This window comes from Osmerus eperlanus, chromosome 16, assembly GCF_963692335.1.
Source record: "Osmerus eperlanus chromosome 16, fOsmEpe2.1, whole genome shotgun sequence".
In the NCBI taxonomy this organism is placed as follows: Eukaryota; Metazoa; Chordata; class Actinopteri; order Osmeriformes; family Osmeridae; genus Osmerus; species Osmerus eperlanus.
In genome coordinates, this window is record NC_085033.1 from 5,281,739 (window position 1) to 5,342,686 (window position 60,948).

General features: G+C 40.6%; 4 protein-coding genes across 9 annotated transcripts; 3 read left to right on the forward strand and 1 right to left on the reverse strand.

The window, feature by feature from the left end:
* Window positions 1-6,687: 6,687 nt before the first annotated feature.
* slc4a2a (solute carrier family 4 member 2a) lies at window positions 6,688-24,811 on the forward strand. 2 transcript variants are annotated; one of them, XM_062481736.1, is made up of 23 exons: window positions 6,688-6,754; window positions 7,496-7,673; window positions 11,172-11,307; window positions 12,092-12,324; window positions 12,919-13,055; window positions 13,172-13,434; window positions 14,910-15,046; window positions 16,156-16,336; window positions 16,668-16,803; window positions 17,463-17,658; window positions 17,742-17,847; window positions 18,110-18,294; window positions 18,784-19,000; window positions 19,428-19,631; window positions 19,904-20,052; window positions 20,291-20,485; window positions 20,981-21,187; window positions 21,481-21,570; window positions 21,813-21,979; window positions 22,256-22,509; window positions 22,691-22,860; window positions 23,232-23,405; window positions 23,546-24,811. In XM_062481736.1, the coding sequence occupies exons 2-23, from the start codon at window positions 7,605-7,607 to the stop codon at window positions 23,624-23,626; spliced, it is 3,687 nt and encodes a 1,228-aa protein (XP_062337720.1). In that variant the 5' UTR covers window positions 6,688-6,754; window positions 7,496-7,604; the 3' UTR covers window positions 23,627-24,811. The 2 variants fall into 2 exon arrangements, with proteins under 2 accessions (XP_062337720.1, XP_062337721.1); XM_062481737.1 differs by lacking the exons at window positions 6,688-6,754; window positions 7,496-7,673; window positions 11,172-11,307; ... (2 more) ...; window positions 13,172-13,434; window positions 14,910-15,046 and adding an exon at window positions 15,648-15,932 and having other exon boundaries at window positions 23,546-24,807.
* Window positions 24,812-25,310: 499 nt separating this feature from the next.
* Window positions 25,311-36,384, forward strand: ubtfl (upstream binding transcription factor, like). Of its 5 annotated transcripts, none has more exons than XM_062481744.1 (20): window positions 25,311-25,897; window positions 28,041-28,143; window positions 29,386-29,561; window positions 29,681-29,764; window positions 29,942-30,097; window positions 30,363-30,427; window positions 30,521-30,641; window positions 31,151-31,261; window positions 31,631-31,758; window positions 31,963-32,104; window positions 32,225-32,266; window positions 32,367-32,501; window positions 32,753-32,902; window positions 33,107-33,235; window positions 33,630-33,715; window positions 33,971-34,160; window positions 34,438-34,485; window positions 35,103-35,171; window positions 35,520-35,618; window positions 35,729-36,384. In XM_062481744.1, exons 2-20 carry the CDS (start codon window positions 28,080-28,082, stop codon window positions 35,807-35,809), a joined length of 2,076 nt encoding a protein of 691 aa, XP_062337728.1. In that variant the 5' UTR covers window positions 25,311-25,897; window positions 28,041-28,079; the 3' UTR covers window positions 35,810-36,384. The 5 variants fall into 5 exon arrangements, with proteins under 5 accessions (XP_062337728.1, XP_062337723.1, XP_062337724.1 ...); XM_062481739.1 differs by having other exon boundaries at window positions 25,313-25,897; window positions 35,103-35,237; XM_062481740.1 differs by having other exon boundaries at window positions 25,313-25,891; window positions 28,037-28,143; window positions 35,103-35,237.
* A 511-nt stretch (window positions 36,385-36,895) lies between these two features.
* On the reverse strand, window positions 36,896-46,328 carry fastk (Fas-activated serine/threonine kinase). Its single transcript, XM_062481738.1, has 12 exons — window positions 45,896-46,328; window positions 43,079-44,075; window positions 42,333-42,651; window positions 41,845-42,032; window positions 41,553-41,701; window positions 41,044-41,260; window positions 40,335-40,494; window positions 39,890-39,981; window positions 38,980-39,694; window positions 38,642-38,756; window positions 37,870-38,469; window positions 36,896-37,837 (listed from the first exon to the last, which is right to left on the reverse strand). Exons 2-11 carry the CDS (start codon window positions 44,031-44,033, stop codon window positions 38,383-38,385), a joined length of 2,997 nt encoding a protein of 998 aa, XP_062337722.1. The 5' UTR covers window positions 44,034-44,075; window positions 45,896-46,328; the 3' UTR covers window positions 36,896-37,837; window positions 37,870-38,382.
* A 661-nt stretch (window positions 46,329-46,989) lies between these two features.
* Window positions 46,990-56,003, forward strand: afg3l2 (AFG3-like AAA ATPase 2). Its single transcript, XM_062481019.1, has 18 exons — window positions 46,990-47,223; window positions 48,430-48,529; window positions 49,265-49,345; window positions 49,458-49,535; window positions 49,617-49,672; window positions 49,782-49,934; window positions 50,405-50,479; window positions 50,628-50,752; window positions 50,903-51,176; window positions 51,478-51,615; window positions 52,264-52,417; window positions 52,703-52,810; window positions 53,343-53,468; window positions 53,567-53,677; window positions 53,785-53,900; window positions 54,500-54,700; window positions 54,876-55,070; window positions 55,166-56,003. Exons 1-18 carry the CDS (start codon window positions 47,134-47,136, stop codon window positions 55,406-55,408), a joined length of 2,424 nt encoding a protein of 807 aa, XP_062337003.1. The 5' UTR covers window positions 46,990-47,133; the 3' UTR covers window positions 55,409-56,003.
* The last annotated feature ends 4,945 nt before the right edge of the window (window positions 56,004-60,948 follow it).

Here is a 60,948-nt window from a genome sequence, read left to right on the forward strand (position 1 = left end):
CTAATTTGGAAAGCGTTTTATGTACAAAATGAGCAGTACAAGCACAAATACTAGATTGTTTGAAGAAGATATAACACCCTTCTCCAGATTCACTGGTTGCCAGGGATGGTGGGCTGATTGCTTTCTTTTCAGAAGAGAACACACTAGAAACAATGTCATGTAAATAGAAATGCAGTTATAATGAAGAATGATTGTGTTTGTTATTATGACGTTCGATTCATGTTTACATAGTTAGGACTTAAAAACAAAGTTAGCATAAACATAGCTTGTTTAGTGTACAGCTTGGAAACAAAGGCAGCAGCATACGTTGTTCAGTATTAAGGGGATCTTAGAGCATGTTTTAAGTAATAATGCATCTTACGCAGACCAGACACAAAAACAACTTTATCCCATTACGATACTCAGTGACGCAAGACTTGACAACCATAAACATAATTTCAGTTAACATTAAATAATGTCCTTTTATCTACATAAAAGGACATTATTACACTACATATAATTCTGTGATATTACTCCATTTGAGCTGTGCATTAAACTGGGCATTCAGCCACCTAACCAGCATATTTGAAGGGACTGAATGTCAACATTTGTTCACCTCAACAAAAGTAAACTATAAGTTTTTGTTTAAACCATGCTACACCTGTGGGAGCCTAAGCTCTGTTCCCATACACTGTCTTTAACTACCACAAAACATCAATTTTAAGTGAGACCATTGTCCACTGAGAAAGAAATACATAGCATGTTCTTCTTTCCCACAGATTTATCTATATGTGCTTAATCACTGTTTACCACAATTTGTTTCAGGTGTGTGTGTGTACATATGCAGTACTTTTGAACCTGTGTGTATTTGTGTGGCGTTTGACATTAGACAATTTTCCTTACCTTTTTGCTCTAATAGGAAAGATCATTAGAGAAAAACTCCTTTTGTCTGTCATTATTAGTCTGGTTTATTGTAGTAATACTAACAAATATGTTGGGGCATAATGCTTTTAGTGTGTCCAATTATCTTTCTTAGAGAGTAATAAGCACATTAAGCAATATTTTGTAGTACTCAAATATAGTTAATACTTTGAGGACATGTCCAAATGGAAGACATAACATCCTGTGCATTACTGAATGTTTTATTTTATGCTGACCATACATTGTACATTTTTCATCAGTCTGATACAGTTACAGACCGTACCAAAACCCCTTGAACGCATTTAGTCATTATAAGTTTTATTGATTATAATTGTATGGTGTGAACAAAGTATGTTTGCAACTGTAAACATAAATTGCGTCACAGTTTGGCTTTATAACACTGGCACTGTGCATACAATTTGCTCTAACTTTGTCCATACTGTACCTGTGACTTATAACTATGTCTATTCCCATGGATAATAGCTGTTATGCTGTTTTTGTTCTTAAAAGGCTGTCAATATTAATTACATAGAACTCACAGACTCGCTGAATTCGTCCCTATAAAAGAGCCCTCTGTAGAGAGGATCATACTAGAGGGCTGTAGGTATACTGCTGGGCAGCAGCAGACGCATGCATCTGGAGGAATCAGCAATCCCAACATTTCAAGAGAGAAGGTAGGTCGATGCATTTTGATGCCCTTTTCAAATGAATTCACTGTTTCCTTTGGAAATGTCCTTTCTGTTTGTTCTGTGTGCTTAATTTGTTCTTCCAGATACTTTTTGTGTTACCTGCGATTGTAATTTATTTATTTATTAAAGACTTACAAATAGCTAAATCCATCAGTTTTGGTAATCTAATAATTAAATGGATCAGATTGTTTCAGAGAGATGACAAAGTGTTATTGTTTTTAGAGCAGAACAAAAGACAAGTCCTGATGTGGATCCTCTGTATCACTTCACTTAGATATGTATTGATCAAAGTAATATTTATTTAGGTGATTACCATTATATGTTTTTTTGTCCTAAACATCAGATTTATTTCTATTCAGCCACAAGAGCATTGAGGCTGAGCACATATGTTGGTTGATTAGGCTTGGGTCATAGTTGCATTATAGCTCATCCCAAAGGGTTGAGGTCGGGTCTGTGTGAACCAGTCTAGTTTTTTACACCAATCTTGACAAATGATTTCTATGTGAACCTTGATTCTTGCATGGGTGCTGACAAATCATGTTGACAAAGAAAGGGCCTTCCCAAAACTATTGCAGCAGAGTTGACAGTTTTCCAGAATAAACCTTCTGCACAGTTGGTCTTGGTGAGTCTTCCTAGTCTCAGCCCAGATTGGTTATCGATATGCGTTGACTAATTCATGAGAATATCATGGTTTGGAATGGTTCCATACCCTTTTGACCCATGGGCCAACAACTGTTAGACTGTTGGTTGAGTTCTATTCAGGAATATATGTCCTATTCTGGGAATTATTACTTTAATTTAAACTTTAATGATGAACAATGACTATTTGTTGTACATATTCCAGTATTGAGGGACAAGTATTGTCCACTCAGCTGGTCCCTCATCACCACTGTCCTATCCTGGTCTTCAGACTTCAGAATGACCTGTAATGCTTTAGCCTCCAATGACTGTGCCTCTGCTGTATTGATATTGCTTGTTACCTCATTCCAACATCACCTGGAATAGGTAGCTTAATATCCCTTCTTCCTAGGACCTATGATATTTAGAAGTGGTGAGTATATTAACCATATGATAAAATATTGATGAGAACTGTCAGATCTGGGTCAGAAAAGCTGCAACAATACACTGTTGAAGAACATCAATCCATCATGAATTCAGCAGTAAAAAAAAAAATAGGCCCTTGTCCAATCATTAACCTTTTTAACTGTCTAAAAAAACATTGTGTTGGGCATTTTATTTGATAATGATGTTATGGATGTTTTTGACTAATTACATGCTTCCTGGCCCTTCCCAATTATAAACTAATCCCATTACAGTACTGGGAAACTGTTCCTTGGTCACGAGTGCCATCTTGTGGAGTACCATGCGCTCACCATCCTGTCTATCACCATGGAAACCCCTTAGCTTCTTGATCACTGGTTTTTATCACTATGGTGTCTGTTTCACTGACGCAAGTAGACACATTTCCTCAATGTCAAATGTATTGGTGTGTGTGCAATGACATAGCCTCTTATAGTCAAGACTCCATATGATTGTGGGAATGAGGCAAAAAGTGATATCAGAGCTCTTTGTTGATGAGAAATTAGTCAGTTGGTATGGTAGCTTGTTAGAATAGTTAACAAACGTTGAGAAATGTTCCTGTCACATGATAAGCAACATGTGCAATGCCAAGTGCGAGTGCGTGTTACTGGGAATATCCCATATCTACACAATATTCAATTCTATGTCTATTTTGTGCATGTTTACATGTGAATACAAGTGTGTGATTTATTGCTGCGTCATCTCCCCGGTCACATGCTTGCTAGAGTAGGAAACCAATCAGAGAAGGGGATGGAACTTGGGGGAGGGACTGAAATATGAGTCGAACTTTAGTAATATAAGTTGATACTGAAAAGAGAGAATGCAGAATGTGTATGTGTGTGGATATGGACAAGTGTGAGTTTTTTTTAGAACCAGGGAAAGAGTTCAACACAGTTGAACAGTCTATCCCATTCTCAGTGTATCTGTGTATCACTCCCTCTCTCCTCATACCTCTCATCTATTTCCTTCTCGCTGTTTCATTCACGCACTTCCTCTCCTCTTCTCCCTTTCTCCTTGCCTATTAATTCTCATCAAGTTCTTACTGTGCACTACGATGTCTGCTGTTGCTGCAAGCTCTTCACAGTAAGCATGCTGAGGTAAGCTCTGTCGCTTTCTTCCTTGCTCACACACACATGCACAGACACACATACACACATTGACTCCAGTCACCTTGAATTGTGTCGCTGACTCCAAGCTCAGAGGCAAGGACTTAAATTTCCCATTGTCACAGTTATAATGCTTTGTGTTTTGGGGTTGTCACTGCAGTCCATCACATATTTATAGCTACTAGCACTTCCCCCAAAAATTGGGATGCCATTATCTTTTGTTGAATTCTATTCAAACATTCACTTATGTATGTGGATATGTTTATGATCGATGAGACAAGTGTTGTACGACACATCATAACAGTTGTAAATCATTATTGAGTTGCTATTTTTTTTTTTACTGAGGTGACATTTGTTTATGGCAACTCTTGAAATGTTCAAGTTTGCAGACACAGTCATAGTTGTCTAACAGTGTAATTGGTTTGTTGAATTGAAGCATCTGAAACTTTTGATAGACAGAATGTAAATGAATGACCACAGTGATGGGTCCCCATGAATGCTGAAAGGGTAAGTTCTTCACTCTTTCAGTAATTTGTGGACATATTTACATAAGAGGGAAGATAACTTATGACTACCTGTCAATTTAGCATATTTCCATATCATATTTATACCTTTTAAACACATCCCATCAAAACCAGTAATTTTCCAACAGTATAGTGTATGCTGTGCAGCTGTAAACAGTATGTACAACATCCATTCCATGAATTTGAATGACATGCTATTTTAATGCAAGCTGCGTGTGGGCTAACCATGAGAGTTATAAACTCACAAGAGATGGATACCACCCATTACCATCGTGAGTGGCATAACTGTTCATTTCAGCGCCTCTCCTACTCTACTCTAACTGCTTTGTAGAAGTTACACGGCATGCTACGCTAACCTCTGAGAACACGTTTTTTGATTATTGTTTTCTTTGGCCCAGTGATCCATTCATCAATTTCCAGACTAGATGCATGACTGAAAATGTTTTTTCTGTGTGATTTATTAGTTTCACAACTGCTTATAGTAATCAGCAGAATTAACTATTCAAAATCTATTCGAACAGATAATTTGTCACAAAAATTTGAAACTGCAGTGTCAATTGTGTATGCCTTTGTCTAGTGTCTGGATAAAACTGTGTCATCAGTTGTGGACCCCTGTTCTAAAACAAATATTCTACTTTAAATGACCAGGTTCTGTCACAAGCATTCTTAAACCTTTAATCAATCAAATACTATTTTCTAGGTGTCTTCTGTGGAGTGTTTTCACAACTATATATTTAGGATGTTTATATTCATATTAGGATTTGCATTTGTGGGTCTGGTGCTGGGTTTCCGATTATCAAATGTGTTCTGTTGCTGAGTCACTGTCCTCCTTTACCTTGAGCCAGACTGATCTGAGATACTGAGAGAAGTGTACTGACCATTGGAATGCCTGTAAAACACTTCTGTTTCATGCATCTCCATCTAGCATAATTTATACAATTCAGACGGAAAACATAATATGACAAAAAAAGACAGTAGCTGTAATTTGGACCTTTAAATGTGTATACATATAATTAGATCCCTAAAATAGATTTTAAACATCTTAATTCTCCAGCAGCCTCTTGGGCATCTGACAGACAAAACTGTCTGCTACCATGGAATATTACTCAAGGGGTACGAGACATTCCCATGACCTTACAGTCAGAGAGACCAATCCTTTATTGTGTTTCACTGGTTTACCATGGACTACAAGGCAATGTTTTCTATAAATGTCATGTGTACATAAGCTCTCTGGTCACTATTACACTTAAATTGGGTAATCTTTTCTCAAAAACATTTTCTACATCATAATCCCCTTTGCATAACACTGACTACCAGACATATTAGTGACTGGCTGGCAGATTGTGAATGCCCACTCAGGGTTGATCTTAACATCCTGTAAAACAACAGTCAAAAGATTTTGGAATCTCCCTCATGATCCCACTTACTGACCCGTTTCTAGCTCCTGCTTTAACTTGAGTATTTTGTGTCTTTGTTTTGACTTTGATATGATCATAGATGTATTAAGTAATGTGGTGTGAGAGAAGGTCAGTCAAGAACACTCACAAATTAACTCAAAAACATATATTTTTGTAATACATAAAAAAGTACATGCACAAAAGGGGTGAGGCCCAAAAATCTAAAGCAGAACCGAATCCTTGACCTTTTACAGAATCACTGACCGTACAGTACTTAAGTGTTTGTCCTTTATATTAGAAATAGTGAAAGCCGTTTTGATAGTCTTCAAATCGATCTTTTCTTTTCCCTAATGAAATTAAGGCTGTGCCAAGCTAATAGTTGAATCATGGACAGATTGAAATTGAGCACTGAGCATGTACACACAGACACACATACACAAGTCAAGTCAGGTACCTGATGGATGAAGTGAATTCAGACAATTAAATAGAGAAAACAATTGTAATATTTTTAAGAAGCTTACAGTCATTTTTTGTAAAATAAAATGGTGTATCGATTATATGTTGAGATAAGGCTTGTTAAAAACGTGGGGCAATGGCTAGACTGATCAAAGACATTTCTACAGTCATAGAAATGCCAAGCGCAATATAGAAAAGGATTCATATGTTTTCATTTAGAAGAGAAGAAGATTAATTGAATCTTCAAACCAAAGAATCATGCAGTGAAACAGTTTTGCTGATTCATTCTGAATGAGCACATCAAATAAACACACATTTTTGAAATAACAATAGAAACATTAACTACAAGTCATTACATTTACTCACTGCTAAGCACCTGAATTGAAGATTCTCTGTCTGTTCATCTCAAATATCATAACATTCTTGGAAGACAGGAATTGTCACATGATACCTTTAACAATCCTCCTCATCACCATTTCTGTTTGTGTCTGTACTTTCTATGCAGCTTTGACATTGCACCAGCGACCTTGTTGGTGTAAACCACACTGACAGTTCTGCACTGATGGAGAGGAGGAAATATCCTTTATCACATGTGCACTAGGGTACATCTTTTATGGCTACATCCTACTGTCTACATTACTCTAAATGAACAATATGCCATGATGCTTAAGCTGAACATCATGTTCTCTTGTGTCCTCATCTAGGATTTTGAACACAGTGGCTTATTGCCAACCAATGATTGGTCCATCTCTCATCACAAACATATTGCTTTAATTTCTTCCAACAAACTTTTCTATTAGTCAGAAAACATAACCAACCACAATAGTGTTTCCAGTCAAGCAAGCTTCCAGAATGGCAAAGACATATATTATATATCCATTAGTTTAGATAGTAAATCAGGGATCCCTTTCATGTATTAAGCTTGCATATTCTTTCTTGTGTTTGCTAAAACATGCAAACCTAAAATATCATATCAATTGATCAAAATCAATTCCTAATGACAATTTATTCTATAAATAAATGCTACTAGCACTTGCCCAAAGTGCGAGTGCGTGTTACTGGGAATCTCCCACTACACCATATTCAATTCTATGTCTATTCTGTTTACATGTCAATACAAGTGTGTGATTTATTGTATAAATAAATTGTCTAATATCTAGGTTTGTTCATAGGTGTTGTTTTCCGGTCTTGTCAGGGTCAATCCATAAAGAAAAAAAACGAATGGAACTGCTTGTAGTTCTCTCCACTGAACTCGAACAATCTTTTTTTCGTGAAGACACACTTTACCTATTCTCTATACACCTATTTTTGCTAATGCTACATTTGCTCATTTCCCTCTTCAGGTTATGCTACCCTGATGTCCATTGTTGAGCCAGAAAGAGAGTGAAAAGGGCTAGGTCAGCCCCTGCTGACTGAGGCACACAAGCAATACAACTGTACCGTGACCTCCTGATGTCCGACGGAGCCATGAGTGAACCCAAGGATGTTAGTAGCAACCCTGTTGCTGCTACTTCAATCTCAGTGAGTTTTATCATTTCATTATATAATATTAAGGAGAGGCAGGAAATCAGAATCAGAATGAGTTTTTATTATTATTAAGGTGCATAAAATAAACATATATGGATCTTAATTTTAAAAAGTAGAATGTATAAATACAATTAAAAAGTCGAATACTAAAGAGCTAAACAATATGGAATATATAAAATAGATATAAATATCAAATTTTACAAATAAAATATAAAATAGGGCAGCATTTTGCAAAACGACATGTGCAAAGGTGGTGGATGGACTTATAAATAATAGATAAAAGTGTTATGTCAGTGTGAGTTATTGTCCTTGTTGAAGAGGCCAGCATAATGTATGTTACATTAATCATTTTCATGTTTAATAATTAGTCACTGACTGCTATTTTCCTGCATTGGTTACCTAACTGTCACTGCCATGCTGCCTTTAATCACACACTAATAGATTTAACACCTGGTTAGCAAAGACAAAAAAAGTATAAATTACATTTCACAATGTTTCTGCTCATCATAGCTGGATGTAGGAGAGGGTAGAAGAGAGGGTTGAGTTGAGACATCTGGAGTCCAGGGTTTTCTACATCAAGTGCCAGGAAAGATAATTCCTCCATGGTGGGTCAGTGCATTGTAGTTCCCCAACAACAGCTTCAGTTTTGAGCAGTGCAGCTCTCAGCTGACCGGTAGTTGAATGTTTTGGCAGCTCATTTCTCTCAGAAAAGGCTAAAATGTGGTGGTACTGTATGACACCCACACACCCACAAGCATTCCTTTCCAGATTTAATTTTTAGCACCAGCTTTGACTAATACTCATTGGAGGGCGTTCACGGAAACATGGGGAAGTAGCAATGATGGGGCAAGGATGTAGGTTTTGATCTTTAGGGTCTAGTAGTCTTGAAAAGAAAGCTATCTAGGAACCTTATGTTCCTTAAGATACTGGATTCACAACAGGCACCTGCCAGTAACAATAAAAGTTTAAAGATTTAATGGTATGTACAATTCTAACATATCTAAACAAATGTAACATTACACACAGCTGATAATTTCCTGTCTCTACTGGTCACTCTCGTCATGTGACTGGGGGCGGGTGCTAGGTGTAGCGATGCCAAACTTTTCTCTCCTGGATACTTTAACCTTTTGTTAGCATTTTTTGGTTAATGCTAGTCATGAGAGCAGCTATCATCCTTTCAAACTGTTATTGGAATGGCTGGCAGGGGCAGCATGGATTTTCTATCAAAGTCAAAGGTTAGTGAAATTGCCACATAACTAATGCACAATAGCTGACACAAAATACACATAGCCCTACAATTGGAATACATTCGTCACTAATGCATTGCTTTGACATGTAATAGAAAAATATTACTTTTGATAAGCTACAGACTTAAAATGAAGCCACGGATGTAATATAATTTTGAAAAAACTTACCTTGATAAGGTTCATACCTACATTTGTATTTATTTTTGCACTGTGAAATGTATGACCATGAAGAAACAAAAAAAAAGTTTGTTCTTTATTTATTTTTTTACAAAATGTTAGCTAGTTAGAATGTTATTCATGCCTTTGAGAGAACTCTGGAGTACTTGTTTGAGTCTTGGTTTGGAGTTGGCAGTTGAAAATTCATAGAGGATTGCCAATATCTAAACTTAACTTATTTGCTCTAACTGTAAGCCCTACAGAAAGGTTTTTACAGTTATTATAGACAATGTACAGACATTGCTTTCGGTTGTGTAATTACTTTTCTAAAAAGAAAATACAGGCTTTCAGCATTATCCAGTCATCCTTACCTGATAACTACAGTAGCATCTGTTTACTGTTTACTGTAAACAGACTGAGATGAAGTAGGGGGCAATTTAATTTTCAATGAAGGGAGCTGACCAGATAATGCTAAAGGCAATTTCCATACAGACATACCTTCCTTGTAATAGTACATTGTCTGGTTTGCTTTAATATTGCTTATTTTTATATAATTGTTTTAAATAGGGGGAGAGGCTGAGTGAATATCCCTTATTCGATCATTCAGGGATATTTGTATTAGTATTAAAGAAAACACCCGCCAATTGCGTTCAAATCCTGTATTTGATTGATTTGACCTATATTAGAAGCAAACATAACACTGATGTAAATATATTGCAGATTATTTTGTAGATAAGAAACAAAAGTAATGTTTCTTCAAAAGTCATATTCTGCAGCAGGCACAAAATGATTGAGTTCAGCACTGCATGCAAAGACAGCTCCTCCTACATTGGGCACCATAAACATCATACACTTTGTCTTTTCACTATTTGAGACAACATTATTTTATCAGTATAATCTCCTTAGAAACATAATGTTTGTGCCTTGGAGCAGTAATGCACATTACTTTGTGTGCTTTACAATGTATACAAAAAACAGCCTTCCCAATGTGAACTCAAACTAACCCAAACTAATCTAACCACCACAAATTGGTAACATTTTTACATACCCTATGTTACAGGTAAACAATTACCCATACACACTAATTGTACAAATGGCATATCTGATGCTTTAAATGTTACTAGATATTGTTTTGTATTGGTATGATTATTAGAAAGGTATTTTGGAGGTACAGTCATAGCCATAAGTTTTGGCAATGACAAATGTGTTTTGTAAAGTTTGCTGATTCAGTATTTGAGGAAACATTTTCACGTTTCTATAGAATACTGGAATACAATATTCTGGAATTCATATTTTTTTAAGCTTTTTGGGGGCGAAAATGTTCAATATATGCAAATAGTCCCCTCTTCTACAGCAGTCAATCGGCTCTTAAAATCCAATCAGAATGATAGAGTGATTTCACCTGGCTAGAACTAGTTCACACTTTCCCCTGTGCTGATGATATGACTTACTGAAATGATCATTTTATGCCCAACAAGCTTTGCAAACACCAAATGTATGTCGCTCCCAATACTTTTGGCCACGGCTGTACCTTCAGAATATATGGAAATAAAGTAAAAATATACAAGTTATGCTCAATCCCTTTACTAATATCTCTCAAGGACTATACTTTCGCGGTGGGACCCTGACATGCAAACTTTTCAGGCATGGGTAAACTTTATACTTAACAGACTTCTAGGAAAGAGAAAACGCATCACTGTTTAAACTGGCACATGTCTCCCCCCAGTGTTTTCAGGTTTAAACTGGCACAAGTTTTTAATGACAATAAGCAAAAACTTTTAGTTTCGTTTTTTTATTTCTACAAATCCCATTACAGAAATCAAGAATATACTGAACACCAACTCATTTTTAATTAAATTAACATAAGGCTATAGTCATGTAATGTAATATGGTAGACAAGATAACAATATTTTGTGTTTACAAAAGATTCAGCAAGTCCAGAATGGAAAAAAGGAGGCAGTAGTGGTGCAAATATGAACTAAATATCTGGTTCTAACCATCAGATTGAAGCATAACCCCATATAACACTAGACGTGTAATTGATTTGAATTAACCCTAACTTTTCCTCCATTAGCCCACACCTCCTCAGCGTCATGAGGATGATGATGATGAAGAACAAGACCTGAACAAGACCTTGGGGGTGCAGCGCTTTCAGCAGATCCTCAGCCAACCTATCCGTGGTCCTCCTGAAAAGCACCATACCTTCAACGAGGAGGACATTGAATGTGAGTTACCATATCCCCACATGATTTGAGAATATTTTTCCTTTCTATGCAATTTAATTTAGTGTGCTTGTGAGGTCATTACAATGATAATATTAATTGATTATTAAATAACTGATATAACTGAGTTATACAAAACAAAAAAATAAAATTTGCTTATTTGCATGTGAATAATTAATTAGTCTTGTCCACATTGCTAAATTTTAAAAACACAAGTTTTCTGTTTAGACTTCTTTCTTAAAATGTTGCACTTATAGACTTCACCGGGCTTTAACCACCAAATTTACACAAACATTTGAAGAAGTGCAATCAGAAAAGAGCAAAAGCAAAGAAAGGACTCGATATAATTTTAGCTATTTTAGTTGATTCGCCTAAAGAATATGTTTGGGTAACTAACTGAAAGTAGAAAAACTTTTTGCTGACACATTTAGGGATTTTGGACAATTAACAATATATTGAAAATATAACAATATAATAAATACAATGCTTTTTTAAATATTTTCCTTTTGTCTGTGACATATTAAGGGTTATGAACTTAGTTAGTCTTTATTGGCATGAGAATGAGAAGGATTGAAATGTTCATCCCAGCTGCCTTATAAGCTTGTTTTAACCACTCTTCTCCTCCTATCAACTCCTATTAACATAAGATATGAGTGGCAGTGAACAACTACAGAAAGGGAGAGGATGGCATGTGGGACACAAGTTTACTGTTCAGATACAGTCTATGATGATGAACATGTCATTGTATGACAACATAATTATAAAACAATTACATTCTGCTCTCTAGACCACCGTCATTCTTCCCTCCATATACACCACCCACTGTCAAAACTTCCCCCGGAGGGGAAGAAGAAGAAGAGTGGCAAGAAGAAGAGGGAAGCAGGACGAAGGCGGAGAGCTGGTTCTGGTGAGGCCAGCGGAGCCCCCACCATAGAAGAAGAAGAGGAAGAGGATGGGAAGGAAGACACAACCACAGCAACCCCTGACACTGACAGTGATATGCACAATGAGGATGACCAGGTGTGCTGACACACAATCAGAACATGAAGCAAATATACCCATAGAGAGACAACCTGGTCAGGAAGTAAAATATGACAATAAAAAGAGGCTTATTACAAAGACACAGGCCATGCTTGTCACTAAATAGCAGAACAACGTTCTTAGTCAACTTTCATGCCAGCTCTTGACCATGGACACATTATTTATTTGGATGCTGTTCCACTGTTTTAAAATCCCTCTATGCAATCCATCAGAACTTAACTTTATTAGTGATGCCCAAATCAAAGTGATGCAGTCTGTACTGTTAAGTTGGCTTCTGGCCTAGAAAGTTGCTCCATTAATTTGCTAGGGGCCTTTCAAATGATCATGATACCTAACCACCCAGATAGGCCTACAATTTAGACGTACACATTACCACATACCACACTAGGTGGATAGTTAATTCTTTAAGTGTATTGTCATTTTACGCATTTTTGTTTATTTTGTATTTATACTCCTGTATTTAGTTTTGTAATTTGTGAGGTGTAACTCATGACAAAAGGCCCAGTGTTTAGAAGCTACAAATGGTTAAAAACACACATAAACACTGACCCAGTCAATCTCTTTTCTCCACAGTTCTTCCTGTCAGAAGATTGCCCTGCTGCATCAAGCCCTTATAAGAATGGCCATATCCCTGTTCCTGGGCAAATTACCATTATACCCCAGACAGCCCTGGACACATGCACCAACCTACCAGATGCCACTCCTACTGAGTGAGTATTACGTAAAAGACTTCCACACCAGCACTTTTACCCACACATGAATATACACTCTTTTCTATTTATATAATCCATCTTAGAAATGGATGACCTTTTTATTGTGTCCACAGTGATACAGATTCTATCTGTGCTCCTCACAAAGGAAGGAACAGTCTGTCCCCTGTCCCCTCTGCTCTGTCCCTGGACTCCGCCAGCCCACCTAGCAGGGGTTCCACCCCCTCTTCATCCTCCAAAGCGCCCCCAAGTGGCCGTGGCAGCTACGGCCTCAATGAGAGGCGGCGCATGGGCAACATGACAGGCAGTCTGCACCGTGTTGCCACCGATGACAGCGAAGCTCAGACGCTGGCCTCTGCAGACCTAGACGGCATCAAGAGTGAGTGGCACGTCTAACGTTAAATCATCGCAAATAACCGTCAAGCAACTTGATTGAAATCAGCCGAAATGGTTTGGAGAAAATGATTGCTTATAGTGACAAGATAGAACTTGTCCCTTTTAATGTGAATACTTCCAATCAACTACAACCACTTTCATACGACAATATAGAATACACACAGTATATTTTATTAGTATAACTTTGATGTCTTATAAGATCTAAATTTGTTACTATGTGTATGTGTGTCAAAAGTACATTTATTATCACTTTGTAAAAAAAGAGTTGTTATATCGCAATAATGAGCCTTATGATTTGATAATTATTTTTTTACCAACTCTTATACAGTAACAATGATAAATGGATGCCATACTTACCCAGGAACATACTTGTGTGGGTGTTTGTGTTTATGCACAATGTGTAGGTAACATGTAGTAGGAGGGTGGGGATGAATTTGGGATAAGAGATGGTAGCTAGATCATTTAAGGACTGAGACAAGGATTTAGTAGGAAACAATCTAGGCATGGGCTGTATGCATGGGTCTGGTACCGGGCCTACAGTAACATAAAAGCCCATTCATCTCAGTCGATTTGCATTGTAATCTCACCATCACATCAAAAATGTGATTTTTTGTTCTTTTGACAAGTAAACAATGCTGTTCATCCCACATGCCAATTGTGCTCTGTAGGAATGTGAGACATTTCAAAGGGCGTACAGCTGTACTTTTCCACTTGTGCCATGTTTGATTTTTTTCTTCCTATTCAGAGTGTGTTTGTGTGCATGTGCATAAAACTGATTTTGGGACAACAATCCATCATTTTGACTCAAAATTGCGAAGCATGGTTGTGTTTTGTATCGTTTTCTCAATGCGTTGACATTTTTTCAACTGCATCTGAAACTGAGACTTTAGTGAGTATGTGGATATCATTATTCCTTTTTATCAGTAAAAAACTACTGTGCCATTTTAAGATCAACACGCTTCTATTTGAAGATTTTTGTATAATATGTATTTGGTGTAGAATCACCAATACTAAGTTAAAGAAAGCTGTTAGGAGGTAATTGTGTATCTACCTGTTAAAATGTGTGCGGTCAATTGGTTTGCTTTGTGTTTCCCAAGCTTTAAGTCTCGTTTTCGTGTGTCCTGAAAAAACTTCTCTACTGTTTAACCAACCCTGAAATGTTCATTACTGCTAGAAAGAGGCATTACTGTGAGAATCGGTGTGTGGTCTTGCTGTCAACATTGAGATTTGTGAGGTACAGTAATGGCTTGGTGTGGCAAAGAGAGTTAAATCATGGTGAAGCACTTGCACGCATAATCTGTCAATTATGATGTTCTCCACACAGTATGATGTAACTGTCATAAGGACTTAATCTGCTGTGAAGGGAGTGAGAATCTGTCATGTCTCTTTCCCTCTCTTACTTTCGCCGTATCCAACTTTTTCCATTTCTTCTCTCGTTCCTGTCTCTCTGACCCCCAGGTCACCGGTTTGAGGATGTGCCTGGAGTGCGACGTCACCTGGTCAAAAAGAGCCCCAAGAGACCGGTGGTGCACATCACCAAGAACCACTCAGAACCCAGCGCCCGCAACCGCAAGTTGGATCGCACCCCACATGAGGTGAGGGAACACATCCAGAGCCAGACACAGGATGCAGACACACACAAACAGCAGCACGGCAGATAGTTGGGCCTAACCTAGCTGAAGTTCTGTTTTTTGGGGGCATCAAAAAGAGGTCATGTCATGCATTCAATTGCAATAGTTTAAGTTTGGTTCAAATGTGATCTCACAGGGCTACGTAATGTGCTTGACAGAAGGGATGTGATGCTCAAGTTTCCTATATGTATAGTATATCATAGATTTAATTTTATCATGAGAACTTCCAGGGATAACTACAGGACCTACTGTAGCTCGAGCCACTTGACAATTAATTACATGTCTGCCGTGGGATACAGAGGAATACATACAGCAGACACAAAGTCACCATATTTACATTTACATTTAGTCATTTAGCAGACGCTCTTATCCAGAGCGACTTACAGTAAGTACGGGGACATTCCCCCGAGGCAAGTAGGGTGAAGTGCCTTGCCCAAGGACACAACGTCAGTTGGCATGACCGGGAATCGAACTGGCAACCTTCGGATTACTAGCCCGATTCCCTCACCGCTCAGCCACCTGACTCCTCCATATGTAATGTGAGGAGAAGGAAAACCAGATAATGAAGGAAGGAAGGACTTTCACACACTTCACAAAAGAGAGGTTAGGTAAGATGACACTAGTGGCTCTAAGAAGTAATACAGGGACTTAGATTTGTTGTCATTAGCCAGGTAAGTGTGTGTGTGTGACGTCAGGCCAGTGACAGAATGCGTGTGCCTGTGACTGACAGGTAACCGTGATTTGTTAGCCACTGCACTCAGCTAGTCGCTAGATCACTCTCTCTCACGCATGAAAGTTGGCCACTATGGTTCAGATGGAGTATGTGGGTCAAGTGACCGGGCACCAGAAGGTAAGAATATTCGACCACGATAACTCTTGTGTAGTCTGATTCTTATAATCATGACATGATGTACTTTACTAATATTAGCACATTTTCACAATGTACATTGCTGATGTGAGCTAGTGTGTTCAGGGACATCGGACTTCAGTGTGGACATAACTCATAACCAATAATCAGCTTCACAGAGTTTTATTTGTAAACATCTGTTATATGTATTTATGGGTCATTCCAGGTCTTTGTTGAGCTAAACGAGTTGGTGATTAATAAGAACCAGGAGATGCAGTGGAGGGAGACGGCACGCTGGATCAAGTTTGAAGAGGACGTGGAGGAGGAGACAGAGCGCTGGGGCAAACCGCATGTGTCCTCGCTCTCTTTCCGTAGTCTGCTGGAGCTCCGCAAGACCATCTCCCACGGTGAGAAACTGATAGAGGAAGGGAGGCAGGTGGAGAGAGAAAAGTAGGGGGAGAATGGATTTGGATGAGAGAGGAGGTTTGAAGTGGCAAGTAAAATGTACATGTTTAGTGCATGTAAAATATGACAGAGGAATGGAGCGAGTCAAAATGAAGCAGAGGAGTGGGAAGGAAATTAAATAGAAAGTTCAGAGATATTTAAGGACACAAGGAAGAAGGAGCATTGTAAATAAAATGAGAAACAATATGCTGCATAAAACCCTTTTTAGTTCTAGCTCAACCCTTTTTCAACTGAAAAAATGATGTTCAAGAAACTTGAAACCCTTCTCTTCAGGCGCTGTACTTCTTGACTTGGATCAGAAGACCTTGCCGGGTATTGCTCATCAGATGGTGGAGCAGATGATCATCTCAGACCAGATTAAAGCTGAGGATCGAGCCAATGTCCTCAGAGCACTACTTTTAAAACACAGGTAACACTCTACTCTGACTCCATTGTCTACCACTATCTGTCTAATACTATGTAGTGGACTCTAACTAGTGACAAAAGAAGTTTGTTAACAAACTTGATTTATGATTTGATATGTTCATTTGTTGTTGATTTATGTTGGTCCATTTGCACATTATCCTATCTGTATTTAAAAGTTACTAGTATAGGCAGCGTAGGTACATTTTGCGAAACTAGCAATATTGGCTTGAGTTTGCAAGCATCCAACCCAAAATATCCCACCCTCTCCCTTTAAACCCACTCCCCCTTAACACATGAACCCACTGTCTGACGACTGCCGGGAGGACGAAAGTAAAGTAGCCCATCCAATAATTGCATTCGGTCCAAATGCCGTCCAATCATTGCTTTTGATCTGAATGCAATGGTTGGTCGTGTTAATTACAGTCCTGCGATGGCCACATATATTGAATGAATTTTATTTTACTGTCAGAGCATTTGAATCATTGATTGTTATCCGGATGTGAAGTTTATTTCAACAAACATGACAAAGAGTGCTTCTCAGTGCTTCTGACAAAGAGTGCTTCTCAAAAAAAAAAAAAACAATAAACAGACTAAACTCGGTACATCAAGAGCAAGTTTGTTTTCTCTACAGACTCTTTTCTTCTATCTTGTTTACACTTCCAGTCATCCAAGTGATGAGAAGGAGTACAGTTCCTTCTCCAGAAACCTCTCAGCAGCCAGTCTGGGTTCTCTGGTGGTGACTCACCAAAGCACCAACCATGCAGGCCAGCCAGAGCCCTCTGTCACTGAGCCCCTCATGGGTGAAAGAGGGGCCGCAGGGGCCCCCATGGACACACACATCGACGTGGAGAAGAATGAGGTCTGTTGAGTGTGGGTGTGTGTGTGTGTACAGTATGTGTCTGTGTGTGTTGCTAAACCTTCAAACTCTTCTGTGTTCCACAGAAGGATGCTCATGCTGTGTTGGGCATGCACAGGTCCAAGTCCAAGCATGAGCTCAAGCTGCTGGAGAAGATCCCTGAGAATGCAGAAGCCACTGTGGTTCTCGTGGGTACGCATTGCTATCTCATGTTTCCTTTTCAAATGAAGAATGAGTAGTCTAACCACTTTATTCGCTTGTATTGGTTTAGTGAGATGATAGCTGGATGAATGCAAGGAGCTAAAAGTTATATTGACAATCTTGTAGGGAATTTAGTTAGCTTTTCAAAATAAAGTAATGTTTAAATGATTCTAATGTTTGAGTCTTTTGAAGGATTTAGCAATGGATTTTCCTTCATTAACGAGTCCCGTAACCCTGACTTTTTTCCCATCAGGCAGCGTGGCCTTCTTACAGCAACCCTCTATGGTGTTCGTGCGCCTACAGGAGGCGGTCCTGCTGGAGTCTGTGTTGGAGGTGCCTGTTCCCGTGCGTTTCCTCTTCCTGCTGCTCGGCCCGCCCACCGCCAATATTGACTACCACCAGATTGGGCGATCCATCTCTACGTTGATGTCTGACAAGGTGACTTAACCCTTGTGTTATCTTCGGGTCATTCTGACCCATCAGTCATTGTGACCCACCGTCGTATTGCGACAGATTTACCGCATACAAAGACAAAGTGAAACATTTTTTTTTAACCGTTGGGCTGTCTCAGACCCCCCACATTGCAAAGGTTAAAAGAAAATTATTTTAATTTGTTTTTGTATTGGGTAAAATTGGGTAAACACAACGATGGTTCGTTATGAACCTTTGGGTCATGTGACCCGAAGGCAGCACGAGGGTTAAAAGCAAAGAGTTAGAAGATGTGGTGAACACAGCATAAACAAGAGCTGTAAGGGATAAACTAGTGCTTGCTAAAATTACCAAATGTACGTTCAAGTGCTTGATTTTATTAGACAGTGTAGAGGAACACAGAGAAACATCATCTATATTGGCAGACCACACATTAACATAGCTAAGCAAGAAATAACTTGATTGTTATGTTTATGCTTAACCTCTCAACTCCATCAGAACTTTCATGAGGCTGCGTATTCAGCGGATGAGCATCAGGATCTGCTAAATGCTATCAACTGCTTCCTGGACTGCAGTATTGTGCTGCCCCCATCTGAGGTGGGTGGAGAGGAGCTACTGCGCTCAGTGGCTCGCTTCCAAAGAGAGATGCTACGCAAGAGGGAAGAGCAGGATGGAAATCTACAGGCCAAAGAACCCAAGACCCATAAAGACAAAGGTGCATGAACTGTATATACATGGAATGTATAGAGTCAGACAGTCTGACGGTTGTATACAAAGTATATGGAGAAGAAAAGACAGTGTGTGTTTTCTTATTCTTACTTCTTATCAAGTTTAATGGACATAAAACAAGAGCTTCTTCACTGCCCTAAAACAAAAGTGAAACATTAAATCAAACCTTGTAACATTTAAAAGTATGGAAATGTAACAAGAATATTACCATTGATCATAAATTAACATACTATTCTGACGTTTTACATTAGCATTTTGTCAGGAGGTTCATGTTATTGAGTTGAATTGGTTACACTCACTCCTTAGTAAAAAATACTGCCCACTTGTGCAATCAAATTGACTGGAAGCTTTGCAGATAAAGCTAAACAAAAACCAAAGGTCGGCTCTTATTCACTCTTCCATCCCTCCTCCAGCTCTACAATTGCCTTTCAAGCCTGTGGATGATCCCCTCCGAAGGTCAGGGCGATTGTTTGGTGGACTGATCTGTGACGCTGCACAGCGCTACCCCAAATATGTCAGCGACTTCAAAGATGCGCTTAACCCTCAGTGCATGGCTGCGATCATCTTTATCTACTTTGCTGCCCTGTCACCTGCAATCACCTTCGGTGGACTGCTGGGTCAGTGACCATCACTCTCCAGGGGATCAAAAGACAGGGGTGGGGAGGTTTAGAGAGACAGACAGAGAGAAGAAACAAGGAAGATGTTAAAAAGGAGGGAAGTCGAATTAGTAGAGGTAAGAAAGGCAAGGACAATGAAAGGGGAAGACAAGGAAAAGTTTGAGATATTGTCTTTAGTGTAAATAACATCCAGTAGACACAAATGAAAATACAATAATAATAACAATGAACTGTGGTTCTGTAATACAATATTCCCCTTCCTTTTTGTTTAGGTGAGAAAACCGAGGGCCTCATTGGTGTGTCTGAACTGATCATTGCCACTGCCATGCAGGGGGTGGTCTTCAATCTACTGGGGGCTCAGCCTCTTCTGGTCGTGGGTTTTTCTGGTCCCCTGCTGGTCTTCGAAGAGGCCTTCTACTCTGTCAGTCACAATAAATGTCAAAACAATAGTATCCATAATTGTTGAAATGATTCAGTTATAATACTACTACTACTAATAATAAAAATACAAATGGTGATACGGTGTATTTACAAAGCCTGGTTGTATCTCAGAATTTTAAGAAACCTTTTGGTTAAAAATATAAAAATGTTGTGGAACAAAAGTACTCCAGTGCTATAATTACTGATTGACTTGTGATCTGTTTTCTGTGCAATGTCAGTTCTGCAAAGCCAACTATATGGAGTACCTGACCGGCCGTGTGTGGATCGGGTTCTGGCTGGTCCTCATTGTGGTTATCACCGTGGCCTTTGAGGGCAGTTTTCTGGTGCGCTTTGTCTCACGCTTCACCCAGGAGATCTTCTCCTTCCTCATCTCCCTCATCTTCATCTACGAGACTTTCTCTAAACTGGCCAAGGTGAGCTCAGGGCCATCTATCAATACTAGATGGGGACACTTCATGGATTGTTTTCATTATGTTTCAGCGACCATCAAAACTGAATCTGTGTTGGGTCTGTAATGCTAGCTGGTTTCTGGTCCCATTGAACATTGTAGACTGGTTAACTATACCACAGGTCTTGGGTTTATTAACTGAACAGAAACAAATACACAGGAAAATATACTGTCAACAACATTACAGATTGTTCTTATTTACAGATCACAGAGTACTTGTTTGAGGCATAGACAGGCCAAGGACGCACTAATACAGAAAACTGCAAATAAGGGTGTTGTTGGGCTAAGCTTATTTTAAATGTTTACCAGAACCCGAGGGATACATTTACCTCCACACCAAAACAATATATATATACTATTATTTGATTGGTTGCTGCACTCCAATCTCCAGACCAGATTTGTATAATAATCTATCAATAATAATCTATTGATCTATACATCTTTTCTACAAACTCAACAGATTTTTCAAGAGCATCCTCTCCAGAGCTGCTGTTCAGGTATTAACTCGACAACGTTGGCGACATGCAACACCACTGTGAATAGTGTACCTGGGCATTTTGCAGGAGAACCCAACACTGCCCTCTTGTCTCTGGTCCTCATGTCTGGAACGTTCTTCATCGCTTTCTATCTCCGCAAGTTCAAGAACAGTTCTTTCTTCCCTGGTGGGGTAAGTGTCATTGGCCTGTCAGGGAAATTATCATATGATGTTGTCTGTTGTATGTTATGCTGTATTACTGTTAATTTCTATTTAAATTGTATTATCTATTAGATATTAAAGCACTACAAAACACATTGTTTGAATAAATATGAGCATGTTTGAGATTGTATTGTATGTGTAAAAAAAAAAACATTTACTGTATCTGTACTGTAACTTTTGTATGTTGATATTTAAAATACTGTAAGTTTGTTAATTTGATTAAATTATTATGTTATCTGTCAAACATGTATTTTGTACCTCAGCTCCGCAGAATGATTGGTGATTTTGGGGTACCAATTGCAATTCTCATCATGGTGTTGGTGAACTTCAGCATTACAGACACATACACTCAGGTAAGTCACAAACAAAATTGTTAGAAACAATGCAAATCTGTAGGTTTGGTCTCTATTTAACACACATACACACCTGTATATGATTTTCACACAATCTATACTCAGACCTTTAAAATTCTTGAAATACAGACGTAGGCTAAAAAGCCACTTCCAACTAAAGATATAATGTCAAGATAAGAAATTGAAGGTGTATAGATATCAGAGATCACACATCTTGTTCTGACCCCTTGACACCTGTGCAGAAGCTGAGTGTGCCTCGAGGTCTCTCAGTGACCAGCCCACAGAAGCGAGGGTGGCTGATCCCTCCTCTGGGTTCAGACGGACAGTTCCCCGTTTGGATGATGGCCGCCAGCATCTTGCCAGCCCTGCTTGTTTTCATCCTCATCTTCATGGAGACACAGATTACTACGTGTGTGACCTTTATACCTGAACCCTTCATAATATCTCACTAATGTGTATACAGCTTTTTTTACACGTTTATGTACTTCCCAGACTTCTGGCTAACTATGTAGCTTTAGTTCTGGCATAGTACCCAGGTCAGTACAAACAAACTAAAATCTAGAAAGAAAGTGCTGTACATTTTTCTCCTCTTACTTATGCCTTCTACATCCCTCCTCTTCTTTTCACTACCTCCCTAGTATATACTGTCTGATCTCTCTGTTCCCTCTCTTCCTTTTTCTCTCAGACTGATAGTGTGTAAGAAGGAGCGCATGTTGGTAAAGGGATCTGGGTTTCATCTGGACCTCCTCATCATTGTGGCCATGGGCGGGGTCTCAGCCCTCTTCGGACTGCCCTGGTTGGCTGCCACCACAGTGCGCTCGGTTACCCACGCCAATGCCCTTACTGTCATGAGCAAGGCTGTCGCCCCTGGTGACAAGCCTCGTATCCAGGAAGTGAAGGAGCAAAGGGTGACTGGGCTTTTCGTGGCTTTGTTTGTTGGTAGGTGAGAATCTAAAAGTAAACCTGCACGTGTTTGTGTCACTTACGATTTTTATTTTTAATAGAATATGTATCTAAATAGAATTTTAGGTGCCCATATATTGTCATAATCATGACTCGTAATAATGGATTATTGAGAGTGACAGGTACAAAACTTCACATAGTCTCTTCACCTCGCCAGGTCTGTCCATAGTGATCGGAGATCTGCTGCGACAGATCCCCCTTGCTGTGCTCTTTGGGATCTTCCTCTACATGGGTGTGATGTCACTTAATGGTATCCAATTTACAGAGCGCCTGTTGCTGCTGCTAATGCCACCAAAGTACCACCCCGACCACACCTATGTCCGCAAGGTCAGTTATATTCCAACCTTCCAAGGGACACAAAATAACTTAACCTTTTTTGCCTACTCTAAAAACCTATGGCAAAAGAGAAAACTGGAGCTCTGAATGAACCCACGCTGTGTCTGGAGAGTTACCACAGTAGGTTTTTGCTCATCATATAAAGGGTTGGAGCAAATAATTCCTTTGTGTGACTTTAAACACTTCACAAATAGTGAAGAACTTCAGTTAAAAAAGATCCTCTGCATATTTTTGCAGTCGACATAGAACACAGTATGCAGAACTCAAAAACACAAAGAATTCCTCACTCTTATCAGTAGTAAATATTATTTTCAGGTATATCTATATAAGGTTAAAACATGAATGGATTGCTTTCATTTCAGGTGAAGACCCTGCGTATGCACTTGTTTACAACTATCCAGCTGATATCTTTGGCTGTGCTCTGGGCAGTCATGTCCACTGTGGCTTCCCTTGCCTTCCCTTTTGTCCTGATCCTCACAATCCCAGTCAAGATGTACCTCCTGCCTTGGATCTTCACCAAGCGTGAGATGCAGTGTGTGAGTCTCAATATAGGCACATACTCACAACCTCACTTAATCACTCAATCAGGATAGGTTTGGATATGGGTGGTCCATGAAAAGCAGAATCTGAGGCTTGAGGTTCAGTTTAACCACCTTCTGTCTCTCATTGTTCCCAGTTGGACTCAGATGATGGAGAACCAACATTTGATGAGAAGGAGGGTCAGGATGAATACACTGAGATGCACATGCCCTTATGAGCCAGCACTCTTTATGGACCCAGGCAGCCAGGCCAACATGACCAACATTATGCCAAATTCTTCAATAGTATTCTGTGATGGTTTGATAGATTTTTTGGGGGGGTTTAAAGGTACAATAGGTGAGATCTTTTCAGTTAAAGGATTATGTTTTGTCCCCTAAAAACATGTTGTTTAAGCTAATGAGGCCCTCTGAGAGTTGTTTAGCAACACAGCTAGCTCAGTGCCAGTGGAATGTAAATGTCTAATTATTGGAGTTGACCATTAGTTACCAGACAAATATGTTCCAGAAATCTGGTTCCAGCCAATCTCCTTCAGCGAGGCAGACTTTCCTCCTTGCCTTATTGTGTGAAACCACTGTCAATCAAACTCAAGCTGGAGGAAAGCACAGAAGTTCATTTGGGGGCACTGTTTCTCATATTTGAATTATCACATTATCTAGTGCAGCTTTAATTTTCAGTACCAAAATCATGTTTTTTATATTTTGCATTTTGGAGAGGGTATTGTTTTGTTTGTATTTTGGGGGGCTAATGCTGCCATAGTCCATTTTGTATGCATTGTATCTTTGGGGTATTTTAGATAGGAGTGTGACACACTGATATTGTACTATAATATGCAAGTTTTAGTTCAAATATTCCTCATTTACCAAGCACTTAATTAAACTTTTGGTAGGAAATAATTAAATACATGTATTCAATTTGCCATCATCACATGATCACGTATGGTACATGTACAATTTTGCACAATATCCATCATGCCGACTCCAATATATGCACAATTCCATCTGGTAATCAAGTAACACTCATCATGTAAGAGACCGTAGACTACTTTAAAACTAGATGTAATAATAATAAAAATAATATTTTGAATGAAGAAATGTTCTCAGTGGGACAAAATCGAAGCCCTCTTGATCATCACCATTTACCTGACCGCTCAGTGGTTAGAGCACTGGAAAGCAGAACAAGAGGTCGTAGTTTCAACTATTCCATTTACTGTAAATATCTTTGGACTGAAGTGTCTGTTAAATGACATGAATACAAACAGTTTCATTCAAATTAATAAAGGGTACAGTTACTGGTACCTGGGTCACATTTCTTCACTATGATTACCTTCAGAGATAACATAAATAATTAAGTAAACAGGGTTTGAAAAGCATAATGCAAGTAAAAATACATGTTTTTTACATTTAGAGATAAGAGTCGCTCTTCAGTGCATGCAATAAATAATTGAATTGAAAATATACATATTTTTATAGTGCCTATTTTAAAATATAAAATAGGCAGACATATTCATGTTCAAACTACACTAAGAATGTTTGGGCATATCCTTGTAATCCTAAACGTTCAGTCGACTTTGCTATATGGTTCTGACCATGTCACCTATGGTAAAATTACTTTGCCAAACTATGTAACAATCATTATTAGTCAGATACAATTAAAAGCAATGTGAAGACGATGAAGATCACAATTAACATTGTTCTCTGTTCTTTCGAATATTCCACACTTAATTACAAAGGTAGCTTTGACAAATAAAAGCCTACAAGGAGATTCTGTTTATGTTCACACCACAGTTGAATTAGAGGAGGTACCTTAGGCAGGGGGTTGGAAATCTGTATTCCTTCTCAGAATGGTCCTTTTCTATTGGCTCGTACACCGTTGGAACACTAGCAGGGCAGAAAATCCTTACTACATGGTCGTGGACGACAGACACGGGGTCAATAAGCAGGTCCAACTGCGAAGTAGTTCGACCGAAGCATGTTTTTTCTTAACAGTTCTGAACCTAATCTGTCTTCAAGCTTCAGGCTACTATCCCTATCTCGCAGGGGATCATCAGTTCAGAATGTTGCAACCTAGTCGATTTTTGTTTAATAGTGTTTAGCGTGTCAACACTGGATACTAATTGAACGATTAATGACTCGCTACAGGTTGTCTTGAAATACCCACTTTATGCGACAAATAACAACGCCATACGTTTACATTATAAATTGAAAGCTAATATTACACTTTTCATTTAATTTTGTAGCTGATTGTCGTGCGTAGCAGCCTCCACCTTTTGTCTCCTTTTTTCTCGCATCTTTTCCTTTGGAGTTCCTCCCCCTGCGGCGCTGGGCGGAGTTTCCTACCGAACTAGACGCTCCTTTTGTCGGATCCGTTTCGACTTGACTCCCCGGGGTTGACGGCTTAAAAAATACACTTTAACCAACCAAAAATTATTACCGCGAATACTTATTAGAGTCATACCAACGCTGGTGTCAAACTGTCACAGAAGGTGAGTGTTTGTTTGTCTTTGGAAGAAGATATAAGCCATTTTCAAATCGTTCCTCCCCGAGTCTTTGTAACACTCATGGCGGCTGTTCAGTGTGAGCTCTTGGGCGAGAGCAAGTAGACGAGCCCGCTTTCGAATGCAACCTAGCATATTTCAGCTATTTAAGTAGTTAAATACCTTATTTCTTGTCAATTGTATAATTTTATTTAGCGATAACCTCATACGAATAAAGCCATTTTTGATTAATCTCACGTTTTTGTTAAATCAAGACAGCTAAATACTGCGATTCCGTGACAAAATACACGTGCAAGCTAGCATACACATAGACTAGACTGATAATTTGACATTGCACTTGGGTTTCGTGGCTGCCTTTCAAAAGCATGTCACCTTTTTGATTACATTTTATTTTTAAAAAACATGTTGATGTAGCTAAAATTCGTGCAGCGGATTCTACGTTTAATGTCCTGCCGGAATTAGGGCGCCATTACGGGGTAGCTAACAAATAGCCTACCGCTCAGTAACCACACTAAACTTGACAAGAAAGTAACTAGCTCGGACAATGCTATTAAGACCATTATTTCTATCCAAATGGGATATTGTGCACTGTACGTTTATATAGTTTAGGTTTGTTATTTCAGACAAATTAACTTATATTTGGGTCGTAGTCAACTACCTACTAAAACAAGTTGTTTGGTTATGAAAACTTTGTCATGCACATTATATCGTCGATGAGTGTAGTAAATAAAGCTTAGTTGAGGATTCCCAAGTTTGACCTTGTGAGCGGGCCATAATGACACTTTATGCTACACCGAGAAAGCAGCGCCTCGGTCGGATGCACAGCTGCGCCACCGCTCGGGCGAGGCGGACGGGGAAGGCGCGCAGTTTCTGGCAGCTCTAGTCAGCCGCGCGCCACGGAATGTGTAATCCGTTCCCAACATTAGAGGATCCAATTTTCCCTGGGACGACCGCATGGCATATTTCTGTTTAGGCGGAACTTTAACCTACTTCTAGTGAGGGCCATACGCTTCTTTAGCATATTAGGATATGACAATTTCTAATTTGCACATCATTTTTGGGGGCTTTCGTTTCAAAAGCTTGGAGCCTACCTTGATGTAGCCTGCTACGTAATAGCAAAACAACAATAGCGACCATCGATAAGCAGTCGCGGTGCTCCCGACTAGTTTAAACCCGTATTGCAAGTGTAACCGAGGCTAAGATTAAACTCGTGGCTCACACTACCCATGTCCAGGGTTGTGACACTTACTGGGGCCAAGGGCTACACGTTAAGATCCCCATTACAAGGTGATAAGTGTTATAATTGAAAGCCTGCATATCAGTGGCAGCCTTTGCTAAAAGCCTACATAGAAAGCATTTGTCAACCCACGCCACAGCGTTACACAAACAAGCAATATGGACCCCCATACCTGATCATTCAACGCGAGTTCAGTGACACACTGACACAGCAAGCATTAGTTGGAGTACACCAACACGATCAACAGCCATTCTGCAAATAGCACATCATTCAAGCAGCATAGTAGCAGTACCATAGTAACCATAAGAGTAAACTGTATTTGACTTCATATTGGAATCAAAATAAATGTTTTTGACTCAATGACATCGATTAAGTCCAACGAACTGTCTTATCAGAGTAAGATGATTAAAATTCTGATCTATTAAGGTTCAGGCAGTTTAAAATGGTGTCATTGGTGACGTTAAGGGGAAGTAATGTAGCCTATATATGTCCCCAGGGCAATATCTACTTATATACTTTTGAAGATCTTTCTCCTATAGAGATGGTTCACTGTTCCTGACTCATAAGTTTTGTCATCCAGATCATTATAGTATCTCAATTGCATTTTGTGGCAAGGGTCTTGCGAGAGATGCCCAATATTTCATAACTTCCCTCTGAATGTAAGAACAGTCCGAGACAGCAAGCAAACCACTCTTTAAAGATGTACTTACCAGTAGCCCTGCTTCCCAGCAAGCAAAGATTTAGTAGTTCGGAAAATGTAATTCTCAAAACTCAGGAACTTTTTAACATTTACATTTTCAAACAATGCCTGAGGAATCTGACCCAGAGTCTTTCACGGTGGCATGAAATGTGATATGTCATTTTGTGGCAAGGGAGTGACGGTTGTGTGGTTTCAGCCAGCTAGAGTCGGATAGTTGACCTGCACCGAGACGCTGCACCATGAACGGCAGCAGCAGCGCCGTGTCCTCGGCCTCCCAGGCTAGCCGGATAAAGACGGAGCCAGGTGAGCTGTGGACTACGGTACCACGTCGTCACTCACAAACGGCTGTCTGTATTTAATGTGGTATCCCCACCACAATGATCTAGGTGTTAGAGCAACAGCAATTATTCATTCCACAAATTACTCAGTTAACCCTCGTGCTGCCTTCGGGTCACATGACCCAAAGGTTCATAACGAATCATCGTTGTGTTTACCCAATTTTACCCAATACAAAAACAAATTAAAATAATTTTCTTTTAACCTTTGCAATGTGGGGGGTCTGAGACAGCCCAACGGTTAAAAGAAAATGCTTCACTTTGTCTTTGTATGCGGTAAATCTGTCGCAATACGACGGTGGGTCACAATGACTGATGGGTCAGAATGACCCGAAGATAACACAAGGGTTAAAGGAAAGGTGTCAACAGTGATTGCCGTAAACATGACTAGTTTTACTGTCTTTTGTATTTTCTATGTGGAAAGATACCCACATACAAATATACCCACAATCCAACATGCTGTCATAATTTGGGGTGGTGGTTATGTCTTTTCTGTTTGTCTGTGCTTATGTGTTTTTTCTGTACCTATGTGCTTGTGTATGTTTTCTATTAATGTTTTAAATGCCATCAACCTGCAAGGGACTGCAGATGAAAATGAGCATGTGTGGCTAAATTGAGCATTTTAGTTCTCTGTAAACAATTTTTGTAATGGAAGACCATTACACCATGTTTAACAGGCTCTCACACAGTCTTGTCCTGAAAGCATGTACTTAACCAGACAATAGGTTACACACTGGAGATCATATATACTCCTATAGATGCTTCAGTCTTGGGAACCCACAACCCCCCCAATCTTTCACACGTGGGATTGTGTATGTCTAAGAAAGACTGCCAATGAAAGTTGAGCTATGTTCTGACTGACCACCCTTCACTATGGGACTCGAGTATATTGGAATGTAGCCTGAATATCAAACATGATTGTTATTCAGGATTTTTACTGCAGACTTGTTTGGAGGGCTCAAGTGCACCTCTATGACTCACTCTTCTCGTGTAGAGAAAGAAAAGTCCGGGGGTGGTATAGATTTTTTTGTTTTTTATCCAATTGAGCAAGATTTGGGCTGAATGTCCTAAAGTTTGAACTTCACTTTAGATGGTTACTTGAGGTCAAGATCATTGTTATGTTTATTATAAACTAAATTGATTTGTACATGGTATGTGTGTGTTTTGTGTACTCATGTGTCTGCATATTGTGTGTGTGTTTACGTGCCAGATGAGTGGAGTAAGGAAGAGTGTCTTACTCTGTTGGAGAGGATCCGTAGCTTGCTGCCTGATTTGGATGGCATGAAGTACAAGACCACAGAGTCCCATTTTGACTGGGAGAAGGTCTGCTTTGGTGGTTTCACTAGTGACATGTGCAAACAAAAGTGGCAAAAGGTGTCAACAGAGGTAAACTAGAAGAAGTAATGTATATGTCACTACTGATGTTACAGGGAGGAAAAAAAGAGGAAGGGGAGAAAAAGCCCAAACTTTTTATTTATTGTTGGAACGTGTTTTTTTGTGTTCAGGTGCGCAAATATCGGACCATGACCGAGCTCATTGTTGATGCAATTGAGTATGTAAAGAACCCTTACAAAGGGAAGAAATTGAAGGTAATGAATACGAATTTCAAATGGTCATATCACATTGGCGTGTGCTCTTACAATTTGGTAACCTAGTTCTTCTGATGAAAGTATATAGAAGTGTTGCAGTGAACACAGTTGCAAATGTATTTTTGAAGTTGTCCAATGAACATCTGAATGACAACTGATGCTTTCCAACACCTCTAGACGCACCCTGACTTCCCAAAGAAGCCCCTCACGCCATATTTCCGTTTCTTCATGGAGAAACGAGCCAAGTATGCAAAGATTCACCCAGAGATGAGCAACTTGGACCTGACCAAAATTCTTTCGAAGAAATACAAGGAGCTCCCAGAGAAGAAAAAGGTTTGGCTTGACTAATTCTTTCTGATGTATTGTTACATCTATAGCCAGTATGTAAAGATTGATTTGGATTATTTATGATGCATATGTGGTGTAGAAATTGCTCCCCACCTATACTTTCAGTTTAATTTAAAGTATGTCTAGATCTGTATGGAGGAGTCAGCAGGCTCTAAATGAGCAGCAAAGCAAGCCTGATGTTACAGATAGTGATACTATACCTGGTTTGTTTCATCTTTTATAAATGTAACGTATTATTTGTTCCCAACAGCAAAAATACATTACAGAATTTCAAAGAGAGAAGGAGTCCTTTGAGAAGAATATGGCACGTTTTAAGTAAGAATTATTTTAAATATTTTTTTAAATTCATTTATATCAATAACAACAAATATGGGTCTCAAAGGAAGCATATGTCACTCTGACCGTCAGAGAGGACCATCCAGAGTTGATAGAAGAGAGAAAGAAATCAGACCTCCCCGAGAAGCCCAAAACACCCCAGCAACTGTGGTACAACCATGAAAAGAAAACCTACATGAAGCTACACCCAGAGGTAAGTTTTGCCTGAGGAAAAAAAGGGTCTTGCTTGATTTACTTAACCCTCGTGCTGCCTTCGGGTCACATGACCCAAAGGTTCATAACGAACCATCGTTGTGTTTACCCAATTTTACCCAATACAAAAACAAATAAAAATAATTTTCTTTTAACCATTCCAATGTGGGGGGTCTGAGACAGCCCGACAGTTAAAAGAAAATGCTTCACTTTGTTTTTGTATGAGGTAAATTTGTCACAATACGACGGTGGGTCACAATGACTGATGGGTCAGAATGACCCGAAGATAACACAAGGGTTAAAGGCAGAGCAGCCTTTACATATCAATACCATTTTAGTTCACCCTTTTACCGTAGAGAAAAAAACACATGGACACAAATCACAGCAAATTCTCTAATCATGGACTTGACTATCCTTGACCGCCTCTCCCTGACCCTTTATAAGAAAATGTCCATTTGAATCAGCTAAAGTAATGAATGATAATAATTAACAGTCCTCTGGGCTTGCCAGGTGAGCCAGAAGGAGCTCAAGGAAGCACTGAGACGACAGTGGTCCCAGCTCTCAGACAAGAAGAGACTTAAATGGATCAGCAAGGCCCTGGAACTACAGAAAGACTATGAGGTAAGGACTAAAATATTCAAACATATACATAAAAAGATGAAAAACAATACAGATGGCTATAGCAGTCCTGGGTCAATACAGACATGAATCAGTGTTAAACACTCCAGTCCATAAGTATTTGGACAGTGACACTGTTTTTTCTTTAGACTGTGTACTCCAGCATATTAGGTTGAATGTAATAAAACATAATTCAGGACATTACTGTGCCGACCGATTTGCAGGAAAACTGTTAGCTGGCCAACCTGCTTAACTTGATAGCCAAAAGCATTGGTAGAACAATTTAGTAAGATTGCTCAGCCTTAATATTCTTTTTGGTTACTGTGCCTCTGGTCAGGGTGTCTCTGACCCAACCTCTGTCTGTCTCTGCAGGGGAGCATGAGATCCTATCATTTAGCTCACCCAGAAGTAAATTCAGACGAGCATGTTAAGTCCGTCCTCACCAAAGCAGAGCGCCAGCTCAAGGACAAGTTTGACGGCAGACCCACTAAACCTCCACCGTAAGTCTTGGTGCTAAATATGCAGATGGATCACCGTGGTTGTGGAGTGATTAAATTGTCAGCAATACAAATAATGAATGTCCCGGTGCTATTAACACATGATTGGATTATGAAAACCAACTTGGTTGTCCAATCGGATCCCACCATACATATAAGTGCTGTTGTTGAATACCATAGTGACCGTAGCTCATTTTGAATCCGTAGGAATGGCTACTCCTTGTACTGCGCTGAGCTAATGGTGAACATGAAGGATGTTCCCAGCACTGAGCGCATGGTGCTGTGCAGCAAGCAATGGAAGATGATGACGCAAAAAGAGAAAGATATGTTTCAGAAGCGCTGTGAACAGGTCAGACTTAACAAGTTTTGCATTCTTAAATCTTGTAAGTTCTTGGGTTGACTTCCATGACTGAATATGATAATACTGAAAAACTATATTTACCCCCACCCCACCACTGTTTGCCTACAGAAAAAGAAGCAGTATGACATTGACCTGCAGAGATTTCTAGAAGTTAGTAGAAGAATTAATACATTTCTGGCAAAAAATATTAGATTTAAATATACATACATATACCTTCAGTACATGAGGGTAAATGTTGCTGCTTCCACAGAGTCTCCCAGAGGAAGAGAGGGACCGAGTACTAACAGAGGAGAAGCTGGGGGGGTCACGGTTGGGTATGGGGGCTGCGGGCAGCCCTCACAGAGCCAAATCCCCCTCCTCCAAGGTGGGTCTCAAAAAAGTCCAGGTATGTCAAGCTCTTCAGTCTTTGGGAATGTTGGGTTCTAAGGCAAGCAATGTCACATTGCGTAAAAGGGATCAGTCAACTGTGGATGCTTAGTTTTCAGCTGTCTAGAAATATAAAGTGTTTCCTCTTGGTACAATGCAAGCTGAGCTGTCACTAGACCTACCAGGAAATGTTAATGCTTGTCACCTGCTCTGCAACCAACATGCAGAGATGGTCAACATTATTCTTTGCGGATGATTCTCTCTTTGTAGGAGCGTTGTCCTGAGCTGGAGACGTGGGCACATGCTGCTGTGCCAAACAAACGGGACAGCAAGAAAAGAACTAAACTCCCAGAGACACCCAAGACGGCCGAGGAGATGTGGCAGCAGAGTGTAATCGGAGACTACATGGCAAAGTATAGGGTGAGAGGGTGTGAGATTCGGAAACCGACAGGGCTCAATACAACTTTAGAATCGCCCTGCTATATCTTCATTTTATTTGAGCACTTCACTTCAGTTGCCAACACCGTCAAGGGGGTGAGAAGATAACCAGCACACAAAAAGAAATAGCCGTAAGCCTTTTTCGGTTGTCCATCTGAGCGCTTACGTTTCCCCTGTTTGATACAGAGCGACAGGAAGAAGGCTCAGAGTGCCATGGAGGCAGCCTGGAAGGCTATGGAGAAGAAGGAGAAGATCCCATGGATCAAGAAGGCGGCTGAGGACCAGAAGCGATACGAGGTTCAGTACCGGCCCGTGGTCAGTGACCAGACGTTTTGACCACTGTCTTCTCCAGTGTGCTGAAGAAATGTCAAAATGTTGGTCGCCTGTCCCTTCCTCCTCCCACTCGCACCGCCCCTTGGCCATCCTCCTCTCGACGCTCTCTCTCCCTCCCCCTCCCTTGGATGCATTTCCCTCCCACTTTTCTCCTGCGTCTGTTTCCAACCATTGCACCACGTCTTGACATTATCTGGGTACACGCTAGTTTGTTGTATCTGTATGTGATACAAGTATGTTCAACTGTTCATGTATTAAGGGATTTGTCTGTATCACTTGCAGTGTCATTAACCTCATGCATTGTGACGTGTGTGTGTGGTGTGTGTGTGTGTGCTTCTACTGTGTCAGTCCCATAAATACATTGTTGTACCCCCAGAGGGAGCTGTTGGAGATGAGGACGCCCCCGCCTGGACAAGGACAGAGGAAACCGAAATTTGACGGGGAGCCCAAGAAGCCACCAGTGTAAGTGAACAAACATACTTTACCACTTTGGCTGTTAATTATTCACTCTCACAAAGTTGTTTCCCCCTTTTTGTCTCATACATAACAACTTACCCATGTCTTTTGTTTTCGAACAGCTTTTACTTTCTCACTACTCCAGTGTGTTTGGCCCTCCAGTGTAAACAGTCTAGCCTTCAACAAATTGTAGCCATAAATGAGTGTACTTCAGCGTAAAGGGACGTTGTTTCTGGACTCATCTCTGCTCCTCCCCTGTAGGAGTGGCTACCAGATGTTCTCTCAGGAGCTGCTGACCAATGGAGAACTCAACCACTTCAGCTTGAAGGAACGCATGGTGGAGATCGGAAAACGCTGGCACAAGCTCAGCCAGAGCCAGAAGGACAAGTACAAGAAGTTGGTGGAGGAGCAGCAGATTGAGTACAAGGCTGAGCTGGAAGCCTGGGTCAAGGTAGGCCAGATATTGACCTACACATCAAAATATCAACTCACTTTTCACCTTGTTGTTGATCTTATGCATATCAACATTGGGTAGATGTAGAGTAAGGTGAGAAGGATGTTAAAGGCCAAATACAATTAGCAGCTCGGTTTGTCAGACAAAATAAAGACTCTTGAAAAGGAATGAAATTAATTGAGGTTAGGGTCCTGTTTATTTGAACTAGAATGTGACTGTTTCCATTTCCCCATGTTAGTTCATTTATGCCTTTTTATTCTGGTTCGTCCCTTAGTCTCTCTCTCCTAATGAACGGGCAGTTTATAAAGAGTTCTCCACCACGGTGAGTAACTGTGCACTCTCCTCACAATATGGCCACATTTAACCTTGTAGTTGTGTTCAGACCCCCGGCAATAATTTGTTTTATACTATTTATATAAGTAGTTGTGACCAAACATTACAACATTGCTGATACTGTATGACAAATTCCTCTTTACTGTTCCAGTTCTATGTTAACATACCATGATGAGTAGGGCAACCACACCCATACTGTGTGGAGGGTGGATTGTTTCATGCGTTATGCATATTTAACATTCTGTGTATGTGCCAGTCCTCCCCAGTTAAACAAGGTTAACCTAAATGTTGCAACAATAGCTTTGTTAATGACAATTGCTCAACTGACATTTTACACTCAGTAAACAAGTCAATAGTGTACGCAAATGTTCTCCAGGGATTATGATCACCTACTGTACGTGTAAATGCATTACTTAGAATTGACAGTGCCTGTAAGATTGTCCAAAGTGAAATGGTGAAACTGTATGACTTAGTAGTTTTGAAGGGAGTACGTTTAGTATTATTTGTAAACGTATAGTTATCACAGACCAAGGTAAAAGGAAGAACCCCCCAGGCTTCTATACAGCCCTCTTCCTACCCAACGTTTTTTATCCTGTGTTCATGTAGAAACGACGGACCACGACCAAAGCACGGGGACCAAGCGCCAAGATCCGTGTGACTGCCAAGGGGAAGGCGGTAGGTGCCAGAGCTGCAGCAACGGGGGTCGGGGTGGGCAAGCGGGCCATGGCGTACCGGGCCAAGGTAATAAACTGCTCATGCCGAGGCTCATTCTCTCATACACATGCACCCGTAGTCCTTTCATTCTTTTCAAATTTGCCATGCATCATCCAACACACTACTATACACACACTGATCTTGGCATGGGTGGCGCATGTGTAGATGATCATTAGGCATGTGTTCTTGGTGCTTGATGAAGGTTAGAAAACTCTGGATTGTGAAGTAGGACAGATTAAGTTACATATGGGCTCAGACCAATGCAACACACACACGTTTGACGAAAATGGGTGACCCTGTGATTTCCAGCAGGACTCATCAGACTCTGATGATGACGATAAGACTGACTCATCCGATTCTGACGACGACGATGAATCTTCAGGTAGCACCGACAGCGACGATGATGAGGCAAGTTACCTGCTGTTTTGTGGTACATTAGAAACGAGAATTTTCCTTTTTAAGAGACTTTGGTTTTTGATGATCTCAGATCATGTATGAAAAATGTTTTCTGTACTCAGAATGACGACGACGAAGATGACGACCAATCAGGAGACAGCAGTTCTTCCTCAGAGGACAGTAGTGATTCGGAGTCTGACTAGCCCTTGCCTGCACAAAGAGGAGGGGCTGTGCGGGACACGCCTCCTCGCAACTCATTTGTCCCGTCTTGACCAGAAGGTGGCGGTGACGTACCAGTGCTGGCCCGTGGGCTCTTCTCCCCCCCATTCCGACTAGAAGGAAACGCAGGGGGAAGGGGGGGAACAGAGGTGGAGGGAGATGGGAGATAGCAGCAAGTTTCTCCTCCTGATGACCCAGAGACTAAATCATTGACGGGACAATGTCTTGACTTTAAAAGGGGCTTAGTTACCCGTGTGTTCTAATGCATACATTTTTTTATGCCTTTATATAGGTGTAATTAAAAACGTGTTTTTTTGTTTTTTTTTTACACTTAAAAAAAAAAAAAAAAAAGGACATTTCGGAAGCAGTTAAAGCTTTTTGAATTTTTGGAACAATTGGTTTATACAGAGTTAGGCTGGAAAAGGCCGTATTGAGGTGTTCACTGCCGTTTTTTTGTCCTTTGTTCTTGCTGATAGCCAGCACAGAGGAAGGACTGTTGCTGCTTTCCCTCCATTTGAACATCTGACCCTCAATAATAAAAATGCACTTTTCTCTTGTATTCTCCCTGTGTGGTTTCTTTTTAGGCCTCACTGAAATGACTGGAAAACTGACATATTGAAATGTCTTTAAAACAAATCTTCAACCCCCACACATATTTGGTTGAGGTCCTTGTCACTGCAATAACTGCTGCCTTTTGCAGTATGTACCAGTTTGAGTGTTGCATGTTTATCCACAAATCTATCATTACCCTTTTAATAATCCCAAATGAGATCATCAGGCTTGACACATAGATACTGAGACCATAATATAAACAACAAAGTCTTATTCCTCTTTAAATTTTATATAGACATTTCAATATATAAACAAGCTCTCCCACCCTTTACCCAGACATCTGTACACTTGCCCAACCTCTGAACCAGAGGAGTGAGACCAATTGTAATAAATAATTTGACACCTATGTGAACCACCTTTGTGTAGTACATTTATAGTGCTTTCTGTTCACAGGGCACCGCAAAGGCTTTTAGAATGCTATAGCCATTTTCAAGAGCCAATAGCTACTTAAACAAATGTAACACATTCACAATATTTTACTCACAGGTTGTTCAGGGTGGTAGCTTCACCATGTCTCCATTTCTCTCCTTGACCATGGGCTACACAGAAGACTTGCAGTATGCACTAAGCAAAGCAAATGCATTTAATAACAATGGAGGTGAATGAGACTGTCCCAAAACTCACCTTTGCTATGTGTGACACAACCTCTGGGGTGACCAAAGTAGACCTGGCCAAGTAAAATAAATACATTTGGGGGAACCCTGGTTGATGAGACCTGCAACTCTGCCTCGTACCACCTCAACAGCCCCAGCTCAAACAGTTCACCATCATACAGAGTAGAGAGCTTATAATAAACATGTCCTATTAGATTTCTGATGCAATCACCCAGCACACAAATCAGCCCCTTCAGCAGCGCAGTAAACAATCCCAAATTCTTCTTGGACACAGATACTTTCTAAATAAAGATGTCACCTGAGGACTTTTGGTGCCATGAGAGAAGCAGTGGGAGTGGACAGTGGAACTCCTTATATATGACACAGCAAAACAAAAACTGGGTAAAAGATCAATTGAGTAGCTCTTGCTTTACCAGTGCGGCATGTAACCTTATAAAAAATATATGCTTTTAAAGTATCACTTTACCCACATCCATTTCATCCAACCACTGATTTTGTCCACCGTCTTTCATCAACACTTCAGTGTTCCGATAGGTTTAAAATAATCTCAATAATTTGTTACTTAAAAAAAGAAAAACATTATCTGCATATTATACCTTGTCCCCTTCTTCCAGAATATGCTGCTGATCCAGAAGGGACGTTGCAAAGTAGGATCAAAGTCATCCTGCTAATTTTTCAAAATACATAAAACAAATCAAAACAGTTGACTACTTAACACGTCCCACCCATATTTAAGTTTAGCTTCCTGTACATTACACAAAACCAAGAGCTGTATGTGATGATTTACTAAGTAATTCAACTCAAAAAATCTTTTTTACAACCGGTCTAGTTACCTGTCCCTGAAACCTTTTTACGCTGTACCTGACCCAAACACTGATGTCCCCAACGTGCATGACAGTGGAAATTTATGATACAAAAAGAGACAAATGTCCCCAAAATTCCATATTCAGTATCTTAAACCCTATTGTAACACCAATCCAAAATCAAATCATTCCTATAAGAAATGTTCTTAATAAAATCTAATGAGGATCTGCTACAAGTTTTTTTTTTGGTTGACTTTTGAAAGACACTGGGCAATGGTGATAAGGTATATTATGAAAAGTACTATTGTGGCAATAACATTGATTTACACATGTATGACAACATGCTACTAAACATATCAAGTGGAAAGTAACTATTTTTGGCATGATTTTAGTGCCATTTGGATAAATCTAAGTTTTAATTTAGTTAAAACAGTATTCCTCCCAGAAAAACATGTTTTTCCCCAATCCAACAAACACCCACTACACAATCACTCACACAAACAAGCAAGCACACAGTGAGTCATGTTGTCATAAGGGGATTTCCAGGAGTTTTTTGTTGAGGTACTGCTTCACCTCCTCTATACCATTAAGCTTCTCCAGCTCATGATAGGGCAGCTAGGGAAGACAAAAGAACACAACGTAACACAAATGGGTGTCGATGGAACACTTCAAGAAACTCTTAAAAACCTGTTCAATGGCCGTTTGACATTGAAATCTGAATTTCATTATGCTAAAAGTGAAAGGGTGTTTGTTGCTAGAATCTAGTTGTTCGAGGGCCAGAACTCACCTGTAGGATGATGTATCCTAGTAGGTTTAAGTGACGATCTCTCATGGCCCGTGAGCCCACCAAAACATCAGAGTTATGGCAGTAGTGCCATTTATCATTCACAGACATGATGACCCTGAAGAACACAAATGATATTTTAAAGTCCATTAACTCAACTGTCCAAAAGATTTAGGGTGTAAGCTACGAAGTAGGCTAGACAGAATCATTAAATAGGTATTAAGACGTATTGAACTTTGCTCAAGGAGATTATCGCCGAACGGAATTGAGTGTGAAACTGTAAATAAACGTACAAAAAACACATCACTTTAACCTTTTCAAGTTGGAAAGCACATACTGACCTCTTGACCTGCCTCTGGTCTCCAGCTGCCCTCTCTTCATCAGTCCGGTTAGCAGGATGAAGATGAAGTGGTGAGGTGGGCACTACATCCCCTTTCCCCCCTTCCGGATACGTCACCTCATCATAAAAGGCTGGTAGCTCACAGTCTGGCCTCTGGCTCCCTGGAATGACTGTCCGAGGCCCTCCATCATCCTCCAGTATCTTCCCTATGGAGAACTGGAAGAGGGAGTCTGAAGAGGAGGGTCCCCCGGTCCCAGAAACAACTGTCTGGGCTAATCCATCAGAGGGTGGGCTGCTCAGTGTGGAGCTATCCTGGCTTTCCAAAGAGTGCTCCTTGGCCAGGCTCGAGTAGTAGTCAGGCGTAGGCACGTAGTAGGGGTTGTAGTCCAGCGGCCCACCATTGGAGCCCACACTTGAGGCAGATGTGGCCGGGGCTCCTGCAGCAGTCCGCATGTGGTGGGACAAAAAGGCCACCGACTCGGGCCCTCCGCCAAGGACGTCCGTCGTGGGCCGCTGGTCACAAGACTCTTCTAACGAAGCAAAGGGGGAGAACTTCTGAAAGTCGGAGGAGAGGGCCGCCACAGAACCGGTCCCCTCTAGAGCCTTCGGCACGCCGCTAATTGTGGAAAGGCAGCCTGTGGAGACCACCCCCAAAGAGGCCACAGATGTCCTGATTGGGAGAACCCTCCCAGAACCGTCAATCCACAGCAAAAAGTCTACAGAGGAATAGAGATAAAACAGACACTGGTAAGATAATCCATTATAACTGTCATGTACAGTTTGCCTCAAGTTATACATCTGAGGTACAATGACAACTTTTTGACACCTTAACAACAGTACAGATGGCAGATAACAGTACAGAATAGCGTGTCAGGGATCTTTATGTACATCTCTGAGATATTTCCCCATACCTGTGTAATATCCTGGGGGCAGCACTTCATCCTGTTTGTAGCCATGCTCTCCCACTAGCTGTCGCAGGGCTTCTGCAACAAGACCCTTGTAACTGACGAGACACATAAACAAACTGATTAACAACTCTATTTTGGAAATGTTGCTTAAGTAAGTTTTATATATTTAGTATATATGCCATTGCCAACCATCAAGTATATTGACTGAGGAGACCTTTCAGCTTTTTTCAGCACCTTCAAAAACAATGTTTAAACCCCTATTTTTCTATCTAATGTGAAAGTGTTCAAGTGCAAGAGATACATTTCGATTTTTGGGATAATTTAATTGAAAAGTGAACTTTAAAGGGCAATGCCGTTTCCATTTCCATGAATTACGACTCGGCAACAAGCATGTCTGCCATGTACAGAGGCCCTGCAACCACGGTCCCTGGTCCCCCCCCCACAGTACCTGTATTTGCGGTTGACCTCGTCTGCGGTCAGAGCGTGGTCGAACATGAGCACCTTGTGCGTGTCTTGCAGTCTGGGTCCAGTGTAGTCCTGGTACTCCAGCTCCACCGCTGCATCCAGCAGGGACAGGTAGCGGCAAACAATGAGAGCGTAAGGGCTGTCTACAAAAAAACAGAGGTAACACTAAAAGTTTAAGAAAGAAGATACTTTTTTTTTTTTTGTCTTGAAAGGAAATTTGCCTTGGATTCATACGGTGCCTGCAATGAAAATACAAATAACATATTTCATACATATGATACATACACAGGCTGTCACCCATATAAACGCAAGCACATAATACCTTCAAGACATGCTCAGACTGCTGTAGGTTTCCAAGCAGGATTGCTGGAACATAATTGGCTGTAACGTAGCGGACCGCTCCAAACATTTGTAATGGACATTCCGTGGGCACTGAACTGTCTGTTGCTAAACAACTCTCAGAGGACCTCATTAGTTTACACAACATGTTCATAGGGGACAAAAGGTTTATTCTTACCTATTGTACTTTTAATGTGTCGTTATTCTAGTTTAATAAGTGCCAAATCAAGAGCATGCTTAGCTAACAAGTCTTACTGATGGACTGCAGGTTGTTTACATCACATGCAGCTTGTTGAGTTTGTGCATGTCTCTGTACTTTTAAGTACTCATATTTAGGTGCTCCTTGTACTCACTTGTGACGTTGCTGATGAAGGCTGTGGAAAAAACCCTGTGTAGGACCAGGCCAGGGAAGTGGCCCAGCTGAAACAGAGACATAAGGATGTTGACAGTGGCCAGAGGTGAACTCAGAGCTTTCAGTTCAAGCACCACCTCCAGCTTGGAGAAGAACTGGGCCTCATTGGATGGCCGGTAGCTCATTCGACTGAAGGGGAACACCAGCTTCTGGATAACCTGGAGGGAGAATTAAACATTTTGGGGAGGATGTTCCAAGAGTCTTTGTGCAACAAGAAGACTTTGTGCTGCCCTTCCTCACAAGCTCAGCATTTTACTATTGCCTTTTCTTCTTTTTCTACATACCATCTCTACCAGCCACATAAAAAAAACTACTTTAGGTCTCCAACAAAATACAAGTCTCCACATTTACACACTGCCTCATCTACCCTTGCAATGGTACTGCTGCTAAAACATCTCATCATTCCTATTTGAAGTCATGTGAAAAGAAGGTTGAATAAATATAGGTCACCTTGCTGTCCAGATATTCACCCTTCTTGACTAGGAAGTTGGCAATGGTGTCAAGCAGGTGAGTGTCTCTTAACCGGTGGCGGGCAACATATTTGGCAATAAGGGCCATGGTGTATGGAGTGATGCTGTCCACCTTTTTAGGAAGCTCCTCTGTTGAGTGTTAAAATAGAAAGAAGTTATGAAAAGTAGGAAAACATACATTGTGAAGGACTTTGTAAACTGACCATATGACCATTCAAAGTCATTTATGATTAAAGCATCGTCTTTAAAGGAAAGTCCAGAATGATGCATACCAGCGAGGCTGTTGATGAACCTTTCCTGTCTGTTCTGGTAGAAGAGATGGGAGCTGAAGATGAGTTCCAGGCTCTTGTTGCTGGCCTCGCGAGCGCACGCTGCCAGCATCTCATCCAGCAGTGCCATCTCCTGGTCGCGAACTCCGCTGACGCTGGCTAGGGTGTGTTTGACCAGCCGCAAGATCTTCCTATGATACAAAGGGATTGTATTGAAGCGATATTCATTGCAAATCACTTTCAGCTACTTTAGTCATCCACTTAAAACCTGCAACGGGATGTTTTTACCGTATGGGTTGCTAAATTCAAAACTAGATTACATTTGAGTACTTAATTATTAGAATTACTATACTATTTGCACGTTCACAATTGAAAGACTAACAAATACATAAAAGGTTAATCAATTGCGTTAGTATTCCAATGGGCAAGACTCCTGCATGCGTGCACAGCTCCATTTAAAAACTATGCTCGTGTTGGTCATGAACCCCCACCTGTTGACTAGCAGCTGTTCTGGGTTGGGGTGCACGGTGTCAACCTTGGTGCCTCCATTGGCAGCGTCCTGTGGGTTCAGCAAGCGCCACTTTAGGCGATAGTAAGAGAGCAGAAGAAAGAGGGTTTGTGGGTGGCGCTCTCGCTCCAGATTCTTCTCCAGGCCCACCAGGCAGGCCTCAGTAAGCGGGTGCTGGCTGCCAGGGTGAAGCTTCATGCTGGAGCTGAACACCATGGACACATCCTTCTGGTTGAACTGGTTGAGACGGGACTGGGATTCCACCTCCAGGACCTGCACTACTCGCAAATTACTGGGGAGACCTGGTGGTATAGAAGGAAATAAACTATAAATGAAATTCAAGATTATATTATAAGTAATACCATAATTACAGTTATTTAACTTATTTATTACCTAAACTTTTAAAGAGACACAATATTTTTCACCTATCATTGTACTCAATAACATTGTAACAATGATATAACCTGCATTTAAAAACTTGTGAAGTCAAACCTGTAAAATGTTTCATTAACAATGATAGTCCTAATGTAATGAACTACAAATATCACCCACACTGGGTTTGTGACCATTTCCCTCTCCTGCAAGAGAAGGTATGCCATGTTGTTTCAGTGAGGGACCTGGCTCATAGAATTTCCCCACATCAATTGATATGGCACACCAATTTGTGTATTTCCGACTATTCTGAATATGTATATATTATACACAGTATTATATCCATTAATGACTCACCAAGAGCTGCAACGGCATAAAGACAGTTGACTATGCTGAAGTTGTCAAACTTGGCACAATCGTTTACGATGGCGTCACACAGAGTCTGGAAATCTTGGTGCTCCAGGATCTGTCGTCCGTTCCTCTCCACCACCCCAGCTCCATCCCCTCCTCCCGCACTCGCACTGCCCCCTCCTGGAGAGGACGACCCAAAGGCCACCTCTGTGGCAGCTCCGCCCGTGCCTCCGCCAGTCTGCAGCAGCTGGCCAATCTTCTGCAACGCTATAGGGTAGTGGTTATGGGAGATCTTGCCTGGATTCTGGGTCACCCAGCGCAGCACCTCATCCGGCCGCCGCGAGCGCTCAATTAAGCGCTTCATGGTGAAGAAGGTGTCGTAGCTCATCTTCTCATGGATGAAGTTCCATGTCTTTTTCTTGCTGCTCATGCCGCCACTGTTGGCCCCGCCACTGCCTGTGCTGGCATAGTGGTGTAGGGGAGCGTGCTGCTGAAAGTGGGGATGCAGGGGCAAAGGGGGAGGTGGAGGAGGCGGGGCCAGGTGAGGAGGCTGCGTGTGTGGATGTGGGTGGTAATGATGCTGGTGGTGGCTGTGGAAGTGAGGCCCTCGGTGGGTATCCGGGCGGCCTTGGTAGAGAGGCGGGTATCTGGGAGGCGGAGCAGGAGCATGGAGATGGTGGTGGGCGTGGTGGTGAGGAGGCAGATGGTGATGGTGTGGGTGGTGCTGATGGTGGTTCTCCAGTATGGGAAGCCCTGCTCCAGACAGTCCTGGCCGGCGCGCTGGCTTCCCCCCAGCTCCGCCTCCTCCTCCTGCCGTGCTGTACAGGCGGGTGGCATACATGCCAGTGAGGGAGAGAGATGGGGCGCTGGGGAAGCAGGCGGGTCGCAGGTGAGGGAAGGCGAGGGGTAACAGGATGCTGCCACAGCTCAGGAGTCGCAAGCTGGAAGGCAGCCTCTGCATAGTACACCAGCCAGTCCACCTCTGAGATGCAACACACTAAACCTGCATAGGACAAAAAGGGGCGAGTGGAGAGAGAAAGGAGGTGAAGAAATGCTTGGGAAATAACTACAAATTTCTACTGAAAGAATATAATTTCATAGTAAATTCACTTCCCAGCCTAAATATTATGCATATTTTGCATGGTACAAACTGTGGCCTTAGTGACTTGTCCACAGGCTATGGGACAGGGGTTTGTATGTACAGGGCGGGGCAGAGTCAGGTGGCTGAGCGGTTAGGGAATCAGGCTAGTAATCTGAAGGTTACCAGTTCGATTCCCGGCCGAGCAAAATGATGTTGTGTCCTTGGGCAAGGCACTTCACCCTACTTGCCTCAGGGGGAATGTCCCTGTACTTACTGTAAGTCGCTCTGGATAAGAGCGTCTGCTAAATGACTAAATGTAAATGCAGAGTCTTGTTCAAAGCCAATTAGCCAGCAATGTTGGGAATATGGGACCACATTTATATATATGGGATCAACTAATTTCTGCTTGCAGTGACTTCAAAAAGTCTACCATCATCACTCTTGGTTTCCAATAAGCAGTTCAAGATATTACAAAATGACCACAAGCTGTCTCATGAGAAGGACTTAAGACTATTGTAGTGTGACCTCCAGCCTATGTGCCAAATTGTTTAGTGTGCCTTGTCAAAATAAAGAAGTTGAGAAAGACAATTGCAACAATGTTTTAAGTCATGGACCAACTAAAGACAGAAAACCCTGTCAAGTGATGCTAGGTCTGCACTTTGGTGACATCACACAATGGTGTACATTGCACATAAAAAAAGATACCTGTCACATCCCATGTAAGACAACAGATCCTACATAAGACTTCAATCTTGGTCAACAAGAATAGTATAGAGCAATTCTGGTTTGTAAAAATACAAATATGAATGATCTGGTGGAACTGGATCATACTACAATGGGGTTTCATATATACATCACCATGTCAAGAGGCAAATAAACTTGAAAAAAAAAATCGTCAATTGAGAATGGATTATTTGATAATAATCTGATTTACTAAACCTAATGCAGAACATTAGACCAGGGGATAATATGTTTTCCTGGCACTGTATTTAAATTGTAAACTTGGACCTCCAGAATATAGGTCTCATTGCCTATTAATGTTGTTATTACAGATGACTGCCTGGATGACCCGGTGTCAAAACGTGTGCTATTAAGTGGGCGCCCTAAAGTGAATAATATTCATAATTTCGGATGCTTACATTTCACACGATAGATTACAACGTTGTACCATTGAAGGATGGTTGCATCAGTAACACTAGCATGATCTGGCCTTCAATAAAAAAGTAAAATAACGAATATTTAATTGACTTGTATACTATAATAATTTGTCAGTAACGATTGAGTAGCTTGACCCCCAAAGCACTAGAGCTAAAAGTTGGCAGATACATACAAAACGATCCATGCATAGATACAAAATTGGCATAGATAGAAAAATTGCATAGATACAACCATTGCTACGCTTTATTGGAAATTATTAGACAACCGGTATGGAAGGACTGTGTACTAGGGGGCGTGCATTTGGGAATAAATCGTGACGTGCCAAGGCCAGGGCAGCTAGGTTGGTAACTTGTTAAAGACAGGCGTTGGCTGAAGTAGGAAGCTACTTAACGATAACGAGCACAGCCACTTTGCGTAGTGTTAATCCAGCAAAATGTTGCTTTCTTCCGTTTTGATTGTCATTATTTTAAAGAATTAAATGGTACCAACCATTTGGCCAAGGAAGGGCACAGACATATTTAGCTAGGCTAACGTAGATATAAAAAATTACCTAGTGATAGCTGTTATTAACATATTGTACTCACATGTCTGATGTCAGCTCAGCAGGCCAGAAAGTGGTGTCCAGGTGGCTGGAGTCACTTTAGCCAGCCGAAAGAAACCTGCTTTTCGGTGATCTTTAGACCTCAAATTATAATCTATCTTGTCTGACCCCTTAGCTAGTTAGGCTAGCTACTGTAGCTTCTAGTGAAATTGTACTAGACTCGCTCTAGCTGTCCTCTCGGCCAAGCTATCTTACTTGTAGCAGCTAGCTAGCTAGTTACTGTACTCAAGCACAGTGCTGTTACTAAATTGTCACTCATTGGCATGTTTTTTATCCAAAGTAAAGTCTACAGCTTGATTGTCTTTGCACGCCAAGAGGTTCATTCCTAGTTGTTAACTGACAGCATTTCTTCAAAAGTAGTATCGTTCGATCCCCCGTCCTTACCTCTCCGCATCCGACATTTCCCTTTCTCAGTGGTTTTTTCATGTCTATTGCTGGGGGAAAAGAAACGTTGAAAGTGCATCACCGCCACCTACTGCCTAGGAGCGAAAGAGGGTACGTTCTATGATGAATCCTGACATGAACCAATAAGTGTGTTTCAGTCTCAGACTTGTTTTTACACAACTGAGGAATGATTCAAAGAAGCCCCTCGACATGACCTCGCTCTGAGTCTGACCTGTATGCTAAGGCTTTAGAGTGAGATATAGGATTTTTTTCAAATATTTTTGGAAATGATGATCATCATGATGTTGTCCTTGGAAGAAATGTAATACTAGTAAATGAAAATATTGAACGGTATACTGTCCTGCATACTATGCCAAAAAAGATGCACTAGTTTGACCACCAATTTATTTGGTGAGGATGACGGAACATATGCTACAATATTCATCCTTAATTGCAATTTTGTACGTATTATTATCCTTGACATCAGATTATTCTTGGTGCTCCCTGCCAATAGACCCATAACACAATTGTTCCTCAGATAGCCTACACTTTGCAGCAGTCTTATAATCAGACACATGATCCTTTAATTATCGGAGACTGGTCTGCATCTTTAATGCAAATGATCCATGATGACGGGTTTTGTAATGCTCTGCCTAGGGCCAATCCAGCAAAGAAGTAAACTAGCTACGTAATTCAGGAGATTTAGACGACTGCAAAGATGGCGTGTGTATGGTGTTGTTATGGAATGGGATAGTTCATCAGAAGTCCTGTCCTTATGTTTTGATGAACGTTTAGAACTTCTGTTGACGTTAGCTACTAATATTAGCTACGGTCAGAATGGCATATGGATACCTTCGCTTGTCAAGAGGTTGCAGGAATCTTTTCAAAGTTCTGCTGCCTCAAAACGTAACAAGCAATGCCCGACTGGTAAGTTGCACTGGAGTCTGGTCTTATCTGACAGCACCCACACTAGCCTAACGCGTTAGCATATGCCTGCTGACCAGTACTTTGCTTCCTCGCAGTATGCTATTGACATTTGGCTGGTGAATGGATCAATACAACTAGCCAGGATGAAGCTGATTCTGAATCTTAAACATGACTTTATTACACGTAAAATTCAAGTCATGTCTGCTAGTATCACATCACCACCAAGGCAGAGCTAGCAACATGCCTTTTCAGGCCTGCATGAATGACTTTGAGGACGACGTTCCTGTTGGATAATACACAGCACAATACATAACATCAGCATATATATATATATATACGTTATTTAACCAGTGTCTAGCTAATGTTAGACTTGATTTTCTTTCCCTAAAACCACCTCCACTAGCTTGCTCGCTTTCTAAAAGGGTGGGTTAATGTGACCGAATGTGATCCGGAACGATTAGCCATGTACAGCTTGCAGAAGAGACTTGAGTGCAATATCGAAAGTCTATTTGGCAAGTTATAGTTGTCATTGTGTACCTCGTGAGGAGGATATGAAACAGGAAAACTTGAGTATTGTTGTTGTGCAGCTCGTTTTTTAGGTCGTTTTGTGGTCGTGTGCTTGTCAGCTTCTCCCAACGATTTGGAGGAGTCTGCCAGACTGCAGGATGTCTTAGTTCTAGCATGGGTCACACAAGGCAATAAGGATGACAAATTACTCAAATTTCATATAGCTTCTAGGCCATGTTACGAAAATGTAAAAATTAACCTTAAATGACCCCATTCTTTACAATACTCCACTATTGGTAAACCCAGCTTGTCATATGAGTTTCTTTATCCACTTTTAGTCTAGTTTTAATAAAAGTGCGAAACGTATTGAACTCTATGTATCTGGGTTTTTTTTCTGTCCAGAAATGTCTTATTAATATAGCCTAATAATCTTCACTGAGACAATACACATACAATATCGGATTAGCTATATTGTGCTGAAAAGTGTATTGGGATCTTGAAAAGTTAAGATTTGAGACTATATTTGATATTTTTATTTGGCTTACATTTTCTTAATTTCAGTGGTTGTCTGGAAATGTCCCTGCAGCAATGATTCTCATCTTAGACTACTCTGTCAACCACTGAGTTGATATTAAATAGTAAAAATGTAGTAGCCTACTTCTAACAAATATGTTTGATACTATTTGATCCTTCCAATAGGTCTCAAGCTATGCTGATGCCCAAATAGCAATCGAAAGAGGGTCTATACTTGCCAAGGTCTTGGGTGCCTATCAAAGCCTTTGCTCCAAACCCCCCAAAGGTATGGATTTGTTTTAACACTTTTTAGTTTAGCATCTTGTCTAAGGATGCACTAATGTAAAAATTATTGGTCAGCAGTACTGACATCCATATTAATACATTTATATAAGATGATGCCTATATTTTGTTTTTGGCTGTATGCACCCGTTTACATCAGTTTGCCCTTTTACTTTTGTATTAGGCTATTCATTCGACTGAACACAAGTCAATCGCACAACTACAAAGTGCACACCTTAACCATTAACTTATAACATCTGACAAGATCACTGTTTTGCCTATAGATCTCATGTATCTCATGTATTCCCATACATGAGAGAGTTGATGCTGATTTTATAGTCAATCGCTCAATAACGTACTGTATAAACCCCAATACAACTCAATGATGCAACCCCATTAATTTGGGCAATATGGTGCAAGATCATGTAAATGAACAGAATAGCCATCTGCTTATTTATAAGTTTATTCTTCTGAGTAGGAATCCATCTAATTGTGAATGACAACAGTTTGGCAACGCACCGTGCTAGCTCACACAAAAGCCAAATCATTTGATAAACATAGCCTAAATAAAGATAGAATATTAACTCTAATGAACAAAGTCAATAGCCAACCACTCAATTTTCACTGAATCCTAGTGGAGACTGTCTGCTCTGACCAACATCACTGATTATTTTGATTCCTAATGTCCAGGTAATATAACATTATAGTTTGTGCCATTTCTTATTACTTTTTGTCTTAGGTTTTGAAAAGTACTTTCCTGAAGCTAAGAATGGTCCAAAGAGTAGCGAACCTAACACATCCAGTGGAAATACACCCAAAGGTAATTTTGCTTGGAAGTTGCAATACAAAACAAAATTTGTTCCATTCCATATGCTTTAAAATGTATATTGCACAATGAACTTAATTCGGTGACATTGTTCAATTTTACTTAGAGGCTGAGCCAGCCAATGGACAGAAAGCCACTGAAAAATCTGTTGGAGGAGGAGCTGGTGGTGGGGGAGGAGCTGGTGGTGGAGGAGGAACTGGTGGTGGGGGAGGAGCTGGTGGTGGGGGAGGAGCTGGTGGGGGGGGAGGAGGTGCCTCAGGTGGAGGAGGAAAGAGAGGAGGCCGAAAGGAGGAATCTACTTGGTATAGCCGGCTTCAGAAGGTAAGAAATTAAACCAAAATGTAATGGTTGGAAAAAAAATCAAATAAATGGTATCTCTTAACCGGTAGGCATTGTCCATTCTCCTTTTCTCTTAAACCAACATCCACAGGGTGATGTGCCGTGGGATGACAAAGATTTCCGTATGTATTTCCTGGGTGGGACAGTCTTTTGGACAGTTGTCACATACTACTTATTTTTTCGTGATGGGGGAAGAGAAGTTACTTGGAAAGACTTTGTCAATAATTACCTCTCAAAAGGAGTGGTAAGTATTTAGATTTTATGTTATTATGGCAGTATTAAGTGGTGTGGGAAACTACAGTATGGTCAGATATCTAGCGGGGTGTCGATATGGTAGTAGGCCTGAGCCATCAGTGTACATTTGATAGTCATTGTAGCAAAAATGAAGAATATATTCATATATAATAGTAAATTAGTATAAATATGTTATTTCTTTACCACTTGGATAGCTCTGCAGTGATAAGTGCTACAGAGTAAAAATGTACTACAATAATGAACTGCTGCTCTGAATTAGAATTAATAAGTAAATAAACAACCACACAGAAAGCAAAAAAGGCTTCTCTGGTCCTCCTGTTTGTATGTATGTTTGTGTGCCACACTCAAATTGACTGGTAAAATGTGTCATTGTGAAACCGAACATTTATAGTCCCCCAAACCTGCTGTGGAACTGAAAAATTTAGCCACCATGTAAGCATCAGGTCATTCTTTCCACAGGTGGATCGGTTGGAGGTTGTAAATAAGCGCTATGTAAAAGTGGTGTTTTCTCCCGGGAAGACTCCTGTTGATGGAGTAAGGTTTCCTTTTAGAAAATTTATTAAAACCAAAATTGAATCATTTATAAAAATAAAATGTGTATGGAGGTCCCAGTGACAGTTTTTTTTATTCAAGCAGACAATAACACGTCAAAAACATTGTCTAATTTGTTTTCTGTGCCCAGCAATATGTATGGTTCAATATCGGCAGCGTAGATACATTTGAGCGTAATCTGGAGACTTCACAGTATGAGATGGGAATTGAGGGTGAGAATCGCCTGCCAGTGGTCTACTCCACAGAGAGTGACGGGTAAGATTGGGAATGTGGTGGGTTATCATTTTTATCCGGGATTAATACATTTTGTATTCAAATTTGGCAAACAAAATGTCCATACCTACCTTGTATTACATGTTACTTGTATCTCTGTTGAAAAATCAACCTTCTTCTCTCTACCATCAGCTCCTTCCTTCTGAGCATGCTCCCAACCGTGCTCATCATTGGCTTCCTGCTCCTCATGCTACGACGGGGGCCTGCTGGGACGGGCAGACCGGGCCGAGGCATGGGCGGTCTCTTTAGTGTCAGCGAGACCACTGCCAAGGTGATCAAGGATGAGATCGACATCAAATTCAAAGATGTGGCCGGCTGTGAGGAGGCCAAGCTGGAAATCATGGAGTTTGTGAACTTCTTGAAGAACCCCAAGCAGTACCAGGATCTGGGTGCAAAAATTCCCAAAGTGAGTTTAAAGATCAGAGCAAGCTTTGTTTTTTGTTTTTTATTGCATATTTGTCTGAAAACCTGAATGTTCTGCTACTTCTTTTGTCTTTCTATGAAGGGCTTTTCTAGAATTTTTTTTTTTTTCTTTTTTTTTTTTTCCAATAGCCCTACCACTTAAAAATGGCATCTAATCCAGAGGTTGAATAGTAGTGTATTTTTTAGCTTTTCTGTTTAGACTTTATTTCACCATATCTTGGTGAGAAAGAAAGTTTGTGCAAACTTGGGATGGTGTCAAGCTCTTCACTTGTGTCTCCCCCCAGGGTGCCATTCTGACAGGACCACCTGGGACAGGGAAGACCCTCCTCGCCAAGGCCACTGCTGGAGAGGCCAACGTCCCTTTCATCACCGTCAATGGCTCAGAGTTCCTAGAGATGTTTGTTGGCGTAGGCCCTGCCAGGGTAAGCAAACAACTCCAAACAAATAATTAGGCGCACATGAATGAAAAAACATGACCAAAACTAAAAGTCAAAACAGATATGAGAGTCAACTGCTATTAGGGTAGTGATGAGCTAATGTCTATTCAAGTTTTAACAGAGAATAGTTTCTTTCTGTAATGTCCAATACATCATTAGATTTTCTATATCATAGAGTCTGTAATACAGAGTTCGGAATATACAGACCTAAAGTAGGTTATTATAGCACATCTCAAGTTGGAACTACTGAACCTGTTAAAAGGAACACATATGGGGTCTGTCCCATTGTTTACCTAGCAATCACAAATGTTTCTGAATGTCAAACTAATAATCAAAATAAAAACGGATTGTTCCTACTTCGTCTATCACTGGGTGATGAGTAGACTTATCATAGGTTCAAAACCAAATGGCATTTTACTATACTATTATATTCAATTTAATATCACTCTGTGTGTTTTTTAAGGAAGTATTTTACTGTTTTTAGTGCCTTTAGCTTTAATGTCAAAGCACATTACTATTTGGTTTGCAGACTGTCCATCGTTTCGTGCACCAGGTATATTGTTTGCAGAGGGTCTTTGCCTTGTGGTGCAAATCATTGCTGCCTAACACTTTATATCATCTTTTTATCTGTAGGTCAGAGACCTGTTTGTCTTGGCCCGCAAAAATGCCCCTTGCATCCTCTTCATTGATGAAATTGATGCTGTGGGACGCAAGCGTGGAAGAGGGAACTTTGGAGGCCAGAGCGAGCAGGAGAACACACTGAACCAGCTGCTGGTGGAGATGGATGGTATGTACTACAGCTTCATAAGCAACGTTTGACACAAATGAAGAGCATGGTTTAATAGTGAGACATATTGTCAGAGATTAATTTAACAATTTATGGTTGTGTTGGCTGCTACTCTTTTATTGCTCCTTAATAAATATTAAAAAGTAGAACTAAATCAATAGTTAGTTTGTTTCGTTTTTTTCATGTTAATGAAATCTTAAATTAATTATTCACTTTACATATGCCACCTGTAATCAAACATTTGTATTGGAAACAACTGCAATATTTCCTTTAATTCTTCTCCAGGGTTCAACACTGCAACCAATGTGGTGGTACTAGCTGGCACCAACCGACCTGATATTTTAGACCCTGCACTGATGAGACCTGGACGCTTTGACAGGCAGATTTACATTGGTACACACATCACAGTTCTATATCTACATTATTGTCCTCCATTGTTCAGTCTGATTACAAGTCAAAGTTAACATCATCTAAACAACTATCTCATAACTTTAAGAAGGCTTTAAAAGTGAAAAGATTATCAACCAATCTGTTTGTTCTGTCTCAAACAATACTATCTATGCAAGTCTCTATGAGTACAAGGATACCAAGGGATATTGATTTCTGAACCCTGACACAAAAGAATCTACATCTCTTAAACTTCTTACATCATTGTGTAATGGCTCAAATCCATTTCTTATCTTAAAATCCTGCTGTGTCTTGATCATTGATACTCTGGGTAAATTCCCTATGGGGCTTTGCAGAGTTTCTTACACACAAATACCATATACTAAGAGGCCTTCTTGATGATCAGATATCCACAGATACCACATACAGTCGTGTTGTCTTTTTATGTCTATTACTTATAGTCATACTTGTAACATACATTTTTAGGTCCTCATGTTTGGAGAATGAAAATAACTAAGGTGATGAATATTTTCTCCAGGTCCCCCTGACATCAAGGGTAGAGCCTCCATATTTAAAGTGCACCTGAGGCCCCTAAAACTGGATCCAGAGATGGACAAAGAAGCTCTGGCCAGAAAAATGGCTGCCCTAACTCCTGGCTTCTCTGGTATGCATACACAGCTACCATCTTCAAATGTGACACCATTGAATTTGAGGTTTCCCATGGTTTCCCATGGTTTCCCATGGTTTCCCATATTTCATCAGGTGCTGACATTGCTAATGTGTGCAACGAAGCTGCTCTCATCGCCGCTCGCCACCTGTCTGAAGCCATCAATCACAAGCATTTCGAGCAGGCCATTGAACGTGTGATCGGAGGTGAGCATGAGCTACAACCAGTCACAATTAAACCATCCTTTCACGGCAAGGATCTGTGGTAGGATGTCTTTCCACACACACACTGTTCATGGCTCTTGAACATCTAGGTCTTGAGAAGAAGACCCAGGTCTTACAGCCAGAAGAGAAGAAGACGGTGGCCTACCACGAGGCAGGCCACGCCGTGGCCGGGTGGTACCTGGAGCATGCAGACCCTCTACTCAAGGTAGGCCACTCAGGCCCAGGCATTCAGTTGACTTGGAATCATATATACTTCCTGGTTCTCTTAAACTGACCAAATCATAGGCATTTCCATTGGCAATATTAGATTTGTACATCATACAGTGACGGTAAAAGTGAAATATTTTGTGGAGTAGAATAAGTGTTAGAGGTGTTAAATGCTTTGGATGCAGTGACTGCCCGACAGCTGTGTTTCTCATGGTGTCACATGGCCCTCTTGTGATCAGTAAATGGATTCCCGTGAAAAGCAGCACATGAGGACAGTGTGAGACTAACTCTCAGCCCTGGTGCACAATGCTGGAGAGAGCTGAATACTGCAGTCCAATGGACGCAGCTGTGAGCACGCATCCTGCTTCCTCCCTGTCTCCAAAGACAAATGGAATGTAACAAACAAATACAGCTGCCTCGGAAAATAGCTGTGAAGTCAATTCAACAAATACTTACTGTGCCATGCAACGTTTATTTGGCATGGATGAGAATACCGCAGAAACGGTCCCCACTACGGCCACAATGTACCCAGGGTCTGGCTCGTGGACCTAACCTTTTTATGTCATTGTGACTTGTGTGAGTTGTTGTTTTTCCCAGGTGTCTATCATTCCCAGAGGGAAAGGTTTAGGTTATGCACAGTACCTGCCTAAGGAGCAGTACCTGTATACCAAGGAGCAGCTGCTGGACAGGATGTGTATGACACTGGGTGGGCGTGTGTCTGAGGAGATCTTCTTTGGCCGCATCACCACAGGGGCCCAGGACGACCTGCGGAAGGTCACCCAAAGTGCCTATGCTCAGGTCTGTAATGTGTACAGACTGTCATCCTTTATCTCTATGTTCCATAGCAGACCTAGAAATGTTCACAGTTTACAGTTAAACTTCACTATTAAAATATGCACTTTCTCTTTCTTCATATTTTGGAATTATAAAGCAACACAACGTGAAACATCTCCGTTTTGACCTGTCTACACAGATTGTGCAGTTTGGCATGAACGCGAAGGTTGGCCACCTGTCTTTTGACCTGCCCCGGCAGGGTGAGATGGTCTTGGAGAAGCCATACAGTGAAGCCACGGCGCGTCTGATCGACTCTGAGGTGCGCTCGCTCATCAACGAGGCCTACGAGCGCACGATGCAGATTCTGTCTGAGAAAAAGACAGACGTGGAGAAGGTAATGAAAAAGAGGGATCGGTGACTGTTCCACTCTTTATGTGTTCACACACACATACAAAGACAATACTGATCCATACCATTTCCTACCCCTAGGTGGCACTACGTCTGCTTGATAAGGAGGTTCTGAACAAAGATGACATGGTTGAGTTGCTGGGGCCTCGTCCATTTGCTGAGAAATCCACCTACGAGGAGTTTGTGGAGGGAACGGGGGGTATGGATGAAGACACTTCCCTCCCAGAGGGCCTCAAGGACTGGAACAGGGAGCGCAACAAAGACAAAGAGGAGAGCACAGAGGAGCAGGTGGCACGACAGATCTCCGGAGGGATGCCCTTCTAGACTTCCTGGACTCTTGGAGGGTTATGGTGTGGCAAAATGGAAAGCGGGAGACATGGTAGATTGAATCATCAGGCAGACCTCAACATGGCCAGTCTTGATGGTTTCCAGTGTTCTGGATCTATTTCAAGGATGCTGAATCAGGACTCTGAATGTGACAACGTTGAATGCCTGCCTCTTCTACCTGGGTCATATTGTCAAAATATGTCCCTGGGTGCTATCAAGCATCCTGGTGGGGAGGTCCTTAAACACCTAATGAGAAAAAAATATATAAAATACATCCAGTTTAGTACTGGTACTTGTTAGGATGTAGGGCAAGAACGTTTTTTCTTTATAAATAATGCAAAGGATTTCCTACTAAGAAAGGATGATGTAGCTTGATGACCTCGTTAAAATGAAAAAGAAATTGAAATGAAATCCACAGTTATTTGTTTGAACTCCATCAGTCTTATCAATAAACCGTCTAAAGAATATCAGGAAATTTCAATATACAAAATTGCTAATCAGCTAAAATGTATCCCATTACATTACTATAAAAAAAGTGATTTACCTGTAACACTTTTCTTCAGTGACTGCTTCTTGACATGCAGGCTTGCTTGGGTATCGATTACATAAAGTCAGTTATTAAGTCAGCACAATAATGTAATATATTACAATAGCTAAATAATATTTTTGGACATAAGTTGTTATTTATTCATTTGCAAGATTCTCTGAGAAAAAAAAGCTCATGTTGCTCATTCACCTTAAGGTCAACCATTGATTTAAGTTATGTTATTTTATTTCATTTTGGTGTGCTCTGTTCAAATCTGTTTCCTAAAAGATGGTTTTCCTACAGTGGGGGCAAGGGGCTAGATGGTTATGCTCTGACTGTTATTCCGTTTAAGAACAGGTGACAAGCTATATCTGCACACTGCCATCTTTTACATTTGGGGTGTGTTTTACAAGAACACTTCCTCCTGATATTTTACTGCCTTCACTGTTACCAGGGGCAGGCTTCCTTCTCTTCTATTGGACACAGTTGATTTAGCTTGATGTGTAAATGCAGCCATCATTTTTTCCTGCTTGTTCATTAACATTCATTTCCTACCACAAAATATTTGAAAAGAGAAAAGGAAAGGAGAGTATTGGGAGAAAAAAAACAAGCAACCAAGGACACCATAAAGAGATGACACCCTCTCCCATGACGCTCCATTATGGTGCTATTCAAACATTCAAATTACGCATCTGAAACAGGTAGGATACTGTGTACAAAATTAAATATGTGGCATATGAAATTCCTATGAACGGATTCTCGCACAATGTGGATGGCACCATGTAAGGCGAGTGCAGAAGGTCTTTTAAGTTGTATTTCTGTCAGCATCTAAACATGTATAGGACAGTAGTTCCACTTGGCATCTTACTAGAACAAACTTTTCATTTGCACAAATAAAACAAAACAAACCAGGAAAAGGCTATTTAAGAGGAATTTAAAACTAAATAGAAAATGCTTGTGAAAACAATGTAGAGCACTGACTGAAGAAATTAAGAAATTAAATTGGTTGTTTCTATCCACATCTCGTACCGTCTGTTATAAAAATGCTAAATACTGTTCAATACTGTACAAAAATCACTGATTAATCCACTTATTAAAGTAATTTTGTTTATACAATCAGTAGGCTACATTGGTCAGAAATAATATACTTTTGTGTAGATTAAGAAATATCAGTTAATGCTCTCCCCCCTTTACATTATTTCCTTATTGGTAGGAGAAGAGTGGTTGTTACTTGATGGATGATATGCTTGAGGTTATGGGGTTGGAACAAAAATATACAATCATATCCTTCATGGTACAATTTCTCTCATCCTCCAGAATGGGACAGCAGATAACATGAATATGCTTCATGACAGAAAAGGCAATGTAAAATCACTGATTGTATTTGAATACTAAATTATTTGTATTCCTCATCTTTTTCAATTGAACTACCGTAGTCTTGAACACCATGACCACATTCATACAGCAACAAAGGTGTTGTTGTGTTGTGAAGCTGCTGCCACATTAAACATTTTAGCCTCCAATGATTCAAACCAACAATAGATGCTTTATCCTTATTTACAGTTTAATTAAAACATCCCAATAGTTACAAAAACTTAATTTTTTTACTGCCAAGACACACTAATTGAGTGAATGAAAGGCTGAAGAGTACCAGAACTAGTTCCAGTATCAGAATGCTTTAGCTGCTGGAGAAATACTGTCAATCATGTATTATCCCTTAAATTACTCAAATTGTTGTTCACTAATATCATTGGTAGAGCTTTAAGTGTGTGCTGTTCCACAGCTTATCTGGATATCACTAATAATAAAAAGCAGTCTAATGATTGCATTTCTGTAGCACATTCGCTCTGTAGGACTTGTGATGTAACGTGGAATTTGTTCAGTTGTGATAATGATCCATTGGTTTTTAAACTTGAAATATATTTCAATCTAAACCAATCAAAGTTGAGTTTGATTTATTTAATAACAGAAAAGTAGATCACTTCCTGCACTGACTATACTATACAGTACTATAACAGGTGTTTGTCCTATTGCCTATCGCTCCTCCTTGTTTGCCAGAAGTCCTCAAATTACCCTGAGTAGTGGAAACATGACGTACAAAAAACACACCAGTGCTTGGACACTAAAAGAGTCTGGAGGAAACCATTTCAACAGTGGAGAAAAAACAGTGTGTTTGACAGTCAAGGCACTGTTATAATATAGCAGATACTTTTGTCACGAGCGGTTTGCAGTAGAGTGAACATATACAGTTGAGTTTTTGAATTTATCTCTTAAGGAAATTACTGTATGAAGTGAGCAAAGGGGTTCCTTGTCAATGCTGATTCACTTGTCTGTGTACATGTTTGAAACAAACTCACAGTGAATCACCCCCTCATGTTACCTGCCATCTGCCATGTTGCTATGGCAACTATGTTTGGGATATAGCTGTGAAAGCAGTTTTTATAGAGATCCCTCAGTGACAATTCTTTCGGTGTGTATTCATAATCGTTCTCTGATATTTTCATTACGTTAAACGACTGTGGCAGCTGAGTTATAAAGTACTATTTTGTGGAATGTTGGGTGCTTAGATGTAGCTGAATTCTTCTTGAGACACATTACCTGGCCACATCTCCTTATTTAACCTTGTGTCGCAGGAAATACAAGAACCCAGCAGGATTGTGGGATTGGATGGCCTGAGTTGTGCACCCCGGCATTACATCATTCAGATGTGTCATAAATCACTGTTGTGGAGCCCACTCAAGCTGTGTATAAATATAAGGTCAGCTTGCTTGAAAAACACGTGTCGGCACTGCGAGCTGTTTTATCTCATGACTCAACTACACGGGGAGAAATAAGACTAATTAGTTGCAGATGGAGCATTTACTCTATTTTATTACAGTTGCATAGCATTGTGAGTATTTCATTGTATAACATTGTATTCAATCAATCAATCAGATTACATTATGTAGGGTTACATGGTTTACCGGGTTCAAATACATGAACAGATGGATCTGCAGTTGTCAGAAGCTACAAAAAGTGCGACAATGCCTAGAGAGAGTACTGAATGCTGTCTTGTACTTTGAATGCTATCTTGTGAAGGTTTAAATTAGTTTTGATTGAACTGTTCTCCATACCAAACATAAGCAAGCATTGCTCCAGAAACGCACCCTCTAGTCTTGGTTCTTGTGGGAATGGCTTTAACATTCAGGAATCACATACCGCGGGTCTCAAAGATGAGGTTATCTAGTGTCAGGAATTGATGGAGAAACACCTGTTATTGTACTATACTCCTAGTACAAAAACATACAAATAATTACATATTATTTAACCCTTGTGCTGCCTTCGGGTCACATGACCCAAAGGTTCATAACGAACCACCGTTGTGTTTACCAAATTTTACCCAATACAAAAACAAATAATTTTTCTTTTAACCTTCACAATGTGGGGGGTCTGAGACAGCCCGACGGTTAAAAGAAAATGCTTCACTTTGTTTTTGTATGAGGTAAAGTTGTCGCAATACGACGGTGGGTCACAATGACTGATGGGTCAGAATGACCCGAAAATAACACGAGGGTTAAGCAATTTGATGCAAACGGATAACTAGACCAAACACTGTCATGGGAAGAGAAACATATTGTACTCTTAAGACTAACGTGAGAGCAAAAGAAAAAAGTGAACTCTGCCAGTGCAAATACTGTCCTTCCCTCAAACACGCAGAGCCACCTACCCAAACATGCCGATTCATCTACCACTTCTCTACTTCTCTTCCCCTGCACCCCCCCCCTCCAGATAAGAGTGAGTCACAGGGAAGGTGGGTGGGAAGGCAGGGAGTACCTGCTTTGGCTCAACTCAACACACCACCCCCTGTGAGGGAAGAAATCCTGCACCACCAGAGACCAGTGACACATCCATCGATGTGGATTCAAGTTAAATAAATCATTAAAACGTGCTTAAAAGAGCTATGTTAGGTCTAATATGATTAGCATAGCTGGTCTACAAGGGACGTTGTGTGAGCTGGAGTTAAGACACCAATATTTCTCAATTATATTCATTAAAACTCAGGGTATTTCTCACCAAGCAGATCAATGCCATCAGGAACACAAGTGTCTTTGAATCAGAAAAAATTGGACTGCGGTAGAAAAAACTGAATGGGATGGAAAGCAAAGGAGCTTAACTGAAAACACTTCCTGGCAGCCTGATGCATCCATTTGTCACTATTCTGTAGTTAACCTTGACAGATATCAAATGCATTCATCATTCTCTGTACTTTCCATACACAAATAGGCAAGTAGGTTGTAGCAGACATGCCAAAAGAATAGTTTAAAACATGCGCTGATATTGTATCTGTATTTAATACCTTTTGTCCTTGTACATTACATACTACACATCTGTGTACTTTGTATCAAAAGCTCTGTCAAGCACAGCTGCATTTGTCCGCTCTATAGGAAAGATGCCGTAAGTAGAAGGTGAAACTCGAGGGTAATCTTCAGGAATCTTCTGTCTACTGTACAGGTTTCTAAAGATGTGAAGAAGCAAAGAAGACTAACTGGCTGCTTGGACATACAAGTTCCAACAACTTCTCCAGTACCTCTTTCATATGTGTATATATGGGAGTCAGGTGGCTGAGCGGGTAGGGAATCGGGCTAGTAATCAGAAGGTTGCTGGTTCGATTCCCTGGCCGTGCCAAATGACGTGTCCTTGGGCAAGGCACTTCACCCTACATGCCTCGGGGGAATGTCCCTGTACTTATTGTAAGACGCTCTGGATAAGAGCGTCTGACTAAATGTAAATGTATATACTGTAGATGCTTTTTGGTCATATTATCTTTAATGACTTAAACACATCAAACAAGCAAACTTTTAGTGTCCTACATGTAAAACAAAACTGAAACCTTTGTATAAAAGCCATAAAAAGCTAGTAAAATGTATGCCAAGAAATCAGCAGAACTGAACCCTGGCCAGTAATGCTCACGCATTACAGACTCCAGAATGAACACGTGAAGAGAGTGTAGTTTGGAAGTGGGATGTGTGAC

Bases quoted from the DNA above. Each gene is read 5' to 3' on its own strand.
- slc4a2a (XM_062481736.1), top strand. From the start codon at position 7,605: ATGTCCGACGGAGCCATGAGTGAACCCAAGGATGTTAGTAGCAACCCT. The intron at 15,047-16,155 runs GTGAGGGAACAC...GGGTCATTCCAG, and splicing joins TGGATCGCACCCCACATGAG to GTCTTTGTTGAGCTAAACGA. The intron at 17,659-17,741 runs GTCTGTTGAGTG...TGTGTTCCACAG, and splicing joins TCGACGTGGAGAAGAATGAG to AAGGATGCTCATGCTGTGTT.
- ubtfl (XM_062481739.1), top strand. From the start codon at position 28,080: ATGAACGGCAGCAGCAGCGCCGTGTCCTCGGCCTCCCAGGCTAGCCGG. The intron at 28,144-29,385 runs GTGAGCTGTGGA...TTTACGTGCCAG, and splicing joins CCGGATAAAGACGGAGCCAG to ATGAGTGGAGTAAGGAAGAG. The intron at 30,642-31,150 runs GTAAGTTTTGCC...TGGGCTTGCCAG, and splicing joins ACATGAAGCTACACCCAGAG to GTGAGCCAGAAGGAGCTCAA.
- fastk (XM_062481738.1), bottom strand. From the start codon at position 44,033: ATGCAGAGGCTGCCTTCCAGCTTGCGACTCCTGAGCTGTGGCAGCATC. The intron at 42,652-43,078 runs GTGAGTCATTAA...CTATACCACCAG, and splicing joins TTATGCCGTTGCAGCTCTTG to GTCTCCCCAGTAATTTGCGA. The intron at 41,702-41,844 runs GTATGCATCATT...AACACTCAACAG, and splicing joins GTTCATCAACAGCCTCGCTG to AGGAGCTTCCTAAAAAGGTG.
- afg3l2 (XM_062481019.1), top strand. From the start codon at position 47,134: ATGGCATATGGATACCTTCGCTTGTCAAGAGGTTGCAGGAATCTTTTC. The intron at 48,530-49,264 runs GTATGGATTTGT...TTTTTGTCTTAG, and splicing joins TTGCTCCAAACCCCCCAAAG to GTTTTGAAAAGTACTTTCCT. The intron at 54,701-54,875 runs GTCTGTAATGTG...CTGTCTACACAG, and splicing joins CCCAAAGTGCCTATGCTCAG to ATTGTGCAGTTTGGCATGAA.